The sequence below is a fragment of the Eretmochelys imbricata genome, chromosome 10 (genome assembly GCF_965152235.1).
Source record: "Eretmochelys imbricata isolate rEreImb1 chromosome 10, rEreImb1.hap1, whole genome shotgun sequence".
Taxonomy (NCBI): Eukaryota; Metazoa; Chordata; order Testudines; family Cheloniidae; genus Eretmochelys; species Eretmochelys imbricata.
The window spans coordinates 22,983,829-23,047,500 of NC_135581.1; the positions used below are offsets into that span (position 1 = coordinate 22,983,829).

The 63,672-nt window shown below is 42.5% G+C and overlaps 2 protein-coding genes across 3 annotated transcripts in view; both read left to right on the forward strand.

Moving 5' to 3' along the window:
- The first annotated feature begins 3,244 nt into the window (after window positions 1–3,244).
- LITAF (lipopolysaccharide induced TNF factor) lies at window positions 3,245–27,571 on the forward strand. 2 transcript variants are annotated; one of them, XM_077828082.1, is made up of 5 exons: window positions 3,245–3,490; window positions 15,957–16,096; window positions 23,190–23,398; window positions 24,698–24,854; window positions 25,473–27,571. In XM_077828082.1, the coding sequence occupies exons 3-5, from the start codon at window positions 23,206–23,208 to the stop codon at window positions 25,579–25,581; spliced, it is 459 nt and encodes a 152-aa protein (XP_077684208.1). In that variant the 5' UTR covers window positions 3,245–3,490; window positions 15,957–16,096; window positions 23,190–23,205; the 3' UTR covers window positions 25,582–27,571. The 2 variants fall into 2 exon arrangements, with proteins under 2 accessions (XP_077684208.1, XP_077684207.1); XM_077828081.1 differs by lacking the exon at window positions 15,957–16,096 and having other exon boundaries at window positions 3,252–3,490.
- A 20,706-nt stretch (window positions 27,572–48,277) lies between these two features.
- LOC144271419 (uncharacterized) overlaps window positions 48,278–63,672 on the forward strand; it is a 139,226-nt gene continuing 123,831 nt past the window's right edge. Inside the window, exons 1-7 of the mRNA XM_077828763.1 lie at window positions 48,278–48,335; window positions 48,984–49,144; window positions 51,795–51,865; window positions 54,358–54,523; window positions 56,051–56,188; window positions 58,816–59,005; window positions 60,399–60,526. Of these exons, the coding sequence (XP_077684889.1) occupies window positions 48,278–48,335; window positions 48,984–49,144; window positions 51,795–51,865; window positions 54,358–54,523; window positions 56,051–56,188; window positions 58,816–59,005; window positions 60,399–60,526 (912 nt within the window). The remainder of the gene's footprint in view (window positions 48,336–48,983; window positions 49,145–51,794; window positions 51,866–54,357; window positions 54,524–56,050; window positions 56,189–58,815; window positions 59,006–60,398; window positions 60,527–63,672) is intronic.

The following is a 63,672-nucleotide window of genomic DNA, read 5'->3' on the forward strand; positions in this document are numbered from 1 at the left end:
GCCTCATATACACAATCCTGCAAGACAAGCTTACTTCCAGGTGGAGAGGAAACTGGATAAATGCCCAAAATATACATTGCATAGGGACCTGTAAGATATAGGAGCAGCCCTGATGCAATCTTCACTGTGCCCAGCTCCGTCCAGTGTTGTATGTCCCTCTTCATTAAAAGCATTAAAATGCAGCTGGAATTACCTTCTACCTACATACAGATTGGCATGCAATTTAAATCCTAGTAATGTGTCCACAGGCCTTTTAGAGTGTCTTTACTACAATTAAAAACCTCTGGCTGGCCTGTGACAGCTGATCTGGGCTAAGGGGCCATTTAATTGCAATATAGAATCATAGAATCATAGAAATAGAATAATAGAATCATAGAATCATAGAATATCAGGGTTGGAAGGGACCCCTGAAGGTCATCTAGTCCAACCCCCTGCTCGAAGCAGGACCAATTCCCAGTTAAATCATCCCAGCCAGGGCTTTGTCAAGCCTGACCTTAAAAACTTCCAAGGAAGGAGATTCCACCACCTCCCTAGGCAATGCATTCCAGTGTTTCACCACCCTCTTAGTGAAAAAGTTTTTCCTAATATCCAATCTAAACCTCCCCCACTGCAACTTGAGACCATTACTCCTCGTTCTGTCATCTGCTACCATTGAGAACAGTCTAGAGCCATCCTCTTTGGAACCCCCTTTCAGGTAGTTGAAAGCAGCTATCAAATCCCCCCTCATTCTTCTCTTCTGCAGGCTAAACAATCCCAGCTCCCTCAGCCTCTCCTCATAAGTCATGTGTTCTAGACCCCTAATCATTTTTGTTGCCCTTCGCTGGACTCTCTCCAATTTATCCACATCCTTCTTGTAGTGTGGGGCCCAAAACTGGACACAGTACTCCAGATGAGGCCTCACCAGTGTCGAATAGAGGGGTACGATCACGTCCCTCGATCTGCTCGCTATGCCCCTACTTATACATCCCAAAATGCCATTGGCCTTCTTGGCAACAAGGGCACACTGCTGACTCATATCCAGCTTCTCGTCCACTGTCACCCCTAGGTCCTTTTCCGCAGAAGCCTAGGCTCTAGGACTGTGCAAGGTGGGAGGGCTCCCAAAGCTTGGACTGCAGCCCAAGCATCTATATGCCAACAAAGCTAATGCCACTCGTGGGGCTGGAAGTGTTTTGTTGGCAAAAGTGCCGACGAAGTACCGAAAAAGAGCATTTACACATGCTGACTTTTAGCAACAAGGCTTTAGTTGACACAGCCTTGCTGCTAAAAGCTGTGTGGTGTAGACAAGCCCTAAGTTTCACTGGTAGGAAACTCTTTGTTTTTGTTTTCACAGCAACAATACATTTACTACATATGCAGTGGTGTTTCTCATTCCTGAGGTTAAACTGACATCTGCTGGCACCCTGTACTTCATGTTAATTGTTTGCATTTTATTACATTATACTGTGTGTCTCTTGCCAAGAATGAAATGTTTCTGGTTCGATTGCAACACACCTTTCCTCACTTTAAATCCTTATTTTTTTTTTAACTTCAATAAAAACAGCATTCTAGTGAATAGGCATTTCTTGGGGGTGGCATGGTGAATTATCAAGATTCTCATTTATTTTTTTTTCCCACTAGGGTATCCTGTTAAGGATCATATTACAAGGATGTAAGTTATTTGAACTCTGTAGATGCAAGAACCTTTTCAGCCAGTACAGAAATGCAGCCACCACTGGGTGGAATGCATAACAACCACAACAGTTCAGAGCAGGATTAAAACTCAGGAATACATTTTTCAGGGGTGGCCAAACTGTGGCTTGCGGGCCACATGCAGCTCTTTTACCATTAAAGTGCTCGCAGAGCTCCTCATGTTCCCGCTCCTCCCCCATTCTTCACCTACCAGACTTGGGTGGGGCAGAAAGCTCAGGACCTCTGCATTGCAGCGGGGTGGTGTGGTAGGGGCTTCTGCCAGTGGGAGGGGGATCTTGGGGTGCACTTGCCAGGGTTTGGGGCTTCAGCAGGAGCAGGGCGGAAGCCCAACTCCTGGCATATGTATCCTGGCTTGAACTTCTGAAGATTGTCATATGTGGCTCAGTGGGCCAGTAAATTTGGCCACCCACGACATATTTGCTAATCCTATGATCGGTCCTGTAGACTATGAATTACCAATACCATTTACCTGCAGCAATGTGTGTGTTTGTGTATCAAGTACTGACCAGGTCAGCATCTGCTTAGTCTGATGAATACAAAACCTGGAATAGTATAGCTACTGTTGGCAATTCAACAGAAGAATCTGATAGAGAAGTTTATTGTTCAGAAGATGTGTTGTTACTTATTTGAATGAAAGTAGTCTTACAGTCTACTAAAATTCTGCTCCTGGCTCTGGCATGGATTTGCACTGAAGCCTCATGCGAGTAACAGGCTGTTTCATCCAGGCATCAAAATGTTCCTCTTTGGCACAAAGCAATTGGAACCTTTACAGGAATGATACTCTGTAATTACCTACATTTGCCTGATGATGGGAATTGTTTATTGCTGAATAATTGTGCCTGTTAAAAAGTAAAACATTACAAAATTGGAGAAGGAATTTTCCTCTTGTTCAAATTATCTTTGTGTTTTGCATATAAAACTTAATAGCTGGTTCTGCTGATACAGTAACTTGTAGATCTTGTTGTTTTGACTTTCGAAGTTTAGGAAAAAGCTGATCTGCAAGGAACTCCAACTCCAAGGTCCTCTTGATAGTGCTGAGTTGGCGTTTTTTTCCTGACAAAGTAAATTCGTTTGTGTAGAACGGTATGTTCCATTACAACTTGCGTTTCAGAAACCTGAATTTTTACTCTCCAGGAGCTTAATATTTTTAAACCCTTATCTTACCTTCAATACTCCTATGTCTTTGTTTCCGGTTACCAACTCGAAGGCACTGGCTCTCAAACACCTATCTTGCCAGGCGATGGGACAGCAGATTGCAGGCTGCTCTTGTGGTCGGCACAGAACAGCTAGCGATAGATATAGATGTATTCGTGTAGTTGATAAAAGTCTTTAGCTTAAGACGCAGCTGCTCGGGTTAGGCTCTGGGCTGGCTCCTAGGCGAGCCCAGAGCCGACGTGTGACTGCTGGCGGAGATGGGGCGGGGTTTTCATGTGGCCCACTGAGCCCTGAGCTGGTGAGCTCGTCCCCAGCTGAAGGGTGGGGAGGGTCCGGTAGGGAAAGGGGGAGCGACCCCGGGCTGCGGTGCTAGGGGGCACAGGCCAAGGCGGGGAGGGTCACTCGCTGGGGCGGGGCCGCTCATTAACTCCCCGGAGCCCGGCTCCCCACCCTAGCTGCGAGGCGGGGGAGGCGAGTGCCGCGCCGGGCCGGGAAGAAGGGGCGGGGGCGAGGGTGAGGAGCGGCCCGGGAGGGTGTAGTTTTGTCTCCGCCAGTCCAGGCGCAGGGAAGCCGCAAACTCGGGCCGGGAGTGCAGCGGGTCCAGCTCAGCCCGGGCAGCAGGCGGCCCCCAGTCCCCGCGCAGGAGGTAAGGGCGGCGCTGCCTGCGGGCGTGGGCTCGGGCGGCGGTGCGGGGACGGGCTGCTCGAGGTCCTGCGCTACCTCGGGCCCCTCCATGGGGGGCGGAGGGAGCGGCCCTCGGGGCTGGCCGCGGCTCGGGCTGCCCGGCTGTCTCGGGCTCGGCTTGTGCAGGAGCCCGGCGCCCCTTCCCTCTGCTGAGGGGGCAGCCTGGGGCGCTGGGCAGGGGCCCTCCTTGGGCCCGCTCGGAGATCGGCCGCAGCGAGCCCCGCTGCTCCGAGCCGGGGCTGACCCGGGCGCAGCCTCCCTGCTCTTTCTCTGCTTCCCACGAGGATCCCGGGGGGGGGTGCCCGCCTGCGCCCGCCTGCGCCCGCCTTTAGCGCTCGGTGCTCCTCTCCCCCCAGCACCGTGCCCCGCAGCAGAGCCCGCTGGACACAGCGCACAAACTAAGCCATGTGGGACTGCGTGAAACCGACCCCGGCAGGGGCGGGGGGGCTGCAGCCATCCACCCCCCCTCCCTCCGCCACGTTCCGTCCCCGGGCTCCCCGGCCAGGCAGCGACTTCCCCTTCTGAACGGGGCGGCCCACGGCTCCTAGCCACGTTTCCAGACGCGTTCTGTGCTGCCTCAGTGGGGTGGTTTAAATCTCTAGAGAAATCGCTTTGAACAGTGAAGGCCCCAGTTCCTCCCACCAGTATAAAGAAAAAGCGACTCCATAAGCTGTAAGGGACTAGAGGGGTACATGAGGAAGTACAATTGTATCTAAAGCAAACTTTAAGTTCTTTGTCTGCGGCTTGCATCCCTTTTCAAGTAAAGTGGGCTGATCCGATGGTGTTTCTATCGTGTGACTTCCAAGGGCATAGCCTGGGATCGAGCTGCTCGGAATTTGTGAAATCCGATGAAGTGAGCTGTAGCTCACGAAAGCTTATGCTCAAATACATTTGTTAGTCTCTGAGGTGCCACAAGTACTCCTTTTCTTTTTGCGAATACAGACTAACACGGCTGCTACTCTGAAACCCCGAAAAAATGTTTCTCTGAAGTGAAACCAAAATTTGAGGATGCTTAGTAACCCAGTTTGCCCAACCTAGCTTCTGCAGTTGTAAAGTGTCTGTTTTCTATAGATTTGTAATTTTGCAGAGTCACTCAATTGTCTTTCCTCATCTTTATATTTGTTAGCTCTGGAGCTGTAAACCTGTGTTTTTGGGGACGTATTGTAATACTTGGTTACTGCATTTGTTTAAAACTTTTTAATGTTTAGAAAACATTTAATGCTGGCAAGAGAAATTTTGACATGAGCTCTTATGTGGGTTTGTATATACTTAGAGTTACTCTGAATTAACTAGTCCTAAAGAGTTAATTGGGATTAGTTATTCGATCTGAAATTCTCACCCTAGTCTATGCTGAATTAAGTTCCTCGGATAAACCGTCCCTAAAACTGATGGCAGTGGAACACACTGTTACAAATGATCAAAAGTGAAAGGGCGTATCTACACAGGGTAATGCAGGAAAGTTGAACCAAAAGCACATGAAACCCCTGGGTGGAAGCTTTCATTCATTAGTGGCCTTAGTTCACTTTCATTAGTGGACTGAAATCACTTTTCTGAATGAGAGTATCCACACATGAGTTTAATGCAGTTTAACTAATGCACTTTAAATTCACACCTTCAGTTAAATTTTAACTGAAGCTTAACTTTCCTGAGTGTCCATGTGTAGACAAAATTAATAGCTTCAGCACTTAGCCAATTATATTCAAATTCTTTATCCTCCTGGCAAATCCCAAAGTGGTGTGGCCTCTTTGCAGATAGAGTGCCACCCAGATCTGTCTCCAGCTAGGTTTTGGAGGTGGTCTAGCTGGATATTAAAATTAGTAGTTTACAAAAAATTCTCAGATCTGCAGCCATGACCACAAATTCTGGGAGCTAAGATGTACATTGTTTGTTAAATGTTCAGCTATTTTCTCAAAACCTATGCTGCCAGGTCTTATGAAAAGACACAATTTTATTTTAAAATGACACTGTCACTCCAACATCTAATGTTAAATCTTGTCAGCCTATAACAGAGCTAGTTTTAAGAAACAAAGTTCTTTAAAAAAATTCAAGGGTGAACATTGATCATTTATTTAAAATATTTTTTTGCTTGTGAAGTTTTATTGAAGAAAAATGTAAACCAGAATATAATTCCCATTATGTCAGTTGTAAAATCTTCTTTCCTAGGACCCCTTATTTCAAAGTTCTGATCAGCTTCTGGAAGAAACTTGGCATCATACATGATAGAGCCTTTATTCTCCAATAAACTTTTGAGGAATCTGCACTACTCTAATTTTAAAAATTTCTATGAAAAAAATAGGAAAAAGTTAAACTAGGAAAGATCTTATTGTTCAGACAACCAAAAACTTGGTCTGGACAAATGATATATTTAATTACTTCTGCTTTTCACTTAAAAATTCTGGGTGCAGTGGCATACCAGTGCAGTCTTGCTGTTTGGTCAAAATAATGACTTCTTGTCTCAGTTTCCTTAGAGCAGTTGTGTCTCATGCTGTGCTGTGTGTGTGCTGAGAGCGCACACACAATTAGCCAAATGCACTTTCCCAACAACAGCATGGCCTCATTAATGGAGAAGAGACAGAGCAGCAGTTTTGGTATATTTTGCTACACAAGTGCTAGGCAGATCATATCAGGATATTATACATGAGGGAAGGACAATCATTTTTCTTCTAGGACAAACAGATTTGAGATCCCAGTTTGTATTGGACAGGTTGGTTTAGGATCAAAATTCCTTGTTTTTCCTAGGTCATTCTCTTCTGGGTTCTTGCTCACCAAGGAGGGTTGCCCCTATCCAGGTTTTCCCAGGATCATCCCCTTTTGAGGTAGCTGTCCCAGGAAATCTGTAGGGGTGCTGAGTACACACTGCAAGCTGCCTAGTTTTATGGACTCAGGATCATCCTGAATGTCCCTGCTTTTTGTACCTAAAAGATGGCAACCCTACCACCAAGTGTACAGATGAGTTATTTCTTTTTCTTTGTCCCTCAAAATAGTAAAAAGAAAAGGAGTACTTGTGGCACCTTAGAGACTAACTAATTGTCTACCTTTGTTCTGAGGTACAGGTTCATGGAAAAATATATGCAGTAACAGATTACTCATAGTTTTAATTTGTCATCTAAAAGAAGACCTATTAGCAAGATGCTATTGTACACTACTGGTGACAGCTTTCGCTTTTCCTCTGTAATAGTGCATTGTATGTATTTGAAGATTATACACTATATGCAGTGCTGACGTTTTATAGGTCTGTTATGGGAATTTGTGAGTTGACTGGAAAAAGCTGATCACATAAGGATTGATGTTGGATACTGTCTGTTACCAGAGAGAGGTGACAAAAATAAAATAGCTTAAATCATCTATACTTCAAAAACAAAGCAGCCTTGAAAAGCCAGAAAAAAAGTGAGGCCTGTGAAAGATGGCATGTACTGTCAGTAAATACCACAGAGTACTTTACAGAACTACGTACACATACAAGAAAACTGACACCCATTACTAGAATACACCAGCATAACTAGATGAAAAGTGGCAGGTATTGTAACAAAGCCAGCAACCCCAAACAGCTTAGGCACAAGAAGTGAGGAATACGATGTTCGGTTAAAGCAACAGGAGAATGTATGTGGGCAACCAGTAACTACCCATGTTTGGAGGATATTCTTGACCAGTTAGTATTTTGGAGTCTGTTAAAGGGTAGAGTTTCTTTTCCTTAGATTTTTTTTAACATTATTTTTTCATTTTGCATATAAGAACAATCTCTTCTGGCATACTCCCATAGCAAACTTAAATTCATTCTATTTCTGAAGCTGAATTTCACACAATAAAAGTACAAGTAAATGCTTTCTTCCAATGGTCTTAGCAGAAATTATTTTTTGGTCCTATTGGATTAATTCTGTATAACTAGAACTGTGTTTAAAAAAAATTGATATCTTTAAAAGTGATTATGGTAGATTATCTGCTTTATTCTCTTGTCCTGGAAGACACTAGTGTTGCTGTTAACTTTTATTTAAAATATCCCCATTAATGAAAGGTTGCAGTACTGGGAGATAGTTGAGAGCATGAAAAGAAATACATCCCTTCTTGTTTAATAGGTTTCAGAGTAGCAGCCGTGTTAGTCTGTATTTGCAAGAAGAAAAGGAGTACTTGTGGCACCTTAGAGACTAACAAATTTATTTGTGCATGCTCGGGGGTCGCATAACTAGCTCAAATAAATTTGTTAGTCTCTAAGGTGCCACAAGTACTCCTTTTCTTCTTGTTTAATAGTAATTAGGAATCCTAGCGCATTATGGTTACAGGCTCAAGAATACTAATGCCACTATGCTGTAAAAATAGCAGTGATTGGGGACAGCTGGTAAAAGTACAGTAAATGTGCAGCTTTTCATTTTAGTCATCGGGAACTTTTTGCTTCTATGGTGAAGAGAACAGTAGGCCAGGGTTTGTACAGACTCTGAGGCCATGTCTACAGGTGTTGCAGAGCCATAGCTATGCCCCTGTAGAGTGTATGCAGACTATAGCAATAGAAGGGGGTTTTCCGTCACTGTAGGAACTCTGTCTTTCTGAGCAATGGTAGTTAGGTTGAAGGAAGCATTCTTCTGTTGACCTGTCTGCATCTGTGCTTCTGTGAGGCTGGCATAGTTACAGCACTCAGGTGTGGATTTATTTACACACATGAGCACAGTACTTATACTGACCTAAGTTTTTAATGTAGACCAGGCTCGGTACTTACATGTACTGGTCTGGAAGTTGACTACCTTCCCTTCAGGAGGGATATGAATGCAGACTCATTTCTGCCATGATACCCTGCAACCATGCTATTATTTAATCAACTCAATTCTTGTAGGCAGTTGGGGAAAATCTACAAAACACACATTCCATTATCAAAAACATAGTAGTATGGAGATGTGGCCAATCACCTTGGCCCCTTTGCTTGTCATTTTTCACTTAATTAGTCTTTTTTTTTTTTCCTATTTATCTTTTAGATTGTGAGCTCTATGGAGTAGAAACCATCATCTATCTCTAGCATGTTGGGGGGTGGTGTGTGTCTGTAATACCAAAAACTAATACTGTATATCTGTTCTTACACTGTAGATACTGTAACAACAGCTGTATCTGAAGTTTTATCTACTGCTGTCTGAGGATGGCACATGTGGCATTTCTAAGAAAAGACACTACTGTAAATTCCTACCTGGAGCAAATACAAAACCACTTTCCTTAATAAGCCTTTCTCTCACAGTTTATTAAAAGAAGAAAACTGACTAGTGGTACTATCCTGAGTGATGTATGCTGGCGTGCTATCATTCTTCCACTGCTGCAGTTGGGTACATTATCCTGTATAACCAAGTTAAGGGAGCAAACTTGTGACAGATAAATATAGAATTTCTCTTAAATATTCCTATTTTGCTGAACTCTCCCACAAGAGCAAGTAATCAGGAATGTTTTAGAGAATTTCTTATCCTTGGAAGTGAATGGAGTTCCATAATTGCCAGATAAATTTGCATGATAAATCATTGGCATAATTTGCATTACTTGAGAGCTTCTCTAACATAAGCCAAACATGAAAGCATGAAATACTTTTTATTTGCTCAGCCCTTTCTACACTGTGCCAAAATATGTTTAGACATCTTTAACTTATTGAGGAGATCTGGCTTGAGAGATGGGTATGTAGACATAAGGAAAATACTAAAGCAATACTTTAAATTCCTCCTGAATCCTGCTCCAGAAGCTTGAAGAAAGCAAATAGTTTATTTAAAACAAACAAAAATCTTCCACAAAATCGTTGTTCCCGATTTAACACTTCAGTCTGCAAACTCAGTCCAACTTCAGGAGCCATGTGCTAGGATGGTGTCAGATCTTATGAGCCAAGCAGGGTTGTGCTGGCCCTGGGAGACCTCCAAAGGTCATGTCTGGGAGACCTCCACAGATCATGTTTCCTATGGAAGTGGTGGTGGCAGCACAATAGATGGCAAATCCTCCCACTGTCCCAGTATTGTGCCAGCAGGCACTGAACTGCGGAAAAGGACCCTTTTTCATATGACACAATAATAAGTGGCAAGGACCTTTTACATATAAAGATGCTATGGTAACTATTCAAAGGATGTTTTTATCACTTGTGTTGGCAGAATTCCAATTTGGGTAATTACATTTCTCCCCTGCTGTTTCAATTGGATTAAGATTATCTTTGCTTTTGTCTATGCTTTTAATGTTGACATACGCTGTGAAATTGCTGCATTACATGCCAGTGGTGGATGAAAGATCTCTATCTATTGCTTATTTACCACAGGCAAATGCTGTGAGATTTAATGATAAAGTATTTATTTTGAGATCCTCTGATAAAAAGCCTATCTAAGTGCAAAGTAACTCATGGATGAAGATGTCTGAACTGGTGACAGAATACTAGTAGATCATTTTAAAATCAAAAGCTTCTTTTTCTGATTGTGGTGCAGCATGTGACACTTACTGTTGTTTGATGCAGAACATTAATTCTTCCCAGATTCATTGCTTGTCCCAAATCATGTTGCTCTTTAAGAAAGTTGCTTGAAAGATGCTTGTGGGAAGTGTAGTTTGTCAAAATATCCACTTGGAAGTCATTTGCCTTAGCTTTCACAGAGTACATAACGAAGCCTTAGTCTGCTTTCTAGTTTGGAACCTGAGATTTAATATGAAGGGGCTTGATTCTTGCTCAGGAAAATGTAAGTATCAAAAACTAATTCCAGTATCAGATGAAGTATTAGTATCTGTCTCACTCAGAACTCCTTGCTTGTAATTGGTTGGTGGTTGTGTTTTTTTGCTGTTGTGTACATTTAAATTAGGTCATGCTGAATATTGTTTGTATTTCCTCTTGTGAAATCTTGAAAAAATTTAGGTCCAGTTATGAAATTGTATTTCCTCTTGGCATCCGTGCACGGGCCCAGAATCGCCACTGTCCCATGTTTCCATGTGTGTCCCCGTACTAATGTAATTGGCTAATAGACGGCACAGCTTCCAGATTATCAGGGCCAATTTACAGTGCCCTGGTATAGGTTAGAGTAGTCTGGGAGGTACTAAACTTATGCTAGCTGGCAATGGACCTTATGACTTTGTACTAGCTGGGTACAGTCTGAATGCCATCAGCTCTGTCTATACTGAGAATAAGTGAGGGGGTGGTGACTGGGCCAACTACACTGGCTCTGCTCCACCAGAGAGCTTCCCCACCCCCGGGGCGGGGGGGAATTCTTAGCTGGCCAGATCAGGGTACACTCCATCCCACTTGTGCACCATGTGTGATTCCTAACTAATGCAAGTGACAGGAGAACTGGACCCACTAAGTCTAAAGGCTGGATTTTTTCTAGCACACTAAACTTTTATGCCAATGCAACTCAGTTGACTTCAACAGTAAATCTTAACTTACACCAGTGTCGGTGTAAAGTGAATCTGGCCATAGTGTTTAAGCCTATATATGCCCCCTCCCTGTTTTTTTTGGGCTTTGGATTTTGGAGTTCGTGTTCCACACCTCCATCTTACTAAGAGATTATCTTCACTACTGTTCCTGTGGGAGAAATTCTACATTAGTTCTTTCTGACTCATTCACCATGCCTTTTGTTTCCTTCTAGTAAAGTTCACCTGGCCACAGCTTCTGTTTCCTTCCAGTTAGGATTTCCTGGCTGGGTGTGTGTAGTTTAAAGATTCCACCAGTGTTCTCGCGGTGCGTTTTTCCTAGGGTAGGAAATACCATGCCCCTGCCCTGCCCCTCCCCCCAAACAAAACAGTCCCTCTCACAACTTTTCTTCCTGTTTAACAAACGTGCAATGATCTGTACGGGCCAAATTCCTTTACACCATTATGTGTACTTGAGTTTCTGTATGATACACACAGCAAGACAGATATTCCTGGGGAATTCGAGTCTGTGGCTTGCCTTTTTTAATGCAACAAATAAAACATTTAAGCAAAAGTCCACTAGGGGAGCCTGGATATTAAAATACACAAAAGGAACTTTTCTGAAGCGTAATGAACAAAAGTATCTTCTTTTCCTGATTTTAAAATTGCACCAGCTTAACCTTAAAATACAGAGAGGGAATTTCAAGATGGCTGGCCCATACTGAATCAAGTACTGTGGTCTGGAGCAGAGGGCCATTGGCTCTAATGGATTTTCAAATGGGGAGAGTTTTCCCTAGGGGAAGTACACTTATTTTACACAATCTGAAAAAGCAGCTTTTTATGCTCATAGACTTACAGACTGTAAGGTTAGAAGGGTCCATCATGATCAACTAGTCTGACCTTTTGTTCTTGCATTAATGGGAGAATCTTAAACAGATCTGAACACACCAGGCAGACTATTGCCAGCCTATCCTAGGTTCAGCAGAGGTGCCTGTTACTGTTCCCTGCATGTCATAATATGTCATCTCTTCCAAACCGTATGTAAGACACAACATTAAGCAGATGCCTCATTTTGTTTTTGTCACTTATTTTTTTAACTGGCATGTTTGCAAGCATTCCTCTTAACAAACTAGACTGTGTGTATTCAGTTTCTCTTGAGCTGCATGTTTGATTAACAGCTAGATCTGGTGAACTGTTCACAAGTGAAATGCATAGACTTCTGTAAAGGAGGTGTAGTCCTTCTTCGACTGCTTTCTGAGAAGTGTTTTTAAAAAACCAACCCAACAACTCCACAAAGTTGTCAGTTTCATGCAAAGACATGTAGAAAAGAAATTTAATAAAATCAGAATTTTGAATGGGACCTTATTACAGGAGAGCGGGAAACTGTATGAAAATTGGTCTTTTTCACAAAGAGAGATTGTTGTTGTTTTCTATACCCTGCCATCAGCAGCAAGCAAGTCTCTGATCTGCGTTCCTATACCTGAGAGCAACAACAAAATTAATGATCATAGGAGAATATTCTCCTAGCCTTATGTAAAAGGCTTCACTCCAGTTATGCACAGACACAAAGCAAGTTACATGTCTGCTCTCAAACAGAGGCTAAATATTATTGTACACAGAGACCAATGATTTAAGAAATACAGGCTTTAGCTTGTTCTTAATCATCCATATTTTGATAGCAGTGTAATCTTTGGTCAAATCAACTTTTACACACTATGGTCCAGTATATCTCTGGCATAACTCCGACAAAATAAGCTGGCATTTTTCCTCTTACCGATGTAATTACAGTAGTAGTTGGTGATTGTGCCCCTTCAAGATTGATAATTAGTACATTAGGCTTATGTAATTTTTCTAAAAATACACAACAGAACTTTTTTTTAAAAAAACTTCATAGAACCCAATTTTTTGTTTGACTTGCAAACACAGCACGGGGGAATATCTACATCCAAACATTGCAGCATTGTGTAAGACAAGAGCAGGAAGTGAAATAGTCTATAAACAAATACTGTAATTAGTTGCTGTTTTAAGTAAAAACACAAACAACCCCTAACCCATAAATAATGGAGACTTTTTTTAAAGGTTGCGTCAATTTTAATATTTTAAAATGTAAAAAGACATTTAAAATATAAATATTGCTGTAATCTGACAAAAATCCTTTAGCCACTTATTTGTCCATGAACTGTTTATTGGGATTTTTTAAAAGTTATTCATAAATAATTTATTATCCTCTTTCCAGCTATTCAATTGTGTTGTTGAATCATTGTATACCATGTAATTGTTTAAATATATACAGACTGAAACCAGTCCAAACAATAATTATGGATTAAAGGTTAAGTCAATGACTCAGTTCTTCCTTTCTACTTCTGACCTGTTCCTCCCAGTCCTGAAACTAACCCTGTCTCTTTCAGCTTTTGGCTTCTACTACAATCAGTATTTGTATGCACCTCTGCACTTCCTGATCTCTTTCTCCCACTTTGCTGTTGGCTCCCCACAGTACACATTTGAGTCCCGTCTTCACAGACAAAAAAGGGTGGTTTTTTTTTTTTTTTTTTTTTCAGTGAGACTGTCTCTGTCAATTCAGCCAAACATGATTAAGAAACCCTGGTAAGGTGCAGTGTGCATCCGCTGCATAAGGAAAGTTTCTTTACCATGTGTTGGCTCACATGGTTACTAATACATAGTAAAATCTTAAGCCATGTGTACAGTACGGAGACTATTCTGGCATGGCTGTGTGGGCACAATCCCATAGCGTAAGCACCGTCTATACCAAGAGAAGAGGTTTTTCTGTCAGTGTAGGAACACCACTTCCCCAAAGAATGGAATGCTTATGTCAACCTAGCTGTGTCCACAGTGCGGGGTTAGGTTGGCATAGCTGTGTTGGTCTGGGGGGTGTGTGTGTGGGGAGCTGGTTTCCCCACACACTTGACTGATGTATATGTAGCCATGTGGCACTAACGTTTAAGTGTAGACTAAGCCCAAGCGTGGACAAGGCAGTTTGTAGTCATGTGTGTTAGCAGGTCATGGTAAAAACTAGCCTACCACCAGGCTTTTTAGTGAAGACAACGCCACAGGCTAACGTTGGAATTAACTGGTCATGCTGTATTTTAGGGGTGAGCATAGATTACAGCAGAGCCATTGTTTCAGTCATGTTAAGCCTTGTCTTTATGGTTCCTGTGCTACTTAAACTGTATCTATGTTGTGTATTTCCTCCTCCCTCTCTCCCTGAGTGATCATACCCTTTGCTTTGTTCTCCACTAGGATTTTACAACTTAGAACTAGTTCAGGTTAGCAACTTAAAAAAACAAAACCGACACCTTTTCTTAATCAAGATAAATGCATGTAGTTAGTGTTACAAAAACTATGTAGACAAGGCCTACCTCTCCACTTTAATGAGGATTCAGAGGGCTTTTTAATTAAGCGTGCACACAAAGTATTTTTAATTTGTATGTTTATCTAAGCATACTGTTGCTGAGTTTCACTCCACTGTGCACAGATGCCTTTCAGCCAACTCATAGTTTCCAAGTTTTATCCTGAGGACTTTTTGTATCTGTTGTAAATCCTTGATACACTTGATCTGGTGGAAATGTTGACAGAATCTGGACTTCAGCAATAAATGCTTAGTTAATAAGTTATGGCTCTTTTGGGATAATTTTCCCCTAAAGGTTTTAATGTCTCCAGTAGCTAGACAACTAAATTGTGTAACCAGGTGGCTTACATTTCTGTGAGGTGTGGCCAGCAGAATCTCTCGCTTGTTAAAGTCAGCAGTTTCAGATTAGGATGTGAATTTGAACCCTGTTCTTGGTTTAAAATTGCATGGGTTTGTATCCTGGGAACTTGCTTTGAGATTCTGGGTTTGCATGAATTCAAACCTCCAACCTAACTCAGCTGAAAATACCACCTTATTTTGCGGGAAGGAGAATCATGACGACTCCAGATTTGTCTGGTTTTGAATTGTTTCAAACTGTTTCCAGCCACAGATGCATCATCACCAGGCTTGAGTATGGTTATGAAAGTTTCACAACCTCCATTCATACTTGTCATGGAAGAAGAGAATCTTTGTCACTCGCTGGAGTAGGATTTGTTACTTGACATTCAGTTGTTTATGTATAATGTAGTAGCTAATCGGAATGAGCGTCACTTTTAGTTTGAAGAAAAGGAGTACTTGTGGCACCTTAGAGACTAACCAATTTATTTGAGCATAAGCTTTCGTGAGCTACAGCTTATGCTCAAATCAATTGGTTAGTCTCTAAGGTGCCACAAGTACTCCTTTTCTTTTTGCGAATACAGACTAACACGGCTGTTACTCTGAAACTTTTAGTTTGAGTGGAGCTACTCATTGGTGTTGTGGTTTAACCGCCTGGCTTACCCCTCAGTTCAGTGACTTCTGTACTGTGCAGAGGAACAAATCTGTAGTGGGAGCCTGTCTGGGTGGAAAGACTTAAAGGGATGCTGCCTCCTCCCCATAAATGGTCTTTTCCCTCTTCAAAAGACATGGAGGGATCTGGGCCTGGGGGAAAATGGGTAGGGCTGGGGAGCCGGAGCAGAACTGAGTAGTTATGATTCCTAAAATACAATTAACGAGGAAAGTTGAAGTAGGTGGATTTTATGCTGCCCTACTAACTCTCCACTGAGCGCTCAGTGATTCATCTCCACCAAGTAACACAGCATATTTGGGTGTAGTGAGTCAATAGCACTGTGACCAGGGGAGGGAGACTACAGACAATTATGGAGGGACGGAGGCCAGAATCTTTGGCCCTTGCCTCCTAGCCATGGTTCCATAGATTGGAAGCTGAGGAGACGTGATAGCCTGCACAAAGGAGCTACAGTTTGTCCATTATTTTGTGCTACTGATATAAAGGCATATGTGTATAAAATGTATTAAAGTGGAAGAGAACTGTCTGCGTCAGTGTGAAAGTAGATCCAGTCTTACGTTTAGTCTGTATGCTACTGTTAGAATATTTTTGTATATTCTGGTTTTGGATCGTTTAATGTAGCTTAATTATTTGCATACACAACTTAAAAATAGCTCTGTGGGGCACTGTACTTAACTGATATCTTTCAACTGCCGCCTCTGTCCTTTGCCATTTATATAGTCTATTGCCTTTCACCACTACCTTTGCTATCTGAATCATTATACGGAAAGAGCTTTTTTTGAGGCCTGGGAGACAGGACTCTCAAGTTCTATTTCAACCTCTGCCATCCATTCATCACTGAGCCTGCTTATTTCTTTCAGGTAAGCAATTTCTCTTTGAATTAAATGAATGGCTCACTTCATATATCCCAACTCTCAGTCCATTAAAATTAAAACTCAAGTTCTGCCTGCTCTGAATGATGCTTAAGATCTCATGGCACTTCTAAATCGGGGCTTACCATGGTGTTTCTGGCTAAAATTTCTTCTGCTTTTCAAACTTGGGCAATGTTTTTACTGTTGCTGTTTGCTCCACAAATGGGTGAATGTCCGTGATATGTTATATGTAAATAGCAGTAAAAGCATGTTGAGTTCCAAGATCTAAGCTATGGTATATAAATGTAAAATGTTTTGGGTGAATGAATGGAAACGTGAGTAAAACATTGGGACATTTGTTGGGGCATTAAAAATTAATCTTTTTATAGAAAATATCCTTATTTAAACTAAATAGGTTGTCATGATTTCAAATATATTTTAAAAACGTAAACCTATGTTAATGCATAATCTTAGTGTAATTTATTCTTCTGTCATTAATCCAATCCACATAGGGTCATCTGTTTGAGTTCTTCTCCGTTCTAGTCTGTTCCTTGGAAACTCTACAGTTTCCTTTCGAATGACATCCATCTAGTTTTAGGTCTTCCAACCTTCTCTTCTCAGTATAACAGCCTGTTTTCTATTTATTCTTTGTCTTTTCACATGCCCAAATCATCCAACCCTGGATTCCCTCAGCTTTTCTATAATTGGTACCACCTTCACACTTCCCCTAATGTTTGTTCTGAACATAGTACATCCTTGTAACCCTAGGCATCTATCTTAGCATTTCCACTGTACTCCAGATCTGATCCTGTCTCTTCCTCAGTGCCCAGCATTCAGAGTCATACCAAAGTGCAGGCCTAATTACTGTCTTGTAAATCTTTCTTTTCAGTTTGATAGGCATTCTTCTATTACTTCTTTCCATTTAGTTCATGCCTTTCCTCTGCTGCTCGTAAGTTTGTCATTGAGTTCACCATTATTGTATACTATGGAACATAGGTACTTAAACTTCTATGCTTTCTGGTAATGGCTGCTCCCTCCCTCCCTCCCTCCCTCCCCATGACTTACTCTCATGGTCTTCCTGGTGGGTATTATCGAATCTACAGACCATATACTCTTTTTTTTTTTTTTTTTTTTTTATTTCTGTTAGTTCTTGTGCCATTTTTTTTCAAGTATACACCTGCATCTCTAATTCTTCTTCCCTTTCCTTTTTGCTTTCCCCCTCATGAACCCTACATCATCGGCATCAAGGTGCCACTCTTGATGTTTTCTGTAAGGGTGTTGCACACCAATGTGAACAAAAATGGGCTTAGTGCCAAGCCTTGATGTACTCCAACTCTTATTAGTAACTGTTCAGTTTCTCCACATGGTTTTTAAACTATGGTGAAAGCACCCGTGTACATGTCCGATATAGTCTTCAGGCATCCGTTTCATCCTCGTACACCATCAGATGACTTCCCTCAGAATGTGGTCATATGTGTTTTCAAGATTGAATGCTATATGCAGGGTTTTCCTCTTTTTTCTCTGTTCTTTCGCAACCAATCTTAATGCAAAAATAGCATCCATTATTGACTTGCCTGTTACGTATCCAAACTCATTGTCACTGATCTCGCTTCTCTTCATAGTCTCTTCTCAATAACTTTATTCCAGATCTTCATCGTCTGGCTCATGAGATCATGATGTGGTGTTACCATAGTCTTGTATGTCTCTTGTTCTCTAATATTTTTCACCAGGCATCTTCAGTCCTTATGATATTAAACAGTTGTAAATGTGTTCACTACTTGCTGCAAGAACTTCTACTGCTACTGGTATGCCACCAGGGACGAGAGTTTTCTTATTTTTCATGTTGCTCCATGCCTCTGCAATGTGTTCTCCTAGGACTGATGCCACCAGACCCTGGTTTGGTTTTATCATCGGCAGGAGTCTCTTCATACATAACCTTTTAAAGTAACGTCTCCACTGTTCCTTAATCTGGTTCTCATTGCGCATGTTTCCACTTTCATCAGCAATGACTTTGAGAACAATGTCTTTAGTTCTCTTATTGCAGGTCTTTGCTAGTGTAAATATTTTTCTTGCCCTATGTGGTGTGCTATAATCTATTAAAATTTAAATAAAGTATTAAGCAGTGCATGATTGCTGCTGATCTTTTAAAGAAAGTCAAACCACTGAGCTGGTGGTAGTCACTGGCTAAGCACCTGGAATCAGACTTTGTTGAATCTAGGTCCATGGCTTGGAGGCCTCTAGGTGCTATGATAATACAGAAAGGGAAGCTGTATAGAGTATCCACAGTCAGGGTATATTAATTTGCTTGTTCACCATATATTTTTATCTTGAGGTTGGTGATATCAAATCTCTTACAAACCTGATCCACTTTTAAAAAAATCCCTATATTACTTCATCTGGGCTCTGTTATGCTACATAATTGTAGCATCTGAACAGTGCAACTTCTGATTGTGTATTATCGCGTGGATTTTCTTGGGCTGTTGCATCTATCTTGTGCAGAATTTTAGCCAGAATTTAATTACCAACTTCCTGTAGCTTGATCAATATAAGGAGGCTGAATTATTTGTAACACAGATAGTTTTGTCCCTATGGTTGTGATCAAATAAACGCAAGATCTGAATTAAGTGTGGGCATATCTGTACTACTTAGAGCCTCAATTTACCTATTTGTAAAATGACTATAATACATGTCACAGGTGCTATGAGATGTAATGTTTGTAAAAGTACTCTAAGACCTTTGGATAAAATGCCCTTCATAAAAGCCAAGTATTTAGCATTATCTCTGGATGAAGCATACTGTTAATCCTTAGGTAGCTAATTGGTAGCTTGTTTGGTTTATATCCTGATAATGTATCTCAATGAATTGTGTTAACACCATTTTGTGTTTATGAGCATTGGGTTAAATTGATCACTGAGTTTGAAGGCAATCTCACTTCCAAAAGTCACACAGTTGGCTGGCCATGTAAAAGGGACCATATTGCCTTGACTGAGTTAGGTTACTGCAGGTGTACAGACTCTTCATGTGGGTTTTGAAGAGGACTCAGGATCTGCAAGTGTTTGACCAAATATTAGAAAAATCAATTAATAGAATATATCACACAGGACAATGTTAAAACTTAAAATAAATCTGAAACTGAGTATTAATGAAATGGAAAAACTTCCAGATAAATTGACCAGCCACCCAGTTCAGTTTCCTCAAATATTGAGGTCCTAAATTTCAAGGTATTGCTTCTAGTTATTGGCTTTCAACATATGCTATAGGACGGGTGGGCAAACTACAGCCCGGGGCTGCATCCAGCCCTCCTGACATTTTAATCAGGCCCTCAAGCTCCCGCTGGGGAGCGGGGTTTGGGGTTTGCTCCACTTTGGCGCTCCAGCCGGGGAGCAGGGTAGGGGTCTTGCCCCATTCTGCGTGGCTCCCAGAAGCAGTAGCATGTCCCCCCTCGGGCTGCTATGCATAGGGGCAGCCAGGGGGCTCCACACACTGCCCCCGCCCCAAGCACCACCCCCACAGCTCCCATTGGCTGGGAACCGTGGCCAATGGGAGCTGCAGGGGCGGTTCCTGCAGACAGGGCAGCATGTGCCTCCACATAGGAGCTGGAGGGGGGACATGCTGCTGCTTCTGGGAGCTGCTTGAGGTAAGTGCCCCCCAGAGCCTGACCCCCTGCCCCAGCCCTGCCCCTCCCACCCTCTGAACCCCTTGGGCGCAGCCTGGAGCACCCTCCTGCACCCCAAACTCCTCATCCCCTGCCCCACCCCAGAGCCTGCACCCCAGCCCCATTTTCTTGAGCATTCATGGCCCGCAATACAATTTTCATACCCAGATGTGTCCCTTGGGCCAAAAAGTTTGCCCACCCCTGCTATAGGATCTGCAAGATTATTTTCTGAGGAATGTATGGGCTTTGAGATTTCTCAGTTGCACCTACCTGACCTACTAAAGACCTGCTATACCACATGTTTTGTAGCATATCCAGACGTGTTATACCACGTCCATGTCAAACTGATGAATGCTTTTATTGATATGAGGCCATGTGAACTGGTGAACAGCAACGATAGAGAAAATCATAATGTCCAGCTTCCATCTAAGTCAAGCTTGATGAATAAACCCCAAGAAATGGATGCCTATCTTGAGGCTATCAGATTTTGTTCTGTTTATAGTCTGTCCCTTCAAACTTTATTTGTATCAGTTTTTACTACCATGATATTTATTTTTTGTTGCAGTAGGCAAGCATTCAAAAATACATTGGTTTAACTAAAGATGTGTGGCTTTTTGTTTAATTAAATCTGTTAATAAAACCACTGCAACACTGTTCACAACAGTGGGTGGATACTTTTTTTTTTTTTTTTAAATGAAGCCCATTTGCTAGAAGGTTTGAATCAAATTGAGTGCACAGTCAGGGTTTTTCACAAGTTTTTATTATATTGTTCTTTTAAACCAAAGCAATTTTTAAACTTTTTAATCCAACGTTGAATATAGACAAGGCCCCTGAAAGACTAAAGGGGGAGCAAATTCTGTTTATGTATCTAAAGCCCCAGTAATGGGCAACAGTAAACAGAATAAGAACATGACACTTAGAATCATAGAATATCAGGGTTGGAAGGGACCTCAGGAGATCATCTAGTCCAACCCCCTGCTCAAAGCAGGACCAATCCCCCAATTTTTGCCCCAGTTCCCTAAATGGCCCCCTCAAGGATTGAACTCACAACCCTGGGTTTAGCAGGCCAATGCTCAAACCACTGAGCTATCCCTCCCCCCCCACTTAAATGTCATTGGTGTGCATTTACACATGAAGGAAGAGCTGTTCCTGAGCAACTCCATATGTGAACACTCTCTTATTCTGGAATAAGGGGGCCTTGTTCCTGTTTAACTTAACCCACAAAGTCTGTTAAGGGTTTGTTCAAACCAAAACTGGTGTTTATTTTTCTTCTCTCCGGAGAGACTCTTTGTATGCTCTTTTTAGATAATAAGCTTCCCCCCAAAATACAAATAGCTTTTAAAATGTTGTTCTAATTCAGGAAGGTTATATAGGATCTGATTTTAACATGGCTTGAGTTGGCTTGATTTTGAACAGCAGTTAATTAAAACCTCTCCCTATCCTTCCTATGCACTCCCACTTACCTTCATCTTCGTTTCTCACAATCAAGCTTCCTCTCCCACTTCTGGATTTTGAAGCATTTAAAGTATGTGTAGTTGCTTTAGGCCTTCCTGGCCTTTAAGAAAAAAGGGAAAATTTTAAAAATCTTTGTGTCATTGATGTCCTTGAACTTACATGCAATGTCTAAGTAGTGCTGAGCATTGGTAGACTGTATTAGTAATCCATGTGACAGCCCAGTCTAGTTCGAGCTAAAATGGAATATTGAAAAAGTGCTGTTGAAACTGTTGCCATGAGCTCAGAGTTCTAATTAGCATCTAATCATGGTTTGTATTAATGTCAGCTACTTTATCGACTTTTTTCAGTTAACATCTGATTATCTGACTCACCAGTTTCAGAGGTAGGAAAGTCTCTTAGCAGCAGTCAGTTGTATGAGGCCATTGGGATTTCAAATAGTTTTAGGCCCCAATCTAGCAGTGAGCTCTGTGTGGGCACAGGGATCTGTCTCCATGGAGCTTGTTCTGGATTGGGGCCTTAATTTATTCAGAAAGTCCAGAAATTATCAACTTTTGAAATGGTCCATATAAAACTTTTTCCCTCAAAAAACACAAGTGTAAAATTCTTAAATTATAGTTTGATAGAGCTGAATGAAAAATAGTTTATCCACACACACATTGGGCAGGAAATGGAAAAATCCTTGGCCACACAAAGATGCTACAAAGCCCTGTCTCTCATGACACATTACAAAAGAGGGTGATCATCCTTTCCCCTTCTTGAAATCAAATTAAGTGTTTGTGCAACTTGGCCTGTGGCTCAACTTAAATTACTACAGTGCTGCAGTGCTTCAGTGTAGACACTCAGTACAGCGACTCGGAACAAATATAGACTAGAAGGCTGTTATAGCTGGGATGTTTGGTGTAATAGATGAATCTTCAGAAATCTTTGGGAGGAGAAGAGGGAAGACTCTTAAAATTTAGGCTTTGTCTACACTAGCACTTTCATAGGCAAAACTGTTTATTGGTTAGAGGTGTGGAGAAAAAACACACCCCGACCGATACATGTTTCACCGACAGAAGGGTCAGTGTGGACAGCACTATGTTGGTGGGAGAGCGTCTCCTGCCGACATAGCTACCGCCGCTCATTGGGGGTGGTTTAATTATGTTGGCAGGAGAGCTCTCTCCTGACTGTGTGGCTACACAAGAGGCCTTACAGCTGCAGCTGTGCTGCTGTAAGGTCTAATAGTGTAGACATAGCCTTAGTGTAAGGCCAGCATGAAAAGAAGGGTGTGTGTGTGTGTGTGTGTGTGTGTATGGGAGGGGGTGTTGGTGTGTACAGGGAAATAACAATTCCACACTGATGTCATAAATTTATTTTTATGACCATCTGTTCCTATGGATATGATTGTTACAATTTCATCATCGTTTTCAGTACAAAACCCAAGAGATGGAGATAGGTTGAGTGAAAAACTCTTTGCTTTGGCAAACAGCAAGTGTGGTAAAATTGAAAACCCATGAAAGGTCAAGGATCATATTTTAAACGTGATTTTAATGAAGCAGCCCTGGGATTGAGTTAAATCCAGTGTGCTAAGCATGTCTTTGGTGGTTGATTGTTAACAGTTGTTGATGGCATGTAGTACCCTGCAGGGTTTGAGCTCCAAATAAGAGAAACTACAGGAGATGGAAGGGACAGGTTGCTAGCCTGCTATGTTAGTAAAAATGCTGGATCTGCCTTTTACAGCATCTTCAATTAAAAAAGAAGGAAGGCTGGGAAAAACTGTAAAATTATTCTGGAAATAGGGTTTTTCAGATGAGGAGAGGCACCATATAAACTAGAAAGAACAATTTAAAAATCTTTAAAAATAAGACAACAAACAAAAAAACTCTGCTCAGACTTACTACTCTGATTAAAATGTTTTGTCTGCCAGCCAGTCACCTTCTTACTTGTTATCTGAATGCACCCTGCACTGTAACTTCTGTTCCCTGAATAGCTTGTACGTTGTCTGTTTTCCAGCTTTGTTTTAGACACAATGTCTGCTCCAGCATCCCATCCACCAGCTCCCAGTGGCTACCCAATCCCATCAGCACCCCCTACATATGAAGAGACAACAGGAATAAACGCTTACCCTCCTTACCCTGCCCCGGAATCTGGGCATGGACCGAACATGAAGAGTATGAATCCTCCTCCATATCTTTCACAACCTGTTCCAGCTCCTAATCCAAGTAAGTCTGAAATACTGTTCAGTGTTTTATATCTGTAGTTTCCACTTGGGGTCCTAATCAAGGTGCCATACAGGCATGTAGCAATCATGATGCAGAGAGATTCCTCCTTAGCCACAAGACTTCATATTTGTCCCACTATATACACTACATGGAACTAGAGTGAAGTGAATCTCGCATAAAGAAAAGGAGTACTTGTGGCACCTTAGAGACTAACCAATTTATTTGAGCATAAGCTTTCGTGAGCTAGGGCTCACTTCATCGGATGCATACTGTGGAAAATACAGAAGATGTTCTTATACATACAAACCATGAAAAAATGGGTGTTTACCACTACAAAAGGTTTTCTCTCCCCCCACCCCACTCTCCTGCTGGTAATAGCTTATCTAAAGTGACCACTCTACTTACAAAGTGTATGATAATCAAGTTGGGCCATTTCCAGCACAAATCCAGGGTTTAACAAGAACGTCTGAAGGGGGGGGGGGTAGGAAAAAACAAGGGGAAATAGGTTACCTTGCATAATGACTTAGCCACTCCCAGTCTCTATTCAAGCCTAAGTTAATTGTATCCAATTTGGAAATGAATTCCAATTCAACACTCTCTCGCTGGAGTCTGGTTTTGAGGTTTTTCTGTTGTAATATCGCAACTTTCATGTCTGTAATTGCGTGACCAGAGAGATTGAAGTGTTCTCCGACTGGTTTATGAATGTTATAATTCTTGACATCTGATTTGTGTCCATTTATTCTTTTACGTAGAGACTGTCCAGTTTGACCAATGTACACGGCAGAGGGGCATTGCTGGCACATGATGGCATATATCACATTGGTAGATGTGCAGGTGAACGAGCCTCTGATAGTGTGGCTGATGTTATTAGGTCCTGTGATGGTGTCCCCTGAATAGATATGTGGGCACAGTTGGCAACGGACTTTGTTGCAAGGATAGGTTCCTGGGTTAGTGGTTCTGTTGTGTGGTATGTGGTTGCTGGTGAGTATTTGCTTCAGTTTGGGGGGCTGTCTGTAGGCAAGGACTGGCCTGTCTCCCAGGATTTGTGAGAGTGAATCTCGCATGTTTTCAAGGTATCCCTTATAACTGCCTCATCTGGCTTTCTACTGCTTAGAAGCCAGGTTTATTCCTAAATCATGATACTTTTCCATCGATTGCAGTAGTGTGGTTTCCTTTTATCTTGTAATTCATAGTGTCCTCAGCACTGATTGTATTTTAATGCACAGGGTTTTGGTTTAGACATGAAATTTTCTCTTTTTACACCTTTTTTAAACAGTGCCTTTCTCTTTGTTTGCTCAGTTACAGTTCAGACTGTGTATGTGCAGCAGCCGGTAACATTTTATGATCGTCCAGTTCAGATGTGCTGCCCCTCCTGCAACAAGATGATAGTGACACGTCTCTCGCACAGTGCAGGAGCGCTGACCTGGCTGTCATGTGGCAGCCTCTGTCTGCTGGGGTATGTTGAGATAATATGTAATGCTCTCATTTGTGATTCTCTCCACCCATGTCATTTCCATAGTTCAAAGAACAGCTGGGGAGCTGATCTCAAAAAGAGGTGGAGCCTATGCCTTTTATTACTCTCCCTCAGCCTGAGAAGGAAACTCCCAGTCTTCTTTTTATTAAAATATGTACATAAAGCCTTTTAAACAAGCTAATTATGCAGAAATACGTTTCCACTGAATGTATGTAAAAAGGACGAAAAAAACCCCAAACCCTCCCACTCTGACCAATCATTCAGAATCCCTTTGACCTTTAAAACGAGGGACAAGAATATCCTGGGCATATTCCGTAGCTTTATGTCAGCAGCTTCCGTAGATTTATGGTCTTTCCATACCTGCTGGGTTTGGTTAGCTACTCTTCCTGTGAATGGGACACCTCAGGGTCTCAGTGGCTCTCACCAATGGAACCCCTGCAGGGTTCACAAGCCCTGCTTAAAAGACAGAGTGAAGTACAGTGCCAAACTCTGCACTGCTCTTTCTAGTGCTGCACTGTCCCATTTTCATTTGGTACCTGGGAAGAATGTTACTTGCCATGAATTAAAGGCAGAATGAAGCATGCTGTTTTATCTTTGCAGGTGCATAGCCGGTTGCTGTTTCGTCCCCTTCTGTGTTGATGCCCTCCAGGATGTGGATCACTATTGTCCAAGCTGCCAAGCCCTCCTTGGTACCTACAAGCGTTTGTAGGCAATATCAAATACTGAGTGAAGATAGATGTCCAAGATTGTTCAGCACCTTTTCAAGCTCTTTCTGAACTTCATGAAGATCTCTGTGCATTGTCATTGTGAATGGATCAAGATATATATCTCTATATTGTTTTAATAAGAATCTGCTTAGGGAGACTCAGGACTGGTAACGGGATATATAGTCTGTCACTTCACAGGCCACTTATTCAAGCTGATAGTGACCAAATGTTGTCTCTCTATGGTTTATGCAAAATAGATGATGGTGTGGGTCTGGTTAATATTAGAAAGCCCCCCCGTGTGGATTAGCACCTGCGTCACAGAGACCAAGCTCTGAACTGGCATGCAGACAAACTTACCTTCTCACGCCTACAAGTGGTGCCTCTGGAAAAGCATTGAAGCTGGTTGGCAGGGGACTGCCTATGATGGTCCTATTCTGGGGCTAAAAAGGACTCTTGTCTCCAGAGTAGTCAATCTGGCACCTTTTACGTGCACTAAAATTCACTTTAAATTTGTTTTTAAAATTGCCTTTAAAAGAAACAGAACCAAAAATAGCCTGAAGTTTGGCTTTTCCCGTAGGCTGCTTTACCAAATCCAGCCCGCTCAGGCTACCATGTCACATGGCTTCTCAACATGGTCTCCCAGTTTCCTTGCTGTTTGTGAGTTCAGTCAGACCTTTAGCACTGCACAGAGTGTGTTTTGTGCAGGATTGTTTTATAAATGTATGTGTGTATTTTTTTTTTTTTTTTACTGCTGAGTTATAAATCTGTGAAAATAGCTTTCTAATAGAAATGCTGATAGAGCCATGGCTATCAGTGTTGTCTTTCCTATAATATAATTACATGAGCCAAATGGTAAATTCTAAAAAAAAAAAACCCCTCGGGCCTTTTAGTTTTATAAAGCTTGGGTTCCATCTGTATAAATGTTTTTTTTTTAAAAAATCAAAACAAAATATCTTTTTACTTGCTATTGGTGTAATCTGATAATCACATTGTTTCATTAAGAAGGTAACTTCTTTTGTTAAGAAGTTTCACTGAGTGAGTGCTAGGTGGGTAAGACTTGTATAGTGATATTTCAAATGAAAGAGACGTTTCCAAAATGAAATATGGGTAGAATTTCCAGAGTCTGATCACAGGAATTGAGGTTTGAGTCTCTGAATGTTGAAGCACTTCTCATGATTGGGGTAGAGCTGTCTGATAGAAACTGCAGCCTAACGCTGCTCCTTGTGTAAAGTAAAGCATAATTCCACCACTGAAAGTTCAAACGTGTTTGCTGCGATTTGGTTGAACACAACTTCTGTCTAAAAATGCAACATTAGAAGTTGAGTTTAAATATGAGCTATGATTGTAAAGTTGTATTAACCTGTGTAAACAATAAATATTGCAACTATAATTCTTTTTAAAAAAAAGTCTCTCTCTAAATATTTGGAATGGGGTAACTTTCCCCCAAAACATTACAACTTTTAACATTGAAATTCAGTGGCTATTGTACTACAGATATATAGCTGACTTTTATTTCTTTTTGTGGTTCAATTTGCAAGTGGTTTTAAGAGCTCCCTCTATATTTAGAAAAAGTTTCAGGTCTGATAGTTAGCTGCACCACAAGAATTTACCATAGTAGCAGCTACCTGACAACAGAATAATGGAGGTAAAGAGCTGAAACTATTTTATGTACTTTACACTCTGGATTTATGGTGTTAGCACACATGTAATACACAATCTGTAGGCATAGGTTATCTTAACTCAAGAAAACCAAAGCTTGATGACAATAGCAATACCCCACAGTGCCAAGAAGCATCAATAGAGGTGACTTCTGTGGAAAGCAGAAAAGCCGTTTTATGCGAGTATTGAAAATTTTTTGTATTGTAATCCAAATAGAAGATTCTGCTTTCCATTTTGCAATTTGACTGTTTATTTCTTTCATAAGACTTATTTTCAAAGCTTGCTACATCGGCATAAGCAACGCCACCCTAATTAATAAAATCTTCTTTTTAACACGTGGTTGGGTAAGTTTAATTTTCTGTAGTGTTTCAGATAACTCTTCTTTCCCCAAATATGGTCAGTGTCCTTACTGTGACTATTTTCACATTTAAAGTAGTTTTCCCTGCTGTTTCCCACTGGTACTGGATACATTCACCTATTCTGTGCTGTTTGTTTTGCAATATTATACCAATTTATATTAACGCTCTGCACACAGGTTGTATTGAATGTAACATGCTAATAGCCAAGACCTAGGAGCTGTCCCATGAGGAACTTGAGCTCATTGCAGTTCACTGGAGTGTGGGTCAGCTTGCCCCGGAGCATTTTGCAGGATATGGATCTAAAGCTGCAATTCAGTTGTTAAATCAGGCTACTGATAGATACTTTACGCAAACATTAGTTAATCCTAATTTATAACCTTACATATGTCAGAATGACAAATCATGCTTTTATTTTATCCACATCTCAAAACATAATTCTTGGCTCAGTGTTAGTTTGTTTCGAGACAGATGGAACAAAAAAAGCATGTGACACTTCTTAACAACTCTTCATTCATTTGCATGAAAAGAGGTGGATCACATCACTCCTTTTCCACATAGGCAACCCTGTTTATTCAACAAATGAACAACAGATACATTGTCAAAGAAGTATTCATCTAAGTTCCCCTGTCCCTACATAGCGACGTCATGGAAAGCCTGAGATGGTAGCACCACAATATTCCCTTATGCTCACAAGAAACAGCGTTTGGGTTTTGTTTAGGGTGCGGTTTGCCACTTCTTTTTTTGTCCTGTCAGAACCGGAATAAGGCTTATTGCGTGGGAGGATTCTCTGAGCTTGATTTAGGCTTGCTAAACCACCTGCAAAAGCCACCTACTACCCCTTGTATGGCTTTGTTCTGAGCATGGCTCCTCAGATATTGTTTCTTGTGTATGTAGAGACGTTTTAAATTGAATGGACCAAAACAATTTTCAGTGTCCAAATAAGTGTATCAAGGAAATACAGGAAATACTACTGTGTGTGTGTGTGTGAGAGAGAGAGAAAATGCATTCATGTTCTGGGTTAATTGAAGTTACTGTCTGCTTTTGTTGCTGAATATCTTTTATAATAAAATCCTGTTTGGTAATGTTATGAAATATTGCATCCAGGGATCCAGCAGGGGTATGAAAATGTTGGCTGGAGAGATTATTCTTGAGATAAATAAGCACCCACATTTGAGGAAAATGTGTGTGCCTAACTTTAGGTCCCAAGTGGGAACATCTTGGCCTTAATCTAGATAGGGGGGAACGCTTGTATTTAGTTGCCCTAAAGACCTTTCCAAAACCCACAACAGTAAATTGACCCGGAGGTGGGACAACAGGCCATGGTCCTCCCACTTTTGAAAGTGGACAGGCCTGGCCCATCCACATTTTGCCACGGGCCCAGCCCCCTGCTCCTCCTCCTCCCCCCCCCCCCCCCGGCCAGGCTCAAAGTTGGAGCCTGGCCAGGGTAAGAGCGGCATGGGGAGCCCAGGGAGCTCTGGGCCCTCCACCTGCCTGGGAGGGGCGGGGGGGGGGGCAGAGAGCAGCCCCCAGCCTGTGGTCCCCACCCTCGAACCTCTTGCCCAGGACAGATGGAGGGTCACACCTCCCCACAGCTGCCTGGGAGGCTGTTACCATGGGCGAGGCTGCAGCTCTGCGGCCTGGCTGGAAGCCGGGTTGGGGTAAGAGTCAAGTGGGGAGCCAGGGACCCTCCACCTATTCTGTGCAGGACCTGTGGGAGGGGACACAGGCCAGGTGCTATTCTTAGGAGGACCCTCTCCCCATGCAGGTTGAGGGGTCTGAGCTCCCTGCTGCTTCCAGTGTGGCTGGGGCAGGGAGGCCTCTCTTTCCCCCCCCCCCCCACTTTTAGGAAGTCACTCCTGAATTGACCTAATAATAAAAGCACAGGAGATTCGAGCACTGAAGACCCTGAAGGTGGGAAAACAGGGTTGCTCTGTGGAATCTTAGAGGGAGGGGACAAAGGGGAAGGCAAGGAGGGGCCATTTGCAGAGGTAGCATGCCTTTTTTTTTGGCAGGCCCTGTGGACTGAGCTGCATGGTTCCCTTCAGGAACTGAACCCTGTGACGCACATTCAGCCTGGATGGCCATCGGCAATAACCTCAAAAAAAAAAAAAAAAAAAAAAAAGAGGGAAACCGCATAGAAAAACGATGGCATTGGAGATATGAACGTAATAGGCTTTGGTACTGAGCAACTGACAAGTTAAATCTGAAGATGTGCAAGCCAGAATGGAATCAGACTTGCTGAGAGGACCAAAGGAAAGCAAGCAGCTATCAGCTGATGACATGTAAGGTACAGATTTGTGGAGTAAAAGCAAAACCATTTTTACATAGTGGGTATTCACAGCATTCCTTCTGAAAGCACTTCTCATTACAAGGGGTTGTCTAATCACAACTCAACTTGTGAGGCACCAGCAATGTGACCTCATTAACCTACACCAGTTTTAATGAACTTCATATTTGAGCAACAACATCTTGGCAATTTAAAAAATCTAAATGCTACTTATACACTGGGACATACACTTCTCATGTATAACTTGATTTACTTGTATTTCATAGTAAACCAATCTTTGTGGCTCTACCTATTTTAAAATGTTTTCAACCCTTGATCTCATGATCAAATTAAAAGATGTAAAACCTGTGATCTCAGGATGAGTGTTTTAGGGGATCTTGTGACTTCTACATTCTGACGTAATCCTCCAGCAGCTGGGCTGTTGACATATAAGAATGCACTGCTAATGTACTGTCTTTTAACCAGGACACAAAAAAAGTGTGTGTGTGTGTGTGTGTGTATATATACACACACACACACACGAACATTAAGATCTAGTGGCTTAAGGAAAAAAGCCTTTCATGCAAACTTGATTCTCTCCCCTCCCCCCCCTTTCCTGTCTTTCTCTAGTTTAAGGGTGTAAGAATTTAAATCTGTCTGGTGAGCAGGTTCTTTTGGGGCTTGGAGAGCTTAAAAATAGCCCTGCACACTATAGAATGGGTTCAGGTAAAGTCCATTGGGAAATTAAAATCTCTTGCCAGAGAGAGTCATTTGTTCTGCCACATGTGATGACCTTCTCCCCCTCGACTTCTTTTCTTTTGCCTCTTGTACCTAGAAGCTCATCTGACTAAATCTTTCAATAAAATGCTTTAAAATGTGGTCATAGGGAACCATTGAAAAACTTGCCAGAAGCAGACAGGAGTGGAGGAGCTTTGTCACTGCCCTAAACGCCCATGGTGCAACAGGAACATGATGATTGATGATGTGGTCATGAGGAGACTCAAAATAGTGTATCAGATGTATATATCTGATACCAAATAATCAAGTGATCCTAAAGCACAGCATAGAAATTCAGCAATAAATGAACTTAAATTATGAGAAAAGAAAAGGAGTACTTGTGGCACCTTAGAGACTAACCAATTTATTTGAGCATGAGCTTTCGTGAGCTACAGCTCACTTCATCGGATGCATTGAGCTGTAGCTCACGAAAGCTTATGCTCAGATAAATTGGTTAGTCTCTAAGGTGCCACAAGTACTCCTTTTCTTTTTGCGAATACGGACTAACACGGCTGTTACTCTGAAACCTTAAATTATGAGGTCTCACAAAAGCATCAGAATAGTTTACAAGGACAGACACTCGCATACTTGTGTGTACCAGGAGTTGCCTTCGCTTCTGATGGGGCAGATGGTGTGGAGCAGCAGTTATGTAAGAAGGTTCCTTGTATTTTGCAGAGACATTTGGTTATTCACCTTGACAAGTGCATCTCTCGACTGCAGAAACAAATCAGGGAATTGCAGACTGCTGCAGTTTATAGAAGTGCTCGTGGCTGTGTTCTGTAATGTTTGATTTTTAAAAAAATTATGTACCAGCTCGCTGTGCATTAATACAAACAACACAGGACCTTTATTCACTAGTTGTTCATAGGCACCAATGGAACCAAGTTGGCTTCATGGCTTTCTGCAGGAGAATTCGCAGGAGCCACCAGTCGTCTTTATTGATTACTACATGGGATTTTCATCTGTGACTTTAACTCTGATGGCTCCTATGTCTCTTCTCCTTATGTTCTCTTTGCTGGGCACTCTGACATGCAGAAGATCACAATGAGATTAATGCCTTGGAGAGCAAGACAGCAGATTCCTGTGAATCAGCAGAGGCTAGGCCCTTACTCCAGATTCCATCTCTTGTCACGGGCAGTTATCATGGCCCTGCGTCATATCTTCATTTTTTTTATGGTAAAGGATACTATGTGGATGGTAGTGAGACCACCCTGGTGTCATGTGGGCTTTGCAGACTTTTGTAAGATTTCATCAACCAATATTAGCTGATTCTTTAAGTAAGAGTTAAAGTATTTATTAGTTTACTAGACAGTATTAAAGAGGGCCAAAGCTGTCTTGATCCCATTCAGTCTTCAGAGGAAAAGATTGAGACACTTGAAATAAAAATGAACCCTAAAAGGGTTTGAACCAGGAACCTTTGTACCACAGATCACCTGCTTCATCCATTGGGCTATATGCTCTTTTTGTTTAGCAGTTCATGTTTGCAGGTGTTAAATTGCTCACCACAAGAGGGTGCTCATGTTATTCCCTAGGCAGTAGGACCTATAATGGAGGAAGGGGAATTTAAGTCAGATGTACTTTACCTAGTGGAGATCAAAGAAAGTGTGTTCCCTAGGCCCAGGGCATAATGCGAGAGAGAGAGAGAGAGAGAGAGAGAGAGTGTGTGTGTGTGTAAAATGGCATGTACAAAAATTTATGCTTAATTTGCTCTGTGCTTTGCTTCTTTGAGAAGATGCTGGAGAATTTTCTCTTAAGGGCAGCTATTAGTCACTATGTGGGATTGACTGAACATTTTATATTTTTTTTGCATTGACTTAAAGTTTCAGTTCTTGGTATTATAAGAACAACATACTAGATTCCTTAAAGTTAAGTCTTGCAAAGATAGCAATACTGTGCTCTGTCTACCCTGACTCTCGGCATTGGGGCTCAATGGTGCTATTACTCAACTTTATAATGACAAGTTTCAGAGTAGCAGCCGTGTTAGTCTATATCCGCAAAAAGAAAAGGAGTACTTGTGGCTCCTTAGAGACTAACAAATTTATTTGAGCATAAGCTTTCGTGAGCTACAGCCCAGTTCATTGGATGCATAGAATGGAACAGATAGTAAGATATATACAGGTAAGTTGGAAGTTACCATACAAACTGTGAGAGGCTAATTGGTTAAGATGAGCTATTATCAGCAGGAGAAAATAACTTTTGTAGTGATAATCAAGATGGCCCTTTTAGACAGTTGACAAGAAGGTGTGAGGATACTTAACTTAAGGAAATAGATTAAATACGTATAAAAAGAAAAAGAGGACTTGTGACACCTTAGAGACTAACCAATTTATTTGAGCATAAGCTTTTGTGAGCTACAGCTCACTTCATCGGATGCATCTGATGAAGTGAGCTGTAGCTCACGAAAGCTTATGCTCAAATAAATTGGTTAGTCTCTAAGGTGTCACAAGTCCTCCTTTTCTTTTTGCAAATACAGACTAACACGGCTGCTACTCTGAAACCTAAATATGTGTAATGACCCTTATAATGCACACATAATGTAAGGGAGTATAAAGCAGTGTTTCTAATTTAATAGTAATACTTCTTCCAGCTTGAACGCTGGACGCTGTGAATGCTGCTGCTGTGTTCTCTGTTGATTACACTCAGGGTCCTTTCAGCTCACAAATATCAATAGATCTAGTGATTCTATGTATTCCAGTCTCATTCATTCATTCATTTAGTCCCTGGTCCTGCAAAGGTTTAGGCACATAAATAGATCCATCTAGTGAGTCAGCAGGGATTCAATATCCATGTGTGTAAATGTTTGCTGTGTCAGGAGTTTGGAATCCGAGATATATCTATTCTATACTAGTGGCAAAGAGTCCTGTGGTGGCACCTTATAGACTAACAGATGTATTGGAGCATAAGCTTTCATGGGTGAATAGCCACTTCGTCGGATGCATGTATTCACCCATGAAAGCTTATGCTCCAATACGTCTGTTTTTACAGATCCAGACTAACACAGAGCTACCCCTCTGATACTATTCTATACTGTTACTTTATATAAGAACATAAGAATGGCCATACTGGGTTAGACCAATGGTCCATTTCACCCGGTCTCCTGTCTTCTGACATTGGCCAGTGCCGGAGGGAATGAACAGAACAGGGCAATTACTGAGTGATCCATCAATGCCCTGTCCTCCAGTCCCAGCTTCTGGCAGTCAGGAATTTCATCCCTGACCAAGGAAGAATCAGCGTCTGACGTTATTCTGAAGGGTAAATCTCTTGGCTTCATTGACTGCTTTTGCAACTTGGGTTCAGTGATCAGCAAAAATCTTGACTGTCAGACTGAATTGACTAAGAACCAGAAAAGCAGCTACGAATTTTGGGCTATTAGAAAAACATGCATGGAATAACAGCAAACTATCAACTAAGGTGAGGATGCAAATCTATTAGACTTGCATGCTGTCACCTCTGCTCTATGGCTCAGAAACATGGACTACGTATGCTAGGCACATCAGGAGACTAAACAGCTTCTACATGAGATCCCTGCGCAAAAACCTGAAAACAAAGTGGGAAGACAAAATGCCAAACACAGAGGTACTGGAGGGTGCAGCATTGACCCACTTAGAAACTACTACCAGAAAGAGGAGGTTGCTATGGCTCGGTCATGTCAGGAGAATGGGAGGAGACCATATCCCCAAGAATATTTTGTACAGCGAAATTCGGAACGGCTCTAGAAGGTAGGGTTGCCCTTAATGGTGATACCATGATGTATACAAAAATGATGTGAAGTTGTTCAGTGTCGAGGTAGACAGCTGGGAAGGAAATCCTGTTCAGTATGGAAGGAACATCTGGCTTTAGCTACTGCTCAACATGAACTTCACCTTGACGTTAAACAACTTCACATCCTTCCACACTGAACAGGCGGGCTTTGATCCCCAGAGGATGGAAGCAAAGCAAGAAAGAAGAAAGCAGCGTGCTGTAATCTCGGACTCTAACTCAGACAACACATGGATCTATGAAACTTGTAACAAACTGTGTCATGCTCGAATTGGGCTTGTCAGCCATAAGTGGATTCATCAGGCACCTCCCCTTCTGTGCTAGTGGGATACTGCAGATCCAGATCCTGAAGATTGGTACTGGGCTTAGTACGGGAGTCTGGGTCAGGTGCTGCCCAATGGGACGGAGGTAACCTTCTCTCAGAGGCCTCCAAATAATGAATCAATTAGTAATCAGCCTCAGGCATATGAGCCTAAACTTTCAAGTTGTTAGGGATTTTTCATGTCCAGTTCACCTTAAGAGTGCTCAGCACTTTCTGAAAATCATTCCCTTCAAGGCATCTCATATTTGGCACCAAGAATCACTAGTCACTTACACAAATATAGGCCTTGATCCTAGAAACACTTGTATATGCATTAAATTTCACATGTATGAGTAATCCTGTGACACAGAGGCCTGTTGGCAAAGGGTCCCTGTTCACTGCAAACAATGGTCATCTGAGATCTGACAAACTCACTACACCAGACACGTCTTGCAGGGTATACTCTATTTATAAAGGATAATGTATGACTGATACTTTGTAACTTGTCAAGCCTCATAATCGGTATGAGACGTATCTATGGGTAATAGTTAAGGAATTACATAACTATATGGAAAGTATGCCTTTTGGCGTTGGATGTAAATGTGACAGAGGACAATATCCTGGACAAACTTAAACTTAATTCAATGAAATTTAATTTAGAGTTCATTGTATTTAAAAGGCAAGTGTTTAATGTTTTGTTGTGAGATTGTATGTTACTACTGTAGGAGGAATGGTGTATGCTAATATAATTCCTCTGGTTATCAGCCCTTTGAAGCTACCCACTGGAGAGGTTCGCATATACTAGATCAAACTGGTTTCTCCAAGGACCAACAAAGAAAAGAGTTCTGGATCAATAGCCTAGTTTTAAACAGGCTAACGGCCTTCTGACAGTTTTAAACAGGCTAACGGCCTTCTCCAGCAAATGGACAGGACCTCTGGTCCATGGAGGGCACCAATCCTTAGGGAAGGATTGGAAGGCCTTGGCCTTTGTGGGGTTTTGAAGAATTGCTCCTGCCGGAACCCATGTTAGAATTGGGGTGATCTCTGCTTAGCTTATTAGCATGCGTGTAGATTCTTTTATTGCTTTTAATATGTCTTCTTTGTAATGCTTCACTACAAGAATAATGTAAATGTGCATAGGAAGTGCTGTGTGGTAACCTATAACTGTGGCAATCACTCTGTTGTTAGTCTCTGAAGAGACAGCAAGCAAGTCTGCAGAGGCAGTCTGTCTTTTGCTGGGAGTAATGCAGTGAAGGCAGGGAACTGTGCCGCCTGGCAATACCCTGATCAAGAGTGGGAGAGACATGAGTCTCCACCCAAGAAAGGCAACAGGTGGCGAACTGGAAGCCTGACAGGAAACCAACAGTCCTGGGAACCCCAAGAACTGTCACAAATGCCTTTACATCAGTGGAACTACTTGTGCTTAAAATTAAGAGATGCATAAGAATTTGCAAGACTGGGACCAACGCCCATAACTTCATAAGCAACCCTATGAATATTATAATGCTATGTCCTTCATCCATCTGAGAAAGGTTGTGGGTTAGTTCTTTAGGAGGACTGAGCCATGACATACATGCTGGCATACACAATACATTTTAACATGGTAATGTGCATGTGTTCTATTTGTGACTTTCAGTGCGCTGGGATTCTGGGGGTCATGATAGAACTGCCAGTATTTTAAAAATTGCTATAAGAGGGTAGTTTATAAAAGTCATTCTAAATAGGTGTCCAAATACTTGTATCATGGCTCTCTACAATCAATGCTGAAGTTCAGCTACAAATTTACTTGGTTTGATGCAGGAATTATTTGTTGTACTCCCATCCATAGTGCTCTGCTCACTAAACTAGGCAGCCTTCCTTATGTTTAAGGTCAGGAGATCATTAGATGATCATTATGGTCTCCTCTGGTTTTAATAGCCATGAATTACATTTTTTTACAATACTACAAAGATGTGTGCAATGCAGAGAGGTTTTTTTGGGACCATTTAGAGATTTAATTGAAGAAGGAAGAGGAAATAGGGTAAAATTATTGTTCCTTTAAGAGTGAAACAAAGCCAGCTAGACAAATAACTAGAAATGTTATTTACAGTGTTGCTAGTCCTGCATACTACCCTTCAGCAGAGTCTATGGTGCCTGGGTTAGGGATACAAAGCCAATAACACTAATTTTGTCCTGTTCCAGCAAACCACTTAAATTACGTACTTGCTTAATTTTAAGGGGAGTACTCCCATGCTAATGCATGTTCTGAGATATGCTTTGGTGGCTCAGGACCTTGCTGCTATACATGACATCAACATACTCTCAAAAAAAGAAACAATAATTTCTTTAAAGACTAACTTATGTTGACTTCCTGATGTGTCTCACATGTCCTCTTTATTAGGAGGGTTGGGCTGAACAACCTGAATCCAACAAACAAATACTGCTGTGTACAGCGGGCCAGGCAGGTTTTAGGAGAGTCAGGCTAATGACTTCTGTGAAAGTTTTTGCCGTGGTAAAGTATTCAGTAACACAGCCTGATCAAAGTTATTAAATAGATTTTTTTCATTATATAAACACTATGAAGTCAGACTATTTTGGAGAATTGGCAACATCATTAATTTGGAAAAGGCAGAAATTGTTGTCCTAGTAAAACAATTCTGCTGCAAATTCAGCCTGCTAACACAAACACACACCTCCCCTGCTTCTATTGCCTCCTAGGGCTTCTGAGTGCAGCCTAATTGCAGAGGTAATTGACTACTAGGTAACTTACTACAACCTTTTTCACTGAGTCCAAATGAATTGGTATCATATAAAGTGTGCAATAGTTTTGTGCTTTCAATTCAATAACTCACAGCAGATTTGAAGAAAACACAGTTACTAGATCACTATAATGCAGTTTCTGAGTGGTTTCATAGCCAAGCTCTGTTTTCCAAAAATTCCATTAGGAGACAGAACTGGTCTTTCTCTCAGAACATTTGGGATTGATTATAAGAAATTCCAACTCCAGGTCCAAGCTCTTCCAGTCTTTAGGCCCATCTCTAATTAGAGCTGATTCTGCCTAGCATAGTGGACCTGATTCTCCACCGTTTCTCATTGGCCTAGCCTTTTACACCTTCAAAATATGCAGGAAGATCTGCCTTCCCCTATCATTAAAAATGGTGGAGGAAGGGTGGGGGTAATCCTTGCTGCTCTGAAGATACTACCTACCGCGTGGAAAAGCCTAACTCCAGTGACTTGAATTGTTATCCCTTGTGCAAAAGCAGCACCAGGCCGCCACATATATGATTGTTTAGAGGACGTGGGAGCTTAGTGCAGAGCAAAATAATTCTTTGCTGTTCTAAAGTAACTTCAAAGTGCATGAACAGGCCAAGCCTCCCAACACCTCTGTGGTGCAGGCCCCCCATGGGAGCCATGTTTTACAGTTGGGGTTAGGCGGGGCTAAGACCTAGCACTGTCGATAGTGAACTTGGAAGCAGAGGCCTGGACACCCATCCCTGGTGCTCTGCTTGCTAAACCAGGCAGCCTCCTAGCTGTTTATGATTGTGCCCTGCTACACGGGGCCAACCCCTAGAGGTCCTTTCCAGCTTTAGCCCCAAGGAAGGAAGGGTGACGAGGAAGTGCAGAAACTACTAGGCTGAGTGCTGCATGCCAGGCAGAGCAGGGGAAAGGGCCTGGGTGGGGAGCAGGAGCTGGGGAAAAAAAGCAAACTCAAGGCAGCTGCTGCAGGGGAAGTCTTTAGGCTAGTGAACGCTGGAAGCCATGTATCCGGCATGTCATTAAACCCCCATAGTTACCTTCAGGGCTCTTTTTTTAATGCCTGTCTGTGTGTTTTTAGGCACACATTCAGTCATCTGAGAAGTGGCACTTTGGCGAAGAGGATGTTGCTACCCTGGATGAGCATAGGGGAGAAAAGCTCACTTGTTCGCTCCCCCCGATGGAAACATCTTCCTTTCGGCCCCAAAGCATTCACCCATTCCCCCACGTGGCTGTAATTACTGCAGCAGGAATGTATCACCTGCAGGGCGATCACTGCCCAGGATTGTTCAGGCTGTCTGAACTTTTTAGATGCCGAACACTCCAGTTTCCTCCGGGGTGACTCTTTTCCGATAGGTTAGAAATGGTCCTTGTTGGGTGGGAGCCGTGGGTCTAAAATGTTATCAAAGAACTCTTAGTGGCTGAGATGTTCCCCCTCCCTTACTCTTCCCCCCCCCCATCCATACACACACCACCACCCGCTCCCCCGGCAGCCCCTCCTCCGGCTGGAAGAGGGGAGTTGAAATAGTCAGGTCCTGCTTTGTGAAGAAAGTTTCCTTTCACTGCCTGGCTCAGAGCTGCCTCTGAGAGGAGGACCGATGTGGGTTTGTTATTGCTGGGCTAAGGAGGCACTCTGGATGGTCATGGGGCTGCGTTCAGTCCTTTTATTCTGCGTGGTTGTCGCAGGAGTGCCTAGGAGTAAGTAGAAGAAAATGTTGTTTCCTCTGCTCAAATCGCAGCTTGCTCGCTCGCCAATGCACAATGTTTCTGCACAGCAATGATCTCACTTGCAAAGCATCTGGGAGAGTGTAAATTATGTTGGGACGTGCAGCTCTTGTAGGAATACTTTCTTGTAGTAACTTTGTCTTGGCTTTCTGTACATCAGTTCTGTATTGCTGGCCTGCCTGGGTGGTGCTTTTGCAGGTGGGAGGGTATCCTGCATGTTAAAGAGCGCAGTATTACTCTATCTTCCTTCAGCATTAGTTGGGGAAGCCCAGGAAAATGATGGAACTGCTGTAGTGGATACACGCACCCATTACAGAATGATTGGGGTTTGTAAAAGGCTGCGTTAGTTTGATGTTTAAAAATGATGGTTATTACAATATTTTGAAAATGAAAGGTCCTTAAACTAGCTGAAAATGAGGGAAACTGTAACAATATTGTCCATTTTTTTGGCTGAAAATAGATCCAGACACATGCTGTTTCCTAAATCAAAAACAAACAGGATAACCAATTAAAAACAATAAAATAAAATATTCACAGGACTCTGCATTGACCAGCTCCCAGTCAGGGATCTAAACTAAGTGGCCAGATTTTCCAAAGTGGTCAGCACTCCTCAGCTCCATTTGCTTAGCTGGGGGCCGAGCACTTTTGAGAATCTGGCTGTATGATTTAGGTGCTGAGAGCTCTTTTGAAAATCTGGTCCTAACTGCGAGTGCTGAACATTCTTGAAAATCTAGCCCTCCATGATTAAGGTGAACTGTGTGTGATTTTTGGGTGTTGCATTTATTTCAATGCTCTTGCAAAGGAAATTGCTGATTTATTTTCTTTAAAGGCCATTAACTTGATAATGTATCTTTCTACGCTTCCAGCCAACTTTTTCAAGAAAGAAGAAACCATTTACATTTTCCAAAGAATTTCTAGACCCAAACTTGGTTATTTAGATTTGTACGGCTGCAATTTTTCTTTTTGTGTATTTTAAATTTCTAACGGGATTGTGAGAGAATGAATCAGAATAGTTATATTGCTTTCCAAATGCAGTGCAGTTGGAATTTTGAGGTTTATTTATACAGGTCTATAAATGTAGCAAGATTTTGTTGTCCTAGAATGACATTACCAGATGTGGTCAGTTAGACAGACAATCATCATTCTAGGAATCTTTTTGCTTTCTACTTACTGATTGAACTGAGATAAAGTTTATTTAGAACAACAATAACCAACTCACTTGCATTTTGCTCCTTTAGTTCAAGTTTGTACTTCCATAAACGAGTTCAGTTTCTGCAAAGATGTAACAGAATCTTGTAGGGGAGGAAAAATAAATAAGTGGTAAATGTATTTTGACAGAAATGTAATTTTACTCTTCTGAGAATTAAGCTCTCACTCTGCTTCAAGAATGATACAAGAATAGATACCAAAGGGAAAAGCTGCTCACTTATTTTTGTTGCAAAAACAGTGAATTCCTCCCCCCTCTCCCCTCCAGTCTTAAAGTCTATAGGAAGAGAAGAGAAAATGTGGTTTCAATCAAATAATCTGAATGGGGTTTTTAAATGGGCTAGTTTGCCAAAGGATTTCCTTAAGGCAGATGGGACATATGAAATATACAAAAGCGCAGCAATGGTAAGTAAAGAGAGAGGTATTGTTAACTCTTGTCTCCTGTAGGAATAATTGACCTAAGGGGCACAGAGGACCTCGGTTATAACTGGAGGGCATGTTTCATTAGCGTAGAACTTGTGGAAGAGGCATAAATACTGCTGCTGTTCTTAATACTGAAGAGAATTATCTTAAACCAGGCTTTTTATAGATTATAGCAAGCTAACATGGGGTGTTTTTTAAAGAGGTTTAATAGTAAATGTTTTATTATAAAAGCAGCAAATTCACTTTCATTTGTGTCCAGGCATGTGCAAGTGCCATAAACAGTAGTGAATCTGCATCACTCATCTGATTTTGGCTGTTTTTACTGTATCAGTGTGACCAAGTTTTTGTTAATAGAACACCTGGGACTCAGTCCAACACTGTGTGTTCCCAGTGAATTCCAAGGAAGTTTGGTGTGTGCAAGGAATGTAGGATCAGGTCTTGGATGGGGGTTGTGTCTTAGAAGTATCCTTAAAAGGGCTATTCTCATCACAGTATATCTAGTTAACTCCCACTTATTATAGCAGTGGAAAAGGTCTATTGGGTTAGATCTTCAGAACTACAGTATATTCATATAAGTTCCCATGGGATGGACAAACAACAATAAAAATCTATTGACCTTTTTGCTCACCTGATTTTTCTATGACGGAGCCTAACTGGCTATTTGAATGCCCAGTCCCAATGTCTGTGCATGCAACTGCAGAAATTGTGCAGGCAATTTGCACACATGTGCATGCCTACTAGACGATGAAAATCTGACTCTGTCCTGTCACTTAATGGTTCTTGAGCTAGCGCTTTGTCTAGTTGTGTTTGAAACAGATCAAGTGATGGGGATTCTGCCACTTCCCTTGGAAGATCATTTCAAAGCCTAAACATGATAGTGAGCTATGCCATTAGTTTTAACAGACGCTGTATGTGCATTGAGATTAAAAAACAGACCGAGTATCTTTATATAATGGGCCAAACTGCTCTCTCATTTATGCCTGCGTAACTCTGGCATAACTCCATTCATTTCAATGCATTTGCCCTCACGTCTCTAGAGAGTCACTGCCCTCTCCAGGAAACCTGAATGAAAATCAGGAAGGAGAATAGATTCTCTAGTGTTTAGGGACTGATGAAACAACAAAAAGTCCTTGTGATGCGATGTTTAGTGTTTGCTCCTCAGCATGCCGGCGTTGGGAAAAGAACAGCTCTGGTGTGGAAACCTGCTGCTGTGCATGCTTCAAATGACACTTGCATTCTGTCTTGTGTAACCACTGGCAATGAAACTCTCCTGCTAAGCAGATAATGACCTGAAAAGCAATTGATTCATTTAAAAATCTGCACTTGGGGAGGGAGTTTGGGGGATAAAATACAGTGTGATTCTTCCTTGGGTTAGACACCCCATTTCTACTTAGACTGGATTCTCAGCAATATGGCAGCAGAATCCTTCACTGAGTGCCTAGAATCCTTCTAGGTGCTGCCCAGTACGGGCAAGAATGGCAGAATTAGGCCCTTAACTATAGGTCTTTCCTTTCCTCTGTTGGTAAGAAACGTAATTACATTTTCATACCCACCTGAGCAAATCTACCAAGGGATTGTTATGTATTTACACTACAGTAGTATCCAAAATATGCTCGGTATGGTACAGACATGTAGGAAGACATGGGCTGAAATCCTATCCCCATTGAACGCAATGGCTAAACTCCCACTGAGGATTTCACCCATGAGGCCTGCCCTGAACAGCTTACATAATGGCTGATGGTAATAAGCAAAAAGGACAAAGAGCATCAGAAGATGAGGGTAAGATGACATAGCTATGTGTTCTATTTAAAGGTAGCTACACTCAGAACATTAGTGTAATTTTGCTATAGAATAACTTGGTGGTTCTCAAAATTTTTCAAATTGTAGAACACTTCCCTTCTAAATCCCATACCTCCTTCTCCCCCCCCCCCCCCGGGGGAACTACAGAGCTAGGTTAGATGAAAGAATAATATGAAGGCTTTAAAGAGACAGTGAGTACCATTTCTGAGGTTGCTCTGGTAAATCTATCTCTTATTCCCGCCTCTTGTTTTATGTTTGTGGTGTTTGTTTCCTCTCCTGGGGTATAAAGAGTAATTTAATACTCTCAAATCTCTCCTCTACTTGGTTTTGTTTATCTATGTGTGCGCTATGCTGGTACCCCTCTGACTTTGGAGTTATCAGAAATTTTGGTGTCAGCCACCTTTATAGCAAAGGAGTAGACATGAGAGGGCGCAGGGTTTTTTTTACTTTAGATGGTTAGAAAAGTCTTCTTTAAAAATAAAATAAATAAATAAAAATCCTGGTTGGTTAGCACTATTTACTGATGCTGTGCTGATTACCGCCAATAGAAAAGAATAACAAGGCACCATTTAGCTTGAAAAGAATCTCTTTTCTATTCAACAGTCAGCTCCACCACGGGTGACAGGAGAGATGTACTTGGCCTACAATGTCTTGTTTGTCCTTTTGCTTATTAGGTCTTGTCCAGTGCTATTTTATGTGATTTTTGTCAGACCTTGGACAACTTAGCTGGAGAACAATTTTGGGTTTCAGCAGCCTTCCATGAGCCTTTTATTCAGAAGGCTAAAGTATACTTGGTTTGTCAAGAAGATTAAAAAACAAAACCTGATCTGAGAGTTCTGGGGAGGGATTTTTTATGGCTGACCGTGAAGTCATTTGTTCTTTCCTAAAGGCTGCAGCATGTCTAATGCGTGCCTTGAAAATATTAATGGTGACTGTGGAATCTAGAAAATAAAAATATAAACCCCAAGACATTTCCAGGTTGTGGATAGAAGGCACTTATTTAGATATGGTTAGAATGAGGCATGGCAGAACTTTAAAGGGGAATCTTGCACTTTGCTTATACCCATCTAACCAGAGCAATTAGTCTCTTAAGCACTAAAAACCAAGATAGTCAAAATATGCTGGAAAAGTTCTAGTGGAAGACGGGATTTTTCTCAGCTTATGGGAGAGAAACAGGAAACTTGTTAGTCATTGCATTTATTTGCTTGTGTTTTCAGAAAGTGTTTATCCTCTTTAGAGCAGAAGAAGGAAGAAAGGGAAATCATGAGTGTTAATGTGCACGTAGTTACCGATGGTTTAACATCAACAGAAGTGGACCAAAACCACCACTCTGTGGCTGAACTCCCCTGAATGAACTTCAAGCCCTCATCAGAACTTTGACTCCTATCTCTATAAGCAGCAGCACCTAAACCCTAGCTCTTAATACTGTGCACAGATCTCCACTTTGCTGCTCAGGCCTGAATAATGCTGGTGGTACAGAGGAGACAAGACTCGGTTGTAATGCGTACAACAGTGGTTCTTCACTTGAAACTGCCAGCCAGACACAGACTGTCCCTCTGGTTCTCCAGCTGCCAGCATAATTAGGCAGAACCTGTGCCAGTGGGTCTCACAACACAGAGTCCTGGCCTGGACTAAACAGTCATGGAATGAACTTCTGACTCCATTATGTGGCCCATTTCACTGTCACTCACACATTAAGGCTTCTGATCTGAGGGTTGCAAGAATATTTTATATTGTGAAAAATGTTGGCTTCTACCCAATTTAGAAAAGAGATGATGTTCAAATGTTGGAGCTTTTATCCTTTGCCAGAGAAGAATGCAAAATCATTGTTGCAAAACGACTGTGTGATAACAAGTCCCTTGCTGTATATGGTGTTTCCCCAATAAAGTCTTTTCAGTAATTACTATTAGAGGACTTTGCAATGTATGTTGCTGCTTTAATCTCAGTGTTATTGTAAATGAACAGTTATGGTATCAGTCACTGAAGCTGCGCATGGGTTTTTTCTTAGTGCATTTCTACAATTATTTCTGATTTGTTGTTGCAGGATCTCAGGAGAATTTAGGCCCGGAACCTGCCTGTGTGACTGAGTGTGCTGGTGAGTAAGGCCAAGCTAGTATTCAGAGCAGGTTTATAGTCACAACGCACGACTTTGCAGTTTGTAACGTGCTGGACTTTTCAGTGGGCATTGCTTTATTGGAAGGATGACAGTGATAGCTGAGCTAGGATTTACTGCTGTTGAGCTAATTTATATTCCCGGAGGAAACTGCCTAGCATGGCTGTGTCTTCTGTTGCACTGGGTTGCTCTAAATTAACATTCTATGGACTCGGATCACACAAAAGTTAAAACTAGCCTACAGTGTGCTCCAAAATATGCAACACAAAATCCTGCCCTGTCCTGAGTCTCTTTTTCCACATCCCAGCGTTACCTGCACAGTAGCAAGGTAGGAGAAAGACCTAGCACTCCATCCACAGAGCCTGGCTATTGCTCCTGGGAGTCCTTCACAGACTCAAGGCTTGGTCAGCTAGCTTGTGTGCATGCATCAGTAACCAAAGCTTCCTGCTCACCTTGGCAGCAGGTGCTTGAGTGTGCACTGCTCCTTTCCAGAACAACAACAGGAGAATCAGAGAGCACTCCGATCCCAGGTCCCCCTGTATGCTGTCCTGAACAGCCAGCGTGGCTCAGTGTCTTTTTGCTCAGCCATCATTGCTCAGCTCGAATCCAACCTCATAATTCCTAACAAAAACCTGTTTTTTTTTTAAAGGGCTTTCAATTCCCCAGTGAGCATGCAGGTGGAGCTAATGAAGAGTAAGCATGACAAATGTTGTGGCCATCTTTCCCAGGCAGCCCCCTCTTAATCTGATGCAAGAGAGAACGTTTTAATCAAACTCTTCTGCTTCTACTTTACAGTAGTTCCAAAGCTAAATAATGCTACAAATTTGTGATCTTTCAGGGATTTTACCACTGTCATTATAAGTGTCACCGTGGCATGCCTTGGCCACCAGAACTCATGCTGGTGGAATGGTTACTCTGATCCTCCGGCCCTTAAAGCACAGCTTACTATCATCTGAACTAAAGGAGAATCTTCTTTGACAGTAGCAATATAGAGTCTATGGCACACATTAGCATTTCTGACTTTTTTTCAGAAAAGGGCAGCACGGGACATATGCACTAGCCAGTTCATTACTATTAAGTGGCTGTTTTAAATGACCTTTCTTGTAGGGGATTGTAGTGAAAGAAGCAATATTACTCTGATTATAATTCAGTGGAAGATAATTACATGGACTGAAAGCCACGTCATGCAATCACATCACAGTTTACATCAAAACTCCTTGATCATTTAAATTGAATAATTCATCAAGTAACTGTAAAAGACTTTAGATGAAGACATTTTGAAAGCAGCAACATTCCATGTTTCCAGGATAGAGCAAACATATTAATCCTTGCATAGTCACTAAAAAGGCCCATAGGTGCTTTAACAAGGGGTGCTGGGAGAGCTGCTGCACCCTCCTCACTTGAAGTAGTTTCCCTCAGATACAGGATTTACAGTTTGATTCAATGGCTCTCAGCATCCCCATTATACAAATTGTTCCAGCACCCCGGCCCTGTTACCTTCTTTTGCTGTTTGCTTTTTTCAGTGTTTGCCTGCTATTCTCGTTTTCTGAAAGGGAGGGTAGCATTCTATCTAATAAATAACTCGCATATCAGTTGTAAATCTATTAAAATACAGTTCTGTTGAAATCAAAATGCCCTGTAAAATCATGTGGATTTTGCCAAAATTTTGTTCAGAGGAAAAACCAGTGGAAAAAATTCTGACAGTGTTGAAACGAAATGGTTAGATTTTTCATTTTTAAATGGCTTTTTGTTTTATTTTTTAAAAAATTTGTATTATAGCATTTTAAAAAATAGAAAATGAAATGAATCCTTTCAATTTTGACAAAATTAAATGTTTTCATTGACCGAAACCAAATTTTTGTTCAGAAAATTTTGAAATGTTTGGTTTTGGTTCTGATTTGGGAATAGGCTACCTTTTGAAATCTTGAAATCCTTAGCAAAATAGAGGTTCCATCATGTTTACAGCATCTAATTAATAGTATCCAGGGCCCTTTTAGGGGAGAGATGTACCGAACACCACGACAGGAAGACATCTAACAGCATATATTTCAAAGCATGATTTATTTTCCAAGGCTGGTTCCACTCAAAAGAATACAGTCAATAGCTCAGTGCAGAATACAGTCAGGTTCAAACTATTATAAAACAAAGATTGGACTGTATCTGCTGGTATGACATTACCCTGAGCTTGGGATGTACCCTTTTGAGCTACATGCAAAAGAACTAAATCTGTGTGATTTTTTTTTTTGGCCAGTAAAGAATTCCAGTGAATGTGGAATGCCTGAAATTTCAAAAGCCTGAAGTTGTATCACCGTTTGGCCCTATGGGTCAAATCTAACCTCCAAATACACTTTCTATGCTGTCCCCCTTCAAGGGACACACGCAGTATGTTTTGCTGAACAGCACATCACTCATGCAGTTCATGTGATAGAAGTGAAAGGCTGTAGCTGTTGACATCCATGTCATTGCTTCGAGCTAGGATCAGCCAGTGCAAACTTGGTCTGGCAAAGTGTTGGCTGTAGTGTCTGGAACCTGAAAACTTGCTGGGGAGATTGGGTAGGGGTGGGTTTTCCCCTGGGACTAGACAGAACAGGGATTCTCTTTCCTTCTGGCTTGTTCATGAAGCTGAATTTGTCTCGAATAAATGGAATTGTTGTTTTTCTGCCTTGCCTCTGGACTCTTACACTACAGTATAACCCCAAAGTGGACAATGGAGATCCGGGGAACGATTTCCAACTTGTTTCCTACACCAATGTCACTCATTGATAGCAGCAGAGTTACCGCAGTCAACAGTTGTGTCAGTAGGAGGAAATCAGGCCCCTTTCCTTTCAACAAACTTATAGAAGCTTCATCCCCACAAGTGGAAGATAGAAAGGACCAAACTGATCAAGTGTCCCTAATCCAAACAGAACTCCTGCCTTCCCTTTCCCCCTCCTTTCCTCAGCCCAAACCTTCCAGGGTGGTATTTCAAAGTGGCAGTTCTGACGTAGGGCTTGTCTACACTTACTGCGCTGCAGCTGTGCCGCTGTAGCACTTAGTGTCGACACTACATATGCTGATGGCAGAGCTTCTCCCATCAGTGTGGATACTCCATCTCCCCACGCCCGGGTCTACACTACACATTTATGTCAGTGTAATTATGTCGCTCAGCCAGTGGAAGCTCTCCTGTCAGCATAGGTGGCATCTTCACTAAGTGCGACAGTGGAGCAGCTGCACTGGTCCACCTACACAGCTGCAGGGCTGTAAGTATAGACAAGCCCTGAGAGGTGGTAGCTGTGTCAATAGGACAAGCCCTCCTGGCAACATAGCGCTGTGTACATGGGAGATCGGTCAGTATAATAGTGTCACTCGGGTGTGGATTTTCCACACCCTTGAGCAATGCAGTTATACCAACATGAGTTAGTAGTGTAGACCGGGGCGTAGAAATCATCCATCTGATAACAGATGTGCAGTTAACAGCACATAGAATCATAAAAGTGTAGGACTGTGAGGGCTTATCTATACTTCCGGCTAAATCGGCACTGGTGCGATCAAAGCAGCAGTGTTGATTTAGCAGGTCTGGTGTAGACAAGCTAAGTTGATGGCAGAACATTCTCCCGTCGACGACGTCTGTATGCCACCACCCCGAGAGGTGGAAGGTAAGTTGGCGGGAGCATTAGTGTAGACCAGCCCCAAGAGACCTCAACTGGTCATCTAGTCCAGCCCCCTGCACTCAAGCCAGGACTAAGTCATAACTAGACCATTGGTGGCAGGTGTTTGTCTAACCTGCTTTTAAAAATCTCCAGTGATGGAGTGTCCACAACCTCCCTAGGTCATTTGTTCCAGTGCTTAACTACCCTGACAGATGGGAAGTTTTTACATGTGTGAAATGTACCTGGAGAATTGTAAAGTCTTGGTTGTCTCATGTTGCTGTCATCAAAATATCCAGCTTGGGTGGTGGGAAGACTGCTGTGTCACAACACTCCTGCCCCACCCTGCTTGTGGTAGGGCAGACTCTTAACACTACAGGGCCTTCAGTGTTATGGGCCACATTGTGGCTGGGCCCTGTATGAGTGTGCCATGGGAAGGAGGGCACTCCTCTTCTCTGTGCCCTCCATGCAGGAGCTCCTGGGGGCTTCATACTACTGAAAATCTGGCCACGTACATTATGAGCCTAATTGGAAGCAGAGTTCTTCTGATAATCTGGCCACTTGCTTAGGTGCCTAAATCTACCAACAGTCTCTTGATTTGCTGATAAAATATAGAAGTGCGCACACAGGTTTTTGGTTTGTTTGTTTGTTTCCTAGAACACAGTGGGCTGAATTTCCCCAGAGGATCCAGATATAGCTATAGGTATTCAACAGCCACCAATACATTCCTGCAGGGAAGCATCTACAAAAGGAGTGGTATGTCTCTGGAAAGCACAGTGATCATTGAAGCCCTAGGAAAGTGCCATATGGTCTTAAAAGTGAGTATTGTCATGAGTTCAACAAGTGCCTCCATGACTGACTGCAATTAATTAACACAGGATAATACCCCTCCACAGGGTGACTGCTCCATTCAAAATATTTGGTTTACCTGCAAGTAAACAAATCCCTAGGACTAATAATTAGAGTTGCAGAATTGCTTGGATGCATCACAGCCTTTAAAGTTCTTTACCACTTAATCTGAAGCTAAGTTACATAAATCATTCCCTTCCCTGAGTAAAACTGCTGCTTTACTGTTGTGCCATGAGAAGTGAAAGAGGACATGAAGTCGATGCCCTTGAAAGAAACTAAGGTGATTTTTAATCACTTTCAGATCTGTATCAACAAGTTAAAAATATCCCTGGTTCTTTCTTTGAGAGAGAACTTCTGAAAGGTTTGGGATCTGTTGGGAATAAGGCAGGGCTAGCACAGTATAAAATTCACTGGGTCACATAATGCTCCCATTGAACTCAATCGGTAAATTGTCACTGACTTAAACGGAGCAGCAGCCCAAGGACTCAGATTGGATGCTTTATCCAGGCCAAATTCTGGCTGGACATTATGCATTGATGCCCAGCAGGGGGAGCATGGAGAAATTAATTGCTGGTACCAATTCTGGCTTCGTTTTAGACTCACAGAGGTTAATTCATAGATTCTGGGCACAAAGACCCACAGAGACTCTAGGGTGAGCCTTTAGGTCAGGGGAAGGCCCATGCTTTGATGTGTATATGACGTCTGGTTTATTCATGACCCCTGTGCACATGCCCTTGCTCAGATAATATCTTCTCAATATTCTTGTTTTACACAGTCACACAGTTATCTGAGCACCTAGGTCCTTGTGGGCATGATTTGGGGGAAGATTCTGTATTCAGGGGTGTGTGACTGGAATAATATAAAGTGCTTTTATGGCATATCTGTGCTTTCACTGACCCAGACATTGGAAGAAGGCACAAAAATGTGCTTCAAGTGGAGACTGCAACTTTATTAACATATCTAACAAAAGACATGGGGATTGAGCAGCTCCCTACAAAATTACCAGCAGGAACTGGTCCAGGGCCGTACCCAAGCAGACTTCAAGAGAATAAGGGGAAGCTACTTCTACCCCATCCATGCCAACTGAATAAAGGGAAGTGGCTGGAGCTGCCATGATCCCCTGCCTACCTCACTTGATGGATAAGGGTCCAGAGGAGGGGTCTTTGAGCTGCCTGAGATGCTCAAGCCTACACCACCACCCTGCAACACCAAGAACGAGGCCCAGTGTCTTCCAGTGCTCTCTTGATTCAGGCCCGCTTATAACTTGGCATTTCCTGCCAAAACTATCTTCACTGGCCGCTCTTTTAGAATCTGCAACAAACATTAAAACCAAAATAAACAGTGACGCTGGTTCAGCCTCTTGGGTGCTGAGAGGCTGCTAGATAAACAAGTCACCATGTGGACTGCCAGTTCTGCCATTTGGGTCAATTCCTTCCTGACCCCAAACAGAAACCGGCCAAATCCCCAGACACCTAGGAAGTCCAGCAACCAACCCAAGCCATACCTCTTCCCCCCCTTGAGCTAGGCTAAAGGCTGGGTGCTTGCATAATACCCAGCAGACCAGGAGCCAGTAGTGTCTCCCTGCAGCCCCTGAACCAGCCAGATAAGTGGGAAGATATGTGGCCACCACACCCACTCCCCCCACACTAACTTGGGCCACAGGGTGCTTGGGAGAGGAGAGTCTGGATTCTTCTTCCTCTGACCAAGGGCTCTAGAGGTGTCTATCCCCGTGCCTGATCTGGTCAATGCCCCATCCTAACTGGGAAGGTGCCCAGAATGTGAGTGCTCAGAATTAGACCTATAATTGTTTTTGGTGGTAACTGGTTGACTTACTGATACTTCTATCTGCTGTGTACTCTGTGCCATGGGATACACTGTAAGGTGATAGTGAGTTACAATAGCTTCACACACCGTTTTCTCACTGGCCTACCCATAGCATCTGCTTGCAACTGCTGTAGAAGACACACAAATCCCCCAAGCATGGGAAATGCAGCCTAACACATTTTGCTGTAAAAGTAAAAACAATGGGGGAAGTGTAATATTGCACCAAAGAAGGCTCAGACAATAGGTAGCGTTTAACCCGCTGGGTGTTACTGTTCCCCTGCTGTATCTGATCCAAACAGGATACGAGCCTGTTAGATCCCCAACTGCAAAGCTTTAGCTAAAGCTGCAGCTTGTGCTGTTAGCTCTGAAGGTCCCTGATTCAGTTCATGGTGTATTTATCAAGTATTTTGTTCAAGGCATTGCGTGTAGCCAAGCTCTAGCTTTTCCTTTTCTGTCTGAAATCAAAATGTATCATGCATACATTAGTCTCACCCAGGCTGGGAGGCTTGCTCCCAGATGCAGGTTAGACATGCCCTGTAAGGCCTGATCTGCAACCCTTATTCATGGGGGTAAATATCAAGCAAGCAGTTTGGGGAATTAATCTGACTTGTGAGTTGTCCACCTGGGTTCAGTGAATCTGCTTGTGTGGGAGTAGCGTTGACTTACCTGAATAAGGGCTGGAGAATTGGGCCAGTGCTTTGTGTTCTATTTTGTATTTCATTGTTCTTGTGTGAATTAAAGTCCACAAGTTCCTGTTGACAGTGGTGTTTGCCACACGGTTATTTTCCCTCCTAGTTGCAAGATGTACAGATTAAGACGACCCTGACATCCAGAGAGGAGTCTCTGAAGGAAATGGACAGTTTAAGGTAACATGGCTTCTGATCTGGCTCAGTTCCTTTCTTTAGAAACTTTCTTTAGCAGCATCATATTACCATTCTCTGTGTTTCCTCTTTCATTTACTTTTTAGCTGTCGAGCAAGCATTGGTCAGGATTACAGCATTGTTAACAATAGTTAAGGGCCATGTGGTTAAAAAAGATCTCTTTGGGATTTTTGTGTAAAAACTGTACATTCATTGGATGATTACCACAATTGGCTGTGCAAAACATCAGACACCTAACTGGTTACTTTCATATAGCGATACCTGATCTTGTTCACAGTTTTGATAGTTTCATGAACATCTAGGCCCTGGGCTGCTGAGGTTTTGAAAACCTGACACTTAAGGTATAATCTTGGAGTAGGTTATATTTTGTATGATGAAAATATGCTTTGTAGCCTTCCAGAATATTTAAAGGATATTTATTATTTTCCAAATGTCAGTTTCTTCCTTGTATATTTCTTAGTAGCTCATTCATAGCATGCTGTTACTGGGCAGCCCTCTGGATAACTAATGTACAGACACTTATGGGGTGGGGATGACTATACAATAAGACCCTTACAAGCCTTGGAGGGGTGGTATTTTCCCAGAGAGCTGATGTTTCTTGCATCATCAAGAAAAGCTGTTTTGTTGTCTGGTAGGCTGAGCTGGCTAATCTCCCTGTATTGTCCCTCTGCTTGGATTCCCAGCCTTTAAACAACACAGAGATCTGCACCAGGCCCACAAAAATATAATCAGTTCAATACAGAGGGTCAGAAAGAGCACGTTTTGAGTAAATGCATTGCTTTTAAAAATATTCATTAGGAAAAGCTTTTGTTCCACAATATGAGCATTGACACTGGAGTTCAGATAGTTTCAGGCACAGATGCACCTTCCTCTGGAATGCTGGCTGTGGGGATTTCTGGAGAGATAAGAGCTGTTGTGTCTATTATTCTCTGCAGAGAAGCCAAAAATGCAATGGCAGAATGCTGAAAAAAGGATTAACTGAAGCTTGGCTACTAAAAATAATTATTCAGAACAGCGACACCTTATTAGCATTCTCTTCAGCCCAGTGTATATATACTGCGGTTTAGCCAGGCCTCCATACATGCATGCAACTCCCACTGAATCGAATGGGACTCAGAGGCATATCCATGGGAAATACCCTGTCTCTAGACACAACCACATCTCCCTTGGCGAGAACTTGATCTGGATGTTGTTCCGCAAATGACATTTTTCTCTGAGGTGACTTTTTGCTCTCAGTCGTGGGGAGAATGGTTCATTCGGAAGGGAAGGTGCAAATGAAATGTGTCTTCCACTGATTCGCCCACAGTAGGAGCAATCCTTTTGATAGGAGTACAGTAGAACCCTCTTCACTGGGACACACTCATGGACAGTGGCGTTGGAAGAATTTTTGTAATGGGGAGGGCTGAAAGTCATTGAACAAAACTGTAAACCCTGTCTATGATGGAATTAAGTCAGGGGGTGCTGCTGCACCCCTGCACATGGATGGCCTTTCCTTTCCTGTTCAGAGGAATTCCTGATGAACAGAAGTCAGCATTTTAATGCTGGCACTGCCTACAGAGCCCCTCATGGCCATGGAATTGGGCAGAAGCACTACCTACCCTGAGGCCTGGTCTACACTGGGGGAAGGGGGATCGAGCTAAGTTACGCAACTTTAGCTATGTGAATAACATAGCTGAAGTCAACGTACTGAGAGCTACTCACCGCGGTGTTGTCACTGTGGTGAGTCGACCGCTGACGCTCCCTCGTCAACTCCGCTTGTGCCTCTCTCTCTGGTGGAGTACCGGAGTCGACGGGAGAGCACTTGGCAGTCGATTTATCACGTCTAGACTAGATGTGATAAATCGCTGCCCGTCTATCCTGCAGGTAATGTAGACAAGCCCTGAGACAGGGACTGAGTTTGCTGCCTGTCCCACACTGGCAGCAAGGACAGATATATATGACCCCTGTTATGGTGGCCAGGCATATGTAGACATCATGGAAGGAGCCATTAACAAGAAGTCTGTTGGGAAGCCATTCCTCCCCTTTCTGCATGTCCTACAGCTATCAAAGGGCAGCAAGATATCAGAGGGACAGTATGTAAGTGACACACACACCATGCGTGGCCCAAGATTCACTGAATTTCCACAAGTCTTCACCATTAAGTGGTATTACTGTCTTCCATTCAGCAAGAGCCGTAGCCATCAAGTATACTTAGCCTTAAATGGGTTCCTTGGGAGCTGTCCTGATTATGTCCCAATTAAGTGGACTGGGCTGTGTTTCACAGCAATTCACTTGATAGTTGGTTTTTTAGAAGACTTGTAGTGTACTAGATCAAGTGAAATAAGAGGGGCTGTTACAAAGTGGGGGGGTATGTGACAGAGTGAGCCAGTCCCATTGGAGGGATGCTAACAAGTCAAAATGTCTGCATCCATCAAAGCTCTCAAATTCCCATTGCAGCCAGTGTCTGAACCTAGCAGCTGTGAACTCCTTTGTTGCAGGGAAGTACTAGAGCAGAATCCACTTCAATTTTCTTTCCACGATGGGAAAATTCTGAAGATCTGCCCCCAGCAGTGCGAACAGGCCTGGGTGCTGAACATCAAGCGGGGCATTCTCAGCGTTCTTCAGACATCACCTGCAGCTGCTGGCAGTGGAACTGTTGAAGAGGTGAGCGTTGCTGGCTTTTAGCTATCTCCTTTTAAAATGACCAAAAGTTGTTGCTGCTTCATGGCCAGTCAGCAGCCTCTCATGGTCTCACTATGTTTCTAAGTGGACACATCGTAAAATTGGCTCTTCTCGGCATTCTTGTTGGAAGTCTAAGCAGAGCTGGCTCAACTACTACTCTGCTACCCCGGAAGGTGGCTCCTTTTTGCTCCAGAGCAGAGCAGGGTAGAGTCATGGAAGGAGACTTGTGCTGTACCTATTCTGTGGGCAAAGTGCAGACTTCCCTCACCAAGGGCCTGATTCTGCACCCACTGAAAACAACAGGAGCTCTGTCATTGACTTCAAGGGGTTGCAAAATCAGGCTTCAAGGCTCTTAGCTGAGCATCATTTGAACACTATGTCTGAAAACATAAGGTCAAATTCTGCTGTGTTGCACAAAGGTAAATCTGGAGTAACTCAGTGAAGTCAGTGGGTTTGTATGAGAGCAATACAGCCATATGAAGTCTCAATGGCACCTAAGCATGTGCCTAATATTGAACATGTGGTTAAGTCAGGGGTGGGAAAATTTTTTGGCCTGAGGGCCACATCAGGTTTCAAAAATTGTATGGAGGGTCAGTTAGGGGAGGCTGTGTCCCCAAACAGCCAGGCGTGGCCAAGCCCCTGCCTCCTATCTGACCCCCCTGTTCTTGCCCCCTCATGGCTCCCCCGGGACTCCTGCCCCATCCAACCCCCCCTGCTCCCTGTCCCCTGACCACCCCTGGACCTCCCCCATTCCTGACTGCCCCCCAGGACCTCTGCCCCATTCAACCCCACCTGTTCCCCGCCCTCTGACCGCCCTGACCCCTATCCACACCCCTGACCACGCCCCCGAATTCCCCTGCCTCTATCCAACCCCCCTGCTCCCTGCCCCCTTACTGCGCTGCCTGGAGCACCGGTGGCTGACAGCACTACAGCCGCGTTGCCCAGAGCACCGGGTCAGGCTGCAGCTCTGCAACTGTGCTGCCCGGCCGCCCAGAGCATTGCGCCGGCGGCATGGCACGCTGAGGCTGCGGGGAGGGGGGCCAGCATAGGAGGGTCCGGGGGCTAGCCTGCCGGGCCAGGAACTCAGGGGCCAGACAGGAGGGACTCGCAGGCCAGATGTGGCCCGCGGGCCATAGTTTGCCCACCTCTGGGTTAAGTCATGTCCTGAGTGGGAATGTTTTTCTGAATCAGGGCTTAAGGTACAAAACAAGTGGAGCAATATGTAATATGCGTTTAAGCAATTATGTAATTAAAAATCTTTCAGATTGAAGTTAAACCCTCCAATCCGACTTTTAAAATGCAAGATCATCTCACCAGGCCATTTTAAATGCATGTGCCTGCCCATGGTATCTGTGGCAAAGCTAATACACTGCAAGGGACAGTTCAGTTCCCTGAGCCTTTGCTACTTCAGGAAAGCAATTATAGTTAATTGCCGTAATGATCGATATAGTCTGTTTGTGTTGTGTGTGAGTATACGTAGCTTTATTGGTTTTGTATGTTTGTTATTAGATGGATATTCTGGGAAAATGCCCAACCAAATATCAGCGGAAAGGCCCTCTTGTTTTGAAGACAAAAGACTTAAACCTGTGTTCTCACCGGTATTCAGGTTTTATTTCCCTGCAGTCCATAGCTCTGCCTGACATGCTGGTAAGTATTGGGGGATTGGTTGTGGTCCTAACAGGAGTCCTTGCTATTTTCCTGAAGTGATTAAAAAGTGCCAGGCCTGCTAAGTATTTATAACCACATCCTGATGTCAAATATATTTAGTGATGTGTGTTTCTGCTAATCAAAATGTTTCTGATTATTGAAATAAAAGTTACTCAGGCCCAATTACACTTTATGTATGTACATCCCTCCTTAAATCCTCAGAAATAAAACCATGTTAGATAGTCATTAGGTTTATAGGTTTCAGAGTAGCAGCTGTGTTAGTCTGTATTCGCAAAATGAAAAGGAGTACTTGTGACACCTTAGAGACTAACCAATTTATTTGAGCATAAGCTTTCGTGAGCTACAGCTCACTTCATTGGATGCATTCGGTGGAAAATACAGTGGGGAGATTTATATACACAGAGAACATGAAACAATGGGTGTTACCATACGCACTGTAAAGAGAGTGATCACTTAAGGTGAGCTATTATCAGCGGGGGGGTTGGGGGGGAGGGAAGCTCTTTGTAGTGCTAATCAAGGTGGGCCATTTCCAGCAGTTGACAAGAACGTCTGAGGAATGTCGGGGGGGGGGGGGGGGAGAAATAAACATGGGGAAATAGTTTTACTTTGTGTAATGAACCATCCACTCCCAGTCTCTATTCAAGCCTAAGTTAATTGTATCCAGTTTGCAAATTAATTCCAATTCAGCAGTCTCTCGTTGGAGTCTGTTTTTGAAGGTTTTTTGTTGAAGTATTGCCACTTTTAGGTCTGTAATCGAGTGACCAGAGAGATTGAAGTGTTCTCCGACTGGTTTTTGAATGTTATAATTCTTGACGTCTGATTTGTGTCCATTTATTTTTTTACGTAGAGACTGTCCGGTTTGACCAATTTACATGGCAGAGGGGCATTGCTGGCACATGATGGCATATATCATATTGGTAGACGTGCAGGTGAACGAGCCTCTGATATTCTGGCTGATGTGATTAGGCCCTATGATGGTGTCCCCTGAATAGATATGTGGACACAGTTGGCAATGGGCTTTGTTGCAAGGATAGGTTCCTGGGTTAGTGGTTCTGTTGTGTGGTGTGTGGTTGCTGGTGACTATTTGCTTCAGGTTGGGGGGCTGTCTGTTAGCAAGGACTGACCTGTCTGCCAAGATCTGTGAGAGTGATGGGTCGTCCTTCAGGATAGGTTGTAGATCCTTGATGATGTGCTGGAGAGGCTTTAGTTGGGGGCTGAAGGTGATGGCTAGTGGTGTTCTGTTATTTTCTTTGTTGGGCCTGTCCTGTAGTAGGTGACTTCTGGGTATTCTTCTGGCTCTGTCAGTCTGTTTCTTCACTTCAGGAGGTGGGTATTGTAGTTTTAAGAATGCTTGATAGAGATCTTGTAGGTGTTTGTCTCTGTCTGAGGAGTTGGAGCAAATGCGGTTGTATCAGTTTCCTTTGTTTTTGCTGAGATTTGCTGTTGTATTTGATGAACGTTATGTGACAAATACAGCATGTTCCTTTATGCTCATGCAACTTTAATTCGGCCCCCTTGCATGTATGCATTACAGTAATATCTTTAATGGCACAATCACAATCGACTGTATTGTCAGGCTTTCTTCATCATTTAATGCACAGGTTGGACAATGCATAGTCAACCTTTCGATATGTCTGTCTGAGGTTTTTCTGAGCGCCCATCTCCCTAGTTTTTAAGTAGCAAATGAGGCAGCTGGTCAGTATTTATTTTTTTATCCTCACTGTTCAATGAGCAGATCCCAGCCTCATTCATAACACACCATTCCCCCTGGGCGGGGAGTGTAATAAGGGTCTTCTGGACTCCTGATTCAGTCACTACATCCACCTGGCTTTTTGACTACATTCTATCTCTACGCAGCTGAGAATGGTTCTTTGGAATGGCAACACTTAAATAACTTGAGTAGCAGACAGTTTTAAAATGGATTCTGAGCTCTTCTGGCAATGAATACATGTATTTTACTGATCTTCTTTTACTGAGTCATTAATCACATAACTGATTAGCAGACAGCAATGTATGGAGGGACTGGCTTGGTTAAAACTCATGGGTTAGCTAATCCTCCACCCCTCCAAATGTATGATGCTTAAAGAGGTGGTTTAAAACTAAAATTGGAGGAGAAAAATAGAAAGCTGTGGATAAAAAGAGGTGTATGTGAGCTAAATGTCATGTTTTTGGAAAAATCACTAAAAGTTGTTTTAAAAACTCAAGGCTTTCCCAAGCACAATCAGTGTTCATGTCTGTTTTTTACAAACACTAGCAACAGAAATAAGTCAACCACACCTACTGTACGAGCCAGCTGTCAGCTCTTTGACATGAATAGCTTTTTGTTGTACTCAAACCTTTGCTGGCAAAGTAGACCTGGTAAAATTGGTGCCTTATGGAATAAAATGAAATGAGTCCAGTTCATAATGAAAGTTCATGTGAATTCCATTTCAGAAAAGGGAAGTGCAGGTCGGAAATTGGGACCTTATTAATGTATCCTTCTCTAGGAATCGCAACAGGTCGAGACAGGAATGTCGCAGAGCTTGGGTCCTCTGTGTTTCCCAGAAGAGATTGTGTGAATGGACAGAGGTTGCAAAGAGTTTTTCTGAAATGTTTGTTTCTCTCAGTCACAGCAGCAGATCCTGTCCTCCAAACTGGAATGCGCTCAGAGCTTTAAGGATGGAATCCTGGCAGAGGCCAAATGCACTGAATCCAGTCTTGTTACACCTTTCTCTAGGAAGGGCAGTGGAGCGAAGACACAGACACAGTCCTCACTGAAACTACTTCAAGTGGAAGCAGAGATGTTGTACAAAACAGGTTACTTGATATTTCCAGTAACAGCAATTAGTGATTTCCTGGGGAGAGGTGGAAAAAAAAGTATATGGGCTGCCTCTTGCCCTTCCGTCTGCCTGTAGGAACTCCCTTTTTACCAGATCTTTCCTTTCACGTGCTAAAAGGCATGGAACGGGAGACTATATCTGTGGATCTTGGGCTGTTGCCAATTGCCTGCTCTGGGAGACAGGGCCCTGAGGTTCTATAGATCTGGAAGAAAGTGAGTCTCCAAAAATGGTGAGGCTGGTATCCACAAGTGAGAGCTTGCAGATCTGAATTCCTCCATGGCTGGCTCCTGTTCTGTGTCTTTCCTAACCCTGGATCTGTAGCACTGATTCAGGCCCTCCCCGATGCACATATTCCCCCTGCAGTGGCAGAGTGTGATGCTTAGCTTTCCCCAGTGTATGGTGCCTAAAATATTAGAAATTCCAATGGTCTTCAAAGGAATATGCCAAGTAGAGCCCCTGTTTCCATCCATTCCCTCATCTCCCTGGGCCTGTCTTCATTAGCAGAACGAATCAATGGGAAGTCAATGGGAAGTTTGCCTAAGTAAGGAGTGGAGACCTAAATGGTGAAACTTCTTATTTTACTGGTGTATATTTCCCTGTAAATTATTCTCTTTTAAAAATAAATCCTAATTTCTCAGAATATTCATATACATATGCTGACATAAGAAGACAAGGCCCCTAAGAGTTTATAGTAAGAGTCCAAACATGTCTCTTTGGCACCCAACATTCCAGTTGAGTTGACTGGGAGTTCAGAAATGGAGGATCGGGGCAGTAACAAGACATAAGTAGATGGGGAGCGATGAAAACAGGCAGGCAAGGTGTGGGAAGGAGAGTATGTGGTTGGTTTTTGTTTCATGTGTGTCTTGTTTGTTCCATGTCTTTCTATGACTTTTCCTTGCAGGTTACATGCTCCCTTAGGCAGCGTACTTAAACACATGCTTACTTTTAAGCATGCAAGCACATCCGTTGACTTCAATTTAGCATATATTTTAGAATTTTGCTGAACTGAAGCTGTAGGTGTTGTCCTCACTGCCAAAAAAGGTGTGTTTTTACTGTGGTTTAACTAATACTTGTTAGCTGTCCTCTGTAAAATCTTAGTGGTGACAAAGCACGGTAGTTTTTAATGTGAGGTAGCTGGGCAAGATCAGTGCTATATCCCTGTCTATGGTAGACCTTATTTATTTAACTTGCAAAACGACAGTGCCTTCTCTACACTAGGATTTTACATACATATTAATTATCCCGCAGTAAAAACCCACCTTTTTTGGCAGGGAAGACATAGCCTCCGAGCATAAGATTCCCTGGGATTTAGTGTTGGTCACAGAAAATATCGACTGCTGCATAGTTGTTTTTTTTCCATGTGTTTCCAGTGGACTCCAGTGATCTCTATGTAAGTAATATGCTGTATGAAAGGGAAGAAAATGAGAAGCCGTCCACAGGAGAAGAGGTGGCTGAACTGATGCGGAAGCTCTGCTTAGCACACAGCATGAGTTTTGAGGTAAGCCTTCTTTATAAAACATCCACCTCATGTTCTTTAGTGGAATAACCAACCATTTGGTGCTATGATGTGTTTCACACAAGTAGTCCATGACTCCCAGAAAGGAAGGTTAATATCCTAATGTTGTTGTCCCTTTTAATCGTTCCATAGGAACAAAGCCTCAGTAGGAAGGGTGCGAACTCATCGGGGATTCAAGAGGCATAGGATGATCTTCTTATTTATTAAGATTAGGATTGTGGTAATCATTGACAGGTTTCAGAGTAACAGCCGTGTTAGTCTGTATTCGCAAAAGGAAAAGGAGTACTTGTGGCACCTTAGAGACTAACCAATTTATTTGAGCATAAGCTTTCGTGAGCTACAGCTCACTTCATCGGATGCATACTGTGGAAAATACAGAAGATGTTCTTATACATACAAACCATGAAAAAATGGGTGTTTACTACTACAAAAGGTTTTCTCTCCCCCCACCTCACTCTCCTGCTGGTAATAGCTTATCTAAAGTGATCACTCTCCTTACAAAGTGTATGATAATCAAGTTGGGCCATTTCCAGCACAAATCCAGGTTTTCTCCCCCCGCCCCGCTTTCCACACACACAAACCCACTCTCCTGTTGGCAATAGCTTATCTATTTTGTAGTGGTAAACACCCATTTTTTCATGGTTTGTATGTATAAGAACATCTTCTGTATTTTCCACAGTATGCATCCGATGAAGTAAGCTGTAGCTCACGAAAGCTTATGCTCAAATAAATTGGTTAGTCTCTAAGGTGCCACAAGTACTCCTTTTCTTTTTGGTAATCATTGAGAGGTCCCAGGCAGAATCAGGGCTCCATTGTGCTAGGTACTATACAAACAGAGGAAAACGTGATCACTGCCCTGGAAAACTTGCAATCTAAATTGAAACAAGGTATAGCAAAAAAGCGTAACAAACAATGGGAAGGAAGGAGGATATGGGTAACAGCAACAAGATTATATGGATTTGTAGGTCAGTTTTTGCACACATGGTTCCAAATCATTTGAAAGTATTTTTTTTAAATAAAGAAAATCAGCTACTCCTGACTGCTGCTCAAATCTACCCATTATTAACCTGCTGACTTCTTGCTGGATTCTGTTTCTACCCGGTCACAAATTTCCTTTGTAGCTTTGGGCAAGTTACTCAAGCTTTCTGTGTCTCAATTATCCATCTGTAAAATAAGGCTCATACTATTTCCCTCCCTTAGTCCCCTGGAGAATTAATTATAGCTAGTGTGAGTGAAGGGCTCAAATACTATGGTGGTGAGTGCCATTGTAAAGCTTGCACATATATAAGATTAAATAGTGGTTATTCCTTGCAATGTAGTTGCCCAATGCTTAATGTTTGTTTTCATCGGAGCATGTGCAGTGTTCAGGATCATGATAAATACTTTTAAAATTGTTCCAGAATTAGTCATGAGCTGTAACAGGAAAGACTTAAATATCTATTCATAGTTATAGCTCTAATGTAATCATATTACAATTGCTGTGTGAGATCATGCTAAATCACTTTAAAGCAATAGTGCAAAGGTGACCACAATTTCTTTTACTTGTTGCAAAATATCTGGTTTCCTATATCACACAGCTGGAAAATGATGAGTATCTATTTATTTAATATGCTGAATAGATGTTGGCCAAATTAATCCCTGGCGTAACTCTTTTGCATTCATTTGAGCTATATCAGAGTTGAGGTTTGGCTCAATTTGTCCCTATGAGAATTCTTTGGAGAGGCAGAGAGGAGAGAGAATGGTGTACTGTAGCTACCTTTCAAATCAGTTCAGTGTTTAGGATGTAAAAATATATTCATTTATTTATTTTTAATTCTTTCCAAAATAAATATCTATTTAACTAACCATTTTAAAAGGCTGGAAAAATGTATGAGGTGCTACTTTACATGTAATAATTTTAAATGTCTCAGAGTTTCATTACTCTGTATTAATTTTAATAAAATAGGAGAATGACACTTTCACATGGTATATAGCTGAGGACCCAAAGTGGAATGTTTGGATTAGCAGTTAGCATTGTCATAAAGCACTGGCTGATGGGTTTGAGTACTGCTGGCATGATCTCGTGTTGAGATTCTCTTCCAGCCTCCAGAATTGAGATGAAAGATCCCTGTAAACGGATTTGTTAAATGTAAAGGGTGTCTTGGGAGCCTCCACTCACCATTTGCTCTCACACATCTTTGTTTTTGGGGGGCAGGGAGAGGATGGCTTCACTCTCTTGCTCTGTTCGTTATTCAGTCTAATTGTGTAACATAGGGACTAGGATGATAAAGTGGTGTTGTGAAGGGCTTGATCCTTGAGGTCAATGGGAGTTTAGCCTAAGGTCTGTGTGATTTGATGTTGCAATAATCCGGAGGGGCCCCAGGCAGGGATATAGGGCGTTGTCTGTAGGCACTGTCCATGCTTGCAGTCCAAGGGGGGTGGTTAATCTGACCCATTACTTACGTTTCAATTACCATAAAGATTATGGATCATATCCTGCTGTCAGCTATGCTGGTGTAAAAGAGCCACTCCAGATTTACATCAGCACAGAGTGAGTGGAGAATTTGGCCCTGTCAGTCCAATCCTGTAAAACATGGATCTCAATGAGAGCTGCGGGTGCTCGATGCCTGGCAGGAATGGGCCCACTTCCATGGGGCCTTAATCCGCTCAAACCAGCCTAGCACACTTCAAGCAAAACTCTCTTGTCTCCACTGAGGGAGTGTGGACCTCTCAGGCAATAATTGGTTCTGGTCAATGGTTAATGAGCTCAAAGGGTGAGTACAGGTATTTGTTCAGTGTGGCATGAGACTCGGGGTTAAGGGATAGGGTTGGGGAGAGAGGTCACAATCACAACTGGAACAGGGGGACTCCAAGTCAACCATGCTAAGTTACAATCTCAGTAGTTACTCCTAGACTATTAGGTGGCTCTAATTGTTTGACCCTTGTATCACAGGCCAGCAAAGGCCAGTGAGTAAGAATAAGGCTAGGGAGAAGGAAGGAGGACTGCCTGGATCTTTGTTTGGCATGATAGAACGTTCCCTGAGTATTGGGTAGTTTGGCTGCCCCTTTAGCTGAACAGCCGGGAGCAAAGTGTGACTAGCAGAGCTATAAAAGTAACCTCTCCTCCTAAATGAGTGATTAATTTTATA

What these genes read in the sequence shown, in the direction of transcription:
- LITAF (XM_077828082.1), top strand. Translation starts at nt 23,206, where the DNA reads ATGTCTGCTCCAGCATCCCATCCACCAGCTCCCAGTGGCTACCCAATC. An exon ending in TGTTCCAGCTCCTAATCCAA is followed by an intron (nt 23,399 to 24,697) that starts GTAAGTCTGAAA and finishes TTGTTTGCTCAG; the next exon opens with TTACAGTTCAGACTGTGTAT. An exon ending in GGCAGCCTCTGTCTGCTGGG is followed by an intron (nt 24,855 to 25,472) that starts GTATGTTGAGAT and finishes TTATCTTTGCAG; the next exon opens with GTGCATAGCCGGTTGCTGTT.